This window comes from Spermophilus citellus (genome assembly GCF_964194105.1).
Source record: "Spermophilus citellus genome assembly, chromosome: 11".
In the NCBI taxonomy this organism is placed as follows: Eukaryota; Metazoa; Chordata; class Mammalia; order Rodentia; family Sciuridae; genus Spermophilus; species Spermophilus citellus.
The window spans coordinates 40,386,915-40,448,630 of NC_138192.1; the positions used below are offsets into that span (position 1 = coordinate 40,386,915).

Genomic DNA, 61,716 nt, shown 5'->3' on the forward strand with positions numbered 1-61,716 from the left:
GCTGAGAGGGCTGGGGATGTGGCTCAAGCGGTAGCGCGCTCGCCTGTCGTGCATGCGGCCCGGGTTCAATCCTCAGCACCACATACAAAGATGCTGTGCCCGCCAAAAATTAAAAAATAAATATTAAAAAAAATTCTAAAAAAAAAATTGCTGAGAGCCATAGCCAAGTAGGAATGACGCATGGCATTTTTGGTTGAAAGGTGACCCCAGCAAGCCATTGAGATGATAATGATTATGTTAAGATGTGCATTCAACTGGAGATTAGACCCCTGCTGTCTGCCTAGGCCTGCTACTTTGGAGCTCTCACGGGACTCCCGGAGAGTTCCCATTGGTTGGGGAAGTGGGGTAGGAGGGAATTCCGGAGGAGGGATTTGCTGTTGGTGTAGTGTGTCCCAGGAGAAGGCCGCGTGCATGGCATTCTCTGGAGTTTTGGAAATAAAGTTTGTTCCTGCTTGAGTGGCTCGTGATTTTGTGCCCAGTCAGACTGTGGCAAAAAATGGTAGTGAGATTAAAAAAAACATTGTGAATGTTCCTAATGCCACTAAATTCTGTACTTTAAATGATTAAAATGGTAAATATAGCTATTTTTAACTCAATAGGGAAAAAAAGAACCAAGGATAGCTAATAGGAAACATAAACAAGCCCTCAATTATACCTGTGTACTTGAAAATCCTACCTTCAGCAACTGATACGATAAAAACTATTAGCAAATCAGCAAGAAATAGAAAATCTGAGCAACAAAATCAACCAACAGGATCACTCCACCGAACAAGAGCAAACTGCACATTTTTTCCAAGCATCTATGAAACATCCTCCAAGATATACATTATCCTGGGCCATAAAACAAATCTCAACAAATTTAAAAGTACAGTATACAAATCTTGCAGAATATATTCTCTGACTGCAGTGGAATAAACATAAATTCATAACAGGAAGAAAACAAAATCTCCAATCATGTGAAAATTAAACAATACACTTATAAATAATCCATGAGTGAAAAAAGATATCTCACAGGAAATAAAAAATACATAGAACTGAGTGAAAATAAAAATAGAACCTATCAAAACATGTGGCATGCAGTAAAAGCAGTGCTGAGAAAAGATTTTGTATCGCTGAATACTTACATTAGAAAAGACAAAAGGTGTCAAATCAATAATCTAAGTTCCTACTCAAGAAACTAGAAAAAGGGAAGTGAAATAAATCCATAGCAAGCATAGAAGAAAAATAATAAAGTAGAAATTTTAAAAATTGAAAGGAAAACAATAAAGAAAAGCAATGAGCCAGGTGCCATGGTGTACACCTGTAATTCTAGTGACTCAGGAGGCTGAGGCAGGAGGCCAGCCTCAGCAATTTAGTGGGACAATGTCTCAAAACAAAAAAATAAAAATAAAAAGGTCTGAGGATGTAGCTCAATGGTGGAATACCTCTGGGTTCAATCTTCAGTATTGCAAAAAGAAAAAAAAAAAGCAAGCAGACAGGCAATTAAACAAAAAGCTGTTTGTTAAAAAAAAAAAAAAAGCACTAAAATGAATAAAGCTCTTACAAAAATTAAGAGAGAGAAGACACAAAAATCCCTATATGGGAATGAAGCCGAGCTATGAGCACAGCTCCTATGGCCATTGAACAAATAATAAAGGAATATCATGAACAATTTGACAACTTGGAAGAAATGGACCAATTCGTCTAAAACCACAAATGACAAAACTCAACCAAAATGAAATAGATAATCTGAAAAATACTACAACCATTAAAAAACTTCAAACTCTTAATGCATCAGTTCACTATCACTACTATAAGGCACTACCTCAAACCTAGTGCCTTAAAACAATGTAACAGCTGGTTGTGGTCAGTCTTCATGAGTTTTCCAGGGTTAAGATCAAGGTATTGGTGGTGGAGCCTCCAGGTACAGGTTTGGGGCAGCGTTCAACTCCTTGCCTTTCCAGCTCCTAGAGGTCACCTGTAATCGTTGGCTCTTGGTCCCTTCCTCCACTGCCAAGGTGCGTCAGTCCAACCTCTACTTCCGCCACCCTACCTCCTATCTTTGCCTTTCTTGCCTCCCTTTTAAAAAGACCCTTGTGATGGCATTGGACCTACCTGGATAATTCAGAATAACCTCCCTATTTTAACATCCTTAACTGAAGAGCACTTGCAAAGTCCCTTTTACCATACAAGGTAACATTCACAGGTTCCATCTTTGCAGGGGCCACTCAGCATGGTTTTCATACTAATTGACACACAACTGTCTTTCCTGATTTATTGTTCTTATTATTGTTGTTTTCACTTGGTTGTTAGGATCTTCATGATCTTTATCTACTTCCAGTCGTTCTGAAATTATTCTTTGTGATATAATTTACTTAATTCGATTATTGGACAATTAAAATGTTCACCTAACTATGTATGGTGAGTATTTTGATTATGAGACCTTTTCCTGTTTAGGGTTTTTGTTTTTTTTTTTTTTTTTGTTTGTTTGTTTTTTAGGATTCAGACCCAGAAGTCTGGTCAAGGAGTACACACATCTGATGGATTTCAATATACATTGTCAAATTATCCTCCAGAAAAATGGCACCTTCTGGCCACATTCTCACAGGCAAGTGCACCTCAAAATTGGCCCAGTAAGCTCTCCGGATTCACATTCCCTCGGCAGGGCAATGCTGGCCTGACCAAATGGAAAGGAAGAGGCACATTCAGGTGGGAGCTCCAGGCTGCATGATCCAAGAGCGGCATTGCCCAAAGATTGTCCACAAAGTTCCTGACCTGCATTGGTGGCCCAGAGGCAGAGTCTACAGACAGCCAAGAGCAAGCACACAGTGTGCTAATGCTGCAGTCTGGCTGGGCACAAAATAACCGAGCCTCCACGAGGCACTTGTAGGTTCAAACAGGAACTCCTTTATTGCCCGAACTCCCGCAAACGCCACCCATGCGGCCCTTCCAGGAACCCCCCAACCGGAAATCCCTCCTCCAGAACTTCCCCAACCAATGCAAACTCCCCAGGAATCCCCGTGAGAACTCCAAAGTTGTGGGTGCTGAGGCTGACAGCAGGGGTCTATATACAACTGAATACGCAGCTTAACTTAACCATTATCATCTCAATGGCTCGCTGGAGTCACCTCTCAACCACTCCTGGAAAAATGCTAGGCATCATTCTGACTTGACTGTGGCTCTCAACATCTCCCCACTTCTGTTTAATTAAACAACAAGCATGTGGCTTAGGGACCGTGCCTGTCTTAGGTTGTCCAATACTGTATATGGTCCTTACCCGTCATGGGATGAGCTGACCTCAAGGCGTCAGCCTCCTGTCTTAGGTTGGTACCATTGCAATTGGATCTTACCAATCATTGACTACTTGTCCAGCATACAGCCATACTTGTGGATAGGCCTTTGCACTAGTGGGGGGGTGAGGTTCTTTGCCTCACCTCTGTTGGCCCCAAAATTTGGCCTTGCACCAGTCGGGGAGTGAGGTTCTTTGCCTCACCTCTCTTGGCCCCCAAATTTGGCCTTTGCACCAGTGGGGGGGTGAGGTTCTTTGCCTCACCTCTCTTGGCCCCCAAATTTGGCCTTTGCACCAGTGGGGGGGTGAGGTTCTTTGCCTCACCTCTCTTGGCCCCCAAATTTGGCCTTTGCACCAGTGGGGGGGTGAGGTTCTTTGCCTCACCTCTGTTGGCCCCCAAATTTGGCCTTGGTGCCAGTGGGGGGATGGGACTTAATCAGGGGCAGGAGCGGGTAAGTGGAGAGGCTGGTGAGAAAAGAGGTGGAAAAAAATGGAACACGGCTGGAGCCAGATGGTGGGACATGATGTGCATGATGAAGGGGAGTCCCTGAACACAAATTGCAGCAAGGGGGATGGGACAGTCACTGGAGGAGAAGGCACAGAGGGGCCTGACTGCTCATACAGGGAACTACCACTACTTAACAACAGCTGATGCTCTGATGCATTTCCTTCCCCCAGGTACCACCCCAAGTGTCTACCTACAGTTATCTACCATTTCCTAGTGAGCATACAAAGGCAGGGAGAGGCCTAGAACTCGTCAAGATTCTGCAGCCAGGGAGTGGGTAGACAAACCGGGTCCAGGGCCAAGCCCCCATTCCTAAGCTCCAGGCCTTTCAGCAGGAACAAGACCAGTGCTTCCCCTCCTCCAGCAGGAGCAGAAGTCTGGGCCTTTAGGTGCTTAGCTTTTATAGGCACACTCCTGTGATAGGGAAATATTTGCTTTGGCCTCTTGGGACCTCCAAAGCCTGATGATCCAGGATTTCAGCAGCACCCACCCTATGCCAACGTGACCCAGAAAGAAGAGGTCATGCCTCCCAGCAATGTGCCCCATAGCAGCCCTAACAGAGCAGCCCACAACACCAAGCAGAGATCTGGATGCTGACAGGCTGATTGACCTTAGACAGTAGTGAGAGAACCCGACTGCAGAGTTGGCAGAGCAGTCTGCCAGGGACTGACACATGGGGTGAGGAAGTGACATGCCCAAAAATGCCAGCCTAGTCTCCCATGCCCACTCCCAGCTCAGCTCAGCTCCAGAACCCCTGGGATACAGCTGCCCAAGCCCCACAGGAGATCCTCCAGGGCAGAGCCTGGAAATTGTAGCTGCCCCAACACCCCAGGGAGTTTGATCAGTAATCAGATCAGTAATTTATGGAAAACTTGAGTCTAGCCAGGGACTGGGTGCCTGATGGCTGGCACAACTCCTTGACTAGGGTCCTTTTCTGTTATCTGATAACAGGGTTTCTGCTTCCCTCATAGCGTGTTCTGGGAAAATTGGTCATTATTCACCTTCAGCAAGTCACTGCCATTTTCTCTCAGATGGCTGGAGGGTTTAAAGGTAGTGATGCACTTTTGATCTGCATCACATTTCTTCCCAGCCCACAGATACCCAACAGGATGTTAGTCAGTTCCAGTGCCAGACACTGGGGGGCCTAATCTGAACTGGACCCCTGAAGAAGGGATGGCTGCAGGAGCCCCTACTGTGCTACCCTCCCTGGGTTGCCGTGTCCTTACCCAAAAATATAAACCTAAGAGGAGCCCCAGAGCACACACACTGTGCAGCATACCCTACTGAGAGCATCTCACATGGGTTAATCCTTACCCCTAACACACACCTGGGGCAGATGCTGTCATTGTCTCATTTCACAGATGAGGTTGCTGAGGTTCAGGGAAAAGGTAAACAGGGAGCCCTTCTGTCTCCGGATCTTTCCTCTTAGGACCTCACTGAGTGGGCACTGCCAATCTGTAAGAGAACATGGTTAACCATGTTCTCTTACAGATCCTGGGTGGTACCATGTACCATGTGGGCATCAGAGACAGCCAGGGTGTAGCCACTCATGTAGATCCGGGGCCGGACTCGAACTGGCAGTGGAAATGATAATGAGAATAACCACTGGACAAGTGCATGTTTAGGAGGTCTTGGAGGGGGCAGTGGGAGAATGTGGCCAGTGGCTGTAGGGGTGGGCAAATCTCACTTTTGCAGGCCAGGGTCTACCTCAGGACCAGGGTGGCAGAAATTGACAGGGAAGGGAGACCCCAACTGTGATTACTGGGTGTGGGTGGAGGGTCCTGAAGGTGGGTGGCAGGGAGACTGAAGCAAGGAGGATAGAGAAGCCTCAAGGGCCAGAATGAGAGCAATAACTTGGCAGGAGTCAGGAGGAATTGGGCATGGGCCTCACTGCCCTGCATGTCCTACAAGGTATTATAGGGTCACCAGGTCCCTATCATGCCAGATGCACTTCTTTGGTGCCCAGATAACACCTTGGACAGTCAGAAAAAGGGAAATGCACCCATCCTGACGAGGCTCCATTGACCTCCAGTAAGCCCCTTCTCCTCTCAGGACCTCATCCATCTGGTGCCCCTTTTCACCCAGAAATGCCAGCAGCAGACAGGCTGACTTCCCGGGATAAGGAGCAGGTACACAGTCCAGGCCAATGACCCTAGAGCAGGAATGCTGTGAGGTGTCTCTGTGGCTCTGAAATCATCAGACCCAAGCCCTGGGCCAAGCACCTGCTTTTCTTATGGACCAAGTCCCATCACTCAGCCCTGGGAGACACAGCAGAGGCCAGGTGGGCCAGGGAGGGGTGTGACAGCAGTGACTTTTCCTGAGGCTGTTCTGACACCCAGTGGCTGCTCTCAGAACAGGCTGCTGCACAAGAAATGTGCAGAGAAGGAGCGAGTGTAGGAAGGCAGAGGGAGGGAGGGAGCCCTCTCCAGGCTGGTGGTTCTCAAACTTGAACTTGTACTGGGATCCCCCTGAGGGCTGATTGGATAAAGCAAGTCCAAGTGTGGGGAAAGTCTGCATTCCTGACTAGTTCCAAGGCACTGTTGTGCAGCATGTCTGGATCACTCAGAAACAAGCACCAGGAAAGCACGGGAAAGGTCAGAAAGAGATAGCCATGCTCCAGTTGGGTACCTAGGAAATGTACTGTCATCGTTACCCTGAAGCCAGGGAAGTGATGGAAATTTAGATTCAGTGCTGTCCCAAAGGCCCCTCTTACTGGTACCTGCCACAGAGACAGCTGAGCAGGATGTATCCAGCACTTGTCCTCCGCTGGACAAGTGAGGCAGTCCTGAGGACTGGGACTGAGGGACCTCCACAGACAGGTTGCCACTCAGCAGATCTTTCCACAGGGACCCACAGCTCAACCTCCTACTGTGCTGGAAACATACACGGTGATCACTGGCCTCGGACCAGTATATGAAAGAATTAGCCAAGGTGTGAGAGATCACTCAAGAGCAAGCCTAGCTCACTGCCCAGTGGGGATGACTGAATAATGTCACCCTGATGGCATAGCAACCCAGGACCAGGCTGAGCTGCCAGCTCTCGTGGGGCCTAGGGAGAGCCGCCTCTGAACAGATTCCCAATTGCCAGGCAGATAGGCAATGAGAGCCATGCAAAACTAGGTACCTGCTGCCCTCCCACAATCCAGGTGACTGTCCCTGGCCTAGCATTCCAACAGGTGGGAAGAAAAGGGAGGCCCTGACTGGCCAGGCCCAGTGCACACTGTGCTCATCCAGTGTCACTCCTCTCTAGAGCTGGAGAGAAGTCTGGAAAGGCTTCCCAGAGGAAGGGACACCTCAAAGGATGTCAGCAGGTGAGTGTGGAGGGAATTGTTCCTGGGTAGGGGAAGGTAGAAGTCTGCCCGCCAGGGCAGAGCTTGGGGTATGACAGGTCAGGGGTGGTGGGGAACTTGGGGAGTCTTGGATACATAGAACTACCTGGACGCTGGTGGCCCCACACACTCCAGCCCAGACTCCCTTAGGACTTTCTGGTCTTAAATATCAGGAACATGTATTTCTGACCAGCTACTAAGGATTACAGTTTAAACCTCAATGTTTCCCATGCCATTGGCAAAGTGGTCAAACCATGACCTCAAAGCACCAAGAACATGAGCGAGAACAAGGTAGCAAGGTAATCTCTGCCCCAGCCCAGTCCCCACTATCCTCTTCCCTGTGGATCTGGGAGGGCCCAGAGCCAGCAACCAAGCCAGATACGGGCTCAGGCCTTTCCCTGTGTCTGAGGCCTCACCCGCTCATTTGTTATTCTCAGAATTTACAGATACTGGGCACTTTCTATGTGTATCGCATCAGTACTAACTCAGTTAATCACCATCACAATCCTTCAAGGTGCTCTTATCATGACTGTTGCAAAGAGGGGAAAGCAGAGAAGTCACACCATTCTTAAAGCCATGCAACTGGTAAGCATCCAGTGATGACTGAAGCCAGGCCCCAGGATTGACTCTGCAGGGTCTCAGGCAGACCTCTCTGCCCCAGGGCCTCACTATTCCCACATCTACAAGTTTAGAGGTAATGATTAAAGGGAGAAATTCTAAGTGAGGAGCAAAAATGGGGGCTTATATGAAGACCAGAAAGGGGTCTTGGTAATACAGCAATCTTGATATTCAATTTCTACATCTCCCTGTAGGGGGGTTGGAGCAAAGGCCTCCCTATGGTGTATCTCCACATCTCAGGAGAGGCTTTCCCTAGCCGTGAGAAACAGGAAGCAGTCTCATCTGGGGGCTGTAGAGTGACCCCAACTTTCACCAGGTTTTATAAATAATGGAAGAGAAATTTAGGAAACAGAAACAAGGAAGGCTTAAGGTCTGTTGAGCACCCACAGCAAGCCAGGCATTGTGGTTGGCCTGATGTCATTTAATCAGCCTTGTGGTGTTGGCATCAACCTCAGTCACTTATGGAGAAGGGTTCAGAGGGTAAGCACCCACTCCAAGTGCCCTGTAAGTGGCAGTGAGATCTGGACCCTGTTATTTTGGCCAAGATCTGGGTCAAGCACCTGCACGAAGCTTCCTCCAAGTAGTCTCACTCACTGCTGTGCCCCATGGCCTGGCACACGGCCTGAGAGCCTAGAAGCAGCTCCTCCTGGTCGGCTTTGCTCTATGTACAACAACAGATACTCCTTTCTGGTTCCTGTGACACAGAGCCCTGAGGGTCTGTGGGGTCATCTGAGTCCACTGCTGGCCCAAGAGGGCAGCTATCACAAGGGGATCCTACAGTTTCTAAGTAACTGTACAAACATAGCACACTGGCCCCCATGTGCCACAGGCCAAAGAAAGGTACCATCAGTAGGGCAGGGACATCTGTTCCCATTGTAGATGAGGCAAGTCACTCAGGAACAGTTGAGAATTCGTAACCCTCTCACAGGGGAGGAGTGGGAATAATCAGACTCAATAATGTGATAATGTTCAGTAAACTGTTGATTAAGTGAAGTTAATGTATTAAAGAACAAATGAATTAAAAGGATGAATTCTTTAAGTCCAAACCAATTGGTAAGTAGGGAAAGGAATAATTTAACAAAATATGTGACCACTGACAAATGTGTCATGAGAACCAGCAATCCACATGTAATTTGCACCCACTTTGTTAATTAATACATACTGTGCACATGAAGATTAGTATAATCACAATTTCCATTGAGAGTTGAGAACAGTTGATGATCATGGTCCACCATTTAGGGTGGTCTGTTGTGTGTATCAGCAGTTGAAGCCAGGGTTACTTCATCAGTGGGCTTAGACTACACCCCCAGGGCCTGTGCTCTGAATCAAGGCCACTGGTTCTCTCCACTGGAAGGTGAGTGCCACTTTCAAACTGAGGATGGCTATGTCTTCATCTCCTTCCAGCAGCACACAGAGGTCCACATAGAAGACTCCTAAATGACTTATGGAAGAAGCATCAGTGATCTAGAGCAGGAGACTTCTCTCCCTAGTAAGTCCATAATTGACTGTAACTTGGACAAGAAACAGAGCTTTTCGGTGTTCAGCTCCTGAGAGTTGGGGTAGCTTGTTAAAGCAGTTACCCTTGTGCATACAGGGAGATGTGACTCCCACTTTGGGTCTTGGTGTGATCCGAGTTACGGACAGATGAAACTTTGGTCATCCACTAGTTCCACACTACATTTAAAAGCCCCCAAGCTGTGAGACATGTTTTTTATACAAAATATTTTGTTTGAACATTGTTAAAAAAAAAGCCAAAGTCAAAAGGTAACTAGGGACTGGCACAGTGGCAGACACCTGTAATCCCAGCTACTTGGAAGACAGGCAAGAGGATCGCCAAGTTCAAGACCAGTCTTAGCAACTTGAGAGACACCCTCAGCAACTTAGCCAGTTTCTCAAAATAAAGACTGGGGATGTAACTCAGTGGTAAAGTGCTTCTGGGCTCAATCTGAGTGATCTCCCATCCCCAAAAAAAGTTTTTTTATATACTGACAAGGAAATTCTCAATGTATAAGTGTAACAGTCAGTTTTAAGACAGCATATATCAGAAGTTTCCAGGGTATGATCTCAGAACCCCCAGGGTGACCAAGTGTCACTAGACAATTAAGTTTTAAAATTTCTCCCTTTAAGATGGTCTGCTAGGCCCATCCTTGCAAATTACACACTGTGTAAGGCCATATTTTCAATAACTCCAACCAAAAAAGACAAATTGCAATGGATAGACTGTAGATATGAGAATCTCCTAGCTATCTCCTATTAGGCTAGACACTAAAGAAAAAAAAAAAGTTTAAACAAAGCTACGTCTCACTTGTTTTGATATATATTTTTAAATTGTTATGGGCGAGGCTATATGGGCAATGACCAAACAGACTCCATATCATGGAAGAAATGCTTCTCCCATGGGAAAGCCCTGCCTCTGTACCCATTAATAGTTACCTAGCATAACATACTTGGCAACACAAAATAGCAATTCTTATACAATGTAAAATTGTTCCCTTTGGTTTCCATTTTTCTTGGGCAATGTATTTTGTCAGAGATTGATTGTATAGACATTAGTAACCATTCTCTAAGTTGTACTGAACTGGGGTCATTTTGACCCCCTTCCCTTCTGCTTGCTTGCTGCTATGCCAACCTGGAAAAGACCCGTGGGAAATACCAATGTACCCATTGCAATGTCTCACTGACTGCCCATTTCAGCTTCTGCACCTGCTTGCTTGCAGCTAAATCAACCCAGATGTGGTTTGTTACCTTTAAATATCCTACAATGCTCAGGCTTGGGCTGTTCCTTGCAGTGACAGTTATAGGTCCCATGGGGAGCAGTCGCCAGCTGTCTGGCTAAATAAAGGTTCTTCAATTTGGACAAAACTGAGATTTGGTGTGTTTTCTGAGTGACCTGCCCCACAACAAAATGTCACTAGACAATTAAGTTTTAAAATTTCTCAATTTTATTTTCTAATATGAAAAATATTGATAGGTATAACTTACATTCTTTTAAGGGTATTGAAAGGTTTATTACTCATATACAAAGACTTTGCAGCGAGACAGAATAGGCTCGCAAGTGGATCCAGAAATGGTTGAACTGGCTTGGCTTTTATTGTTCTTGGGGTCTGAGGCTGGGGTGAAGGTTCCTGCAAGCAGGCTAGGGTTTGGGTGATTTGAACTTTACACTGGGCTCAGAGGAGGAGGCCCCCCAGGCTGCCATGGGCTTGCGCAGATGTAGAGCACAGGGGAAAGGGAAATGGTCAAGCTTGAAAGCAGTTAACATCAAAAATGAGGTTGTAGTCTTTATTTTTTTAAATATTTTTTTAGTTGCAGTTGGACACAATACCTTTATTTATTTATTTTTATGTGGTGCTAAGGATTGAACCCAGGGCCTCGAACATGCTAGGCAAGCACTCTACCTCTGAACTACAACCCCAGCCCCAGCCCCCAGAGTTGAAGTCTTTATGATAGTTTGGTAAACTATAATCCTGGCTTGTAAGAGTCTGTTTGTTTAATCACTAAAATAATGTAGGTCTATAAATCTGCACCAGCAGAAAGATGGCTGCCAAAGCTGTAATGCCTCTCAAAAGTTTCAGATGTGATCATAGGAGTTGATTAGCAAAACAGGTATAAATCACTTTAAAAAGCTATCCGGGTGTGGTAGCACATGCCTGTAATCCCAGTGACTTGAGAGGCTGAGGCAGGAGGATCATAAATTTCAGGCCAGCCTCAGCAACTTAATGAGTTCCTAAGCAACTTAATATGACCCTGTCTCAAAATAAACCAACAAACAAAAAAATAGAATGGGCTAAGAGCTAAGGATGTGGCTCAATGGTTAAGTGCTCCTGGGTTCAATTCCTGGTAATCAGCCCCCTCCCCACCAAAAAAAAAAAAAAAAAAAAATCCTCTTTGGGGTCCTCAAAACTTTAACAGGTGTAAAGGGTCCTGAGACCAAGGTTTGTGTATGATTTGTTGTTCACAGCATATGACCTCTGTATGGAAAAAGAAGAGAAATGAAGATCTATCTTTGCACTAGAGTTTGTATACACATAAAGAAACTTGTAAAGAATAAAAGAGACCGGTTATTAGTGGAACTGGGCAGATGGAAGACCTTTTACCAAAAATGCACCTTTTCTAAAAAATATTTTTGAGTTTTATAAAACTTATTCAATATAGTACATTCAAATTTTAAAATCTGTCAACCAACCCTAAGAGCCAGAGGCAGCAGGATGGTCAGCTCAACAAAAGATGGGCAAAGTCAGGCTGGGAAGCTTGTGTATGGACTCCCTCCTCTGCCCCACAAATAATAGTTTCCAGGCAAGTTATAAGAGGATTCTTCTCCAAAACAAAAATTAAGAGAACCAGAGGTTCTGGCATGGAAATCACCACCAAATCACAGAACACAAGTGAGACAAGCAAAAAAGCTACTCAGAGGAAATGGAGGGAAATAGGGAACTAAAGGAAATTTAAAATAATTTTTAAAAACAGGAACAACAAAAGCCATAATGTACCCCATAACACTGGAGAAGTTATTGAGAACATATTGCCAAGGTTGAATTAATTGAAGAAAACAGTTTTCCAATAGCTCTACTAAAAGTGTAATCATACAAGTCACCCATATGTTCTTGTGCAAATCATATTCTCATACATGCACAGCACAGAGAAAAAGGACATTTTAACATCAAATATAAATATAGGCTGCACTTACTACTTGTGTGTTCCTATGTAAATTATTTAACTTCTGAGCCTCAGTCTCACTGAGTAACTTGGAGTTATAATATAACTAACTCCCTTATGAGTTATTCTAAGGACTCAGTGAGTTATTTTTTTCTGATGTGACAGAATATTCCCTAGTAACTAGTAGATCCTGTAAATGTCATTCCTATTGTCCACGACAGCAGAAAAAGCTGATGGTGTGTCTCTACAAAAGAAATCACAATGAAACATGCTTTAATGTTAATGATCATTTAATATTTTAACACTTTCACTTATAAACATACAATTTGCATATATAGGGGAAAATAGGCTCTATAGACAAAACAGAACACTAGAGACATGGAAGCAATCACAAAAAAGATTAAATCAGGGAGAAAAATGAAAGTGCATTCTGTGCCTTCTGGTTACATACAAAGGAAAGGAAAAGAAAGATTACATTATACACGATCAAAAACTAATGTAGAAAATAAATTTGGATCATTTTGTCTCAACTGCAGGTTCTTCTTAAAATCCAGATGGCTACCCTGGGTCATTAACAGCCTACATAGACAAAGTCTGGCCTTTTTCATGAATGATGACCTGAGACACTAACCACAGGTGTTCCTTTCTCTTTCCTATCTAAGGCCCAAAGTTAACTCAAGGAATTAAAAGAACACAACTAACAGAACAATCAGATCAGCAATGTACAATATCAACAGCCAACTTCTTCCAAGTATGGATCATTATTTAAAAGTACAGGGCTGGGGATGTGGCTCAAGTGGTAGCGCGCTCGCCTGGCATGCGTGCGACCCGGGTTCGATCCTCAGCACCACATACCAACAAAGATGTTGTGTCTGCCAAGAATAAAAAATAAATATTTAAAAAAAAAAAAAAGAAATTAAACTTTAAAAAAATAAAAATAAAAAATAAATAAATAAAAGTACATATGAAGCAAGAGAGGCTAAGGCAAAAGGATTATAAGTTCAAGGTCAATCTGGGCAACACAGTGAGACCCCATCTAAAAAAAATCAAATATAAACAAATAAAAGTACTCATCCATTTCTTAGTATTAGCACTATACATATGCTGTATACATAAAGGATATGGTTGGGAAACTGAAGCTCTCTAAAGTGTGGCATCTACAAGAGCTGAGGCCAAGAAAATAAAAGATCTGAACCCACCTTTACACCCAGTACGCATTTCATATCAGAATCAAGTCACTAGTGACAGGGAATTACTAGGTTCAATTATGGCTAAGGAAACTGGCCTCCCTGGAGGCAGGGATTGGGGAGGAGAGTCACATGCCAAACTTTGGTCCACACCTAACCCTCTTTAGCCAAGGCAGCCAAGGATCACACAACATGTTTTGCTTCAAGAGCATTTCAGTGGCAGAAATTCTCTAGTCTCAGAAATTCCTGTTATCCAATTACTCCAAGTTCAAAATTAACACCCTAATGCACTATTAAAAACTGATTTTAATACTGTATAAGTACAGCATACAGCTTTAATAATGATTACAATCCAAACAGAAGCCATTCTTATGACACAGGATATAAAGTCAACATTCCATGTTAGAACAACACTTTAAGCCATTAATACCATCTTGTCATACATCACATCTACACATAGAGACAAGTACACTTCCTTTCAGCTTGAAACAGACACTCCCATGTCAACAATTCCTCTAGGAATAGGTAGAAAAACAGACTGTTGGCACTACTAAGTCCACTTGGCATCTGGTTTTACATGGAGCTCTATTCAAAGATCTGAATAGATCAAGAGTTGGAACCAGCTGAGTAGTGAAACAAGAGACCCATGGATGTAACCAGCACAATCACAACAGAATTCGTGCTTCCTGGAGTGTATTTTGAAAAAACAGGACCATACGAAGTATGGAGCAGGGACTTCACTGTGCTAACCCACCTTAATGAAAATATACTTAAAGCATGCAGGACAGAAAATTGGGATAATTAGCAGTGTTTAAGACATGGAGTAACAGAAATATAAATATTTTAAATACATATTTCATAATGTGGAAAATATAAGCATTAGACAAAAAGAGAGGACTGTGGATTTTCTGGAGCTTCATATATTTGGGGGCTCAAAATTAAATGTTTTAAGCTTCTGTACCATGAGTAGATCAGAAACAAAATCAAGGTTAAGGTCCTGGCCAGGGTGACTGCTATCTTGAGCAGGTCCCTTGATCCCTAGGCCCCATTTCTCTACAACTCAAGTTTCCCCCAGCCACAGTCCATCTCAGCACTAGATGAACAGCCATGGTACCCTGCTCCTCCAAAGGACAGGCCTTCAGAGCATGTGATCCTAGAAGGCCTGAAGCAAAAACTCTTAACTATGGCTCTCCTTCCATTTTCCTTATCATTCTTTTAATATTATTTTCTCAACAAATAGAAAAATAGGTTGTAAGTTGGCTTAGCAGGCAATAAATATACCTAAAGCAGACACTTAAAATGTATCTCTGAATAATTTAGCTCCATACAATTGTTACTGTTCTGCCTTCTTCAAGTTTTAAAGATAAAGCCTTAAAATACTGAGGCTCAAATTAATTTATAATGTAGGATGTTTTCAAAGTATTACAATGAAAAACACACAGGAATAACAGGAGAATAAGCAGCTCTAGCATTAGGCAGATTTCTGAAGCATCATTTTTAAAGGGACAATGTCCCTGTCATCCTGAGCAGTCAGTCTTGCTGGGGGCCCACAGCCCAGAGTGTAGCTTGTGGGGGCTCTCACGCCACTGCCTTTGGAAGCCACCTGGCAGCTTACCAGTCCACAACTCCTAAGGTAACATGCAGCCAGTCTGGTCTGAGGTTTCAAAGTTTGAGGTTAAACCAAAAGAAGCTGCAGTTTTCCTTGCCATAACCACTCACTCATTCATTACTATATTATTGTACAACATGAAAATAAATTATCCCTTCAGCACTACACCTGTGTAAAGAAAATGCCTTTCATGACAGGTATATTCAAATAATTATTCCAAGAGTTCCATAAGGAAAGTCCAAGTATGAGCCAGAGCCCCCCAGTGTGTTTAACCAACACAGTTCAAACCTTTCTCTGTGGTTCTTATGCAGATTAGTTACAATTATTAGGTCACTACTTCCAAAAGAACTATTAAAACTATTATTAAAAACATTTGTCACAAACAGAAATGCCCTGCAAATCATATTATTGCACACAGGATTATCAGCAGCTATGCACATTAAGATCTTGAAGATTCTAGAAAACCCAAAACAGAGACCCTAAGGCCATGCCTGTGGCCGCTCCAGCCAACATGCCTAGTGCCAGGTCACTGTCATTGTCATGATACCGTTCACGAATGATGACTTGGTTGGCAGGCTGTTGTCCATAGAGTCCTAAAAGAGAAGGAAAAAACAGATCTTTGAGGAGTGGCTTGAGATGGCATACTTGAATGTGAGCACTCTCCCCTCTCCAATCGATCAGCTGATTTCCCTGTCAGCTGGCTTCCCACCTTCCTCTGGAGAGGTGGGGGCAGATGAGTACAATTCACCCCAGCCTTCCTCTATCTCAGGCCCAGCATATGGCCTGCCAAGGAGGACACCTCCACCCTTCAGATACCACTGAGAGAAAAGTCAACCAGGGCCAAGTTCTAATCCTGCAAAGAGCAGAGCTGTGATAAAGCTGCAGGTTCCTGCTTCGAATTTCCATGTTATTAGGATGAAAGACAAATGGGGCAGGTATGGAGATACACACCCTGCAGACAATGGGAGAGCCAAGAACTCCTGTGAAGGGCCCAAAGGGAAAAGGCCCTTTTAACAGTGAAGCGTCTTAGTATTCATGAAAACAGTTTTTAATTAAACCTTAAATCTGCTAATATAACTTGCTCTTCATTTTTAATCATATATGTATGTGATTAAATTATAAGAGAAAAATTAAATATTAAAGGTAAAAATTTCTTAAAAAAAGCAAACCTTTAACAAATTTACTATTTAATTTGTATGATTAAAATTTACAAGTGCAACCCTCTATGCTTCACAGCTATATCATTGCCTCGTAACTAATTTGCTTTCATATTGCTCACATATTTTGGGAGGGCAGGGGGTGCCAGGGATTGAATTCGGAGGCTCTCGACCACTGAGCCACATCCCCAGCCCTATTTTGAATCTTACTAAGAGATAGAGTCTTACTGAGTTTCTTTAGTGCCTCACTGTTGCTGAGGCTAGCTTTGAACTCGTTGATCCTCCTGCCTCAGCCTCCTGAGCCGCTAAGATTACAGGTGTGTGCCACCATGTCCGGCTTGCTTACATATTAATAGGGTTAACTTTCCTCCCTGATCCTCTCCTCCTTTAACAGTTCAACCCAGAAGATCTAGAAACCAATACATTAGTAATATCAACATGTAGATGAAGAACAGAAGAAAAAGCAAACAAAGGTTGGTATTTCCAAGCTCTGAACCAGCTTAAACATTTACAGCATTACAAGCACCGACACCCTAAGCCCTCACAGTGATCCTGTCAGTACACTATCATCCCCAGTTTACACATGGGCAAACTGAGGTACACAGAGGTTAAGGGCAGTAAGGACATGTGAACCCAGGCAATCTGATCACAAAAAACACCCATAACCACTAAAGCCTAAAAAACATGCTTGAGGATGGTCGGAGAGAGAAATCAAAGCCACAGAGAATGAGACCATCTTAAATCTAAGGACTGATCAAGCACAAGTAACAACATTATAAGAGAATGATCTTGCCAGGCATGAGGCACACTACTGTAATTCCTATTTGGGAGACGGAGGCAGGAGGATCACCAAGTTGAGGGTCAGTCTGGGCATCTTAGACTCAAAATAAAATTCAAATAATTGGGAAGGGGAGCTGGGATGTAGCTCAATGGAAGAGTGCTTGCCTAGCAAAGTGTGAGGTCCTTGGTTAAATCCCTAGCACTACAAACAAACAAACAAACAAAACAAAAACAAAAAAAGTGATTTTTTAATGCAAAATTTAAATTCAAAACCGGTTAATAAATTTTAAAACGGTTACACAATTCCAGCTAGCAGAATGTAATACACAGGACTTGTAAGCTGATCTTACAAAAAGATCCCATTGAAAATCTGAACTGTGTCCCCCCCATGGGTCACACTGACAGTTCCCCTCACTGCAGGAACAGGAGGCCATTCTCATACCTCCTGCCTATCTCTGCTCCTACAGTAAGCCACAGCCTTACCAAAGTCAGCTGTTGGAAAGTTACAAATTGTACTTATTTGTAATTACCTAATATAAATAAGTATTTATTAAATGGCAAAAATGCCAATGGAGAAGAGGCAGATATTATTTCAAAATTTTAGAGATAACAATAGTCAGTCTTTACAGGACTACAGTAACATGCCTGAAATTTCCCTCAAAATAATCCAAGTTCTTGGGGGAAGGGGAATTGAGGGTTGAACCCAGGGGGTGCTTTATACATGAGTTACATCCCCAGACCTTTTTATTTTGAGAAAGGGTCTCACTAAGTTATCAAGGGTCTTGCTAAATTGCTGAGGCTGGCCTCTAACTTGTCATCCTCTCACCTCAGATCCCAAGTCTCTGGGATTACAGGCAACTCCTACCACACCCAGCTCATGTTTTTTAATGTTAATGAAAGAAACAAAAGTCTATGCCCCTTGACATATTAATTTAATATACAGAAATGTATTTTAAGACTTATTGGAATAAAAATAAAAATGTTCAAAGACATTCAAAGCATTGTTTCCACAGCAAAATTTAAAAAGGAAAAGAAAAAGTCAAAACTTTTTTTTAAGGTTTAAGTAATAATCTATTATCAAGTATGTCATACAAGCACTAAAAATATATAAGAGTATTATGCAGCACTCTGGGCAATATATAAAATTTTAAATTCAGACAGAAATACAAAAGGCAATGTATAATTACAAGGATGACATATTTATATGGGGAAAGTAATTCAAATAAAAATAAGTGTGCTAGGATCACAAGATGATGGACATTTAATGTCATAATTACTATTTTACTAGTTTTTAACTTGACATTAAAAAAAAAGTCAATCAAGGCAAATCTTCCAAAATCCACACTTGTTGGGTGAATCTGTACCAGTTTTCAAGCAAAGAGGAGTCAAATGAACTTTCTGTATTTCTACTTTAAAAACCCTTTCTCTGCTGGGCACAGTTGCACATGCCTGTAACCCCAGTGGCTTGGGAGGCTGAGGCAGGAGGATTATAAGTTCAAAGCCAGCCTCAGCAACTTAACAAGGCCCTAAGCAACTCAGCAAGACCCTGTCTCTAAATAAAATATTTTTTAAAAGGATGTGGTTCAGTGATAAAGTGCCCCAGGTTTAATCCCTAGTACAACAATTATTATTACAAACTAAATAGATCAGAAGTCAAGGACACACATCTAAGAATGGCCTGGCCTACTTGGCTTCCCTGGACAACAGTATCAAATGTTCACAGCTTTGTGGTGGCAGCTCCCCTTCCACTGCTTCTGTGTTAAGATGATGTACTAGTTTTGCTCATGGCCCATGGTCAGCTCCTCTTCTGTAGACCCTCACTATCCCCATCTCTCTGGAGCTCTAGGCTGATTCATCTACCAATCACTGCATGCTCCTGTGTGTCAATGTGATTTGCACACTACAAACTACCCAGATTAACCTCATGATGGCCTTGCTCATTCACTCCTTGGTTAAGGGCTTTGCCCTCCAATCCCTCAAGGTAGCCCCATGCAGCCTCACAGAGTGCCCAGCATCCCCTCATACCTCCAACTCTACAGATTCCCCTGCCAGGTAGACCCAGAATTTGATGATACCAGCAAAGGCCCATTATTTAATATTTGCAATTTGTTTCATGTAAAACAAAGAATAGAAAGAAGTATATTCAAAGCAGAGTAAGAAGTCCCTTCCAGGCCTCTACTTCACTGTGAAATCTAACATTACTTCAATAGTGTCAAATGTCCAAGGATGTTATCAGCAGAAAAAAAAAAAAAAAAATAGGTCACAGGTCACCTTCCATCTTTTAAAATGGGCACCTTCCATCTTTTAAAATGGGCCTCTTTGGTACTTTTTCTTTTTTTAAGTTGCCAATGGACCTTTATTTTATTTATTTATATGCAGTCTTGAGAATTGAACCCAGTGCCTCACACTTGCCAGGCAAGTGATCTACCACTGAGCTACAAATCCAGTCCTTGATTGCTTCTTGATACAGTGAATCCCAATAAGTACAAATTCTATTCTTGAGAATTAGTTTGTATACAATTGTGTAGTTCTACAAATCAAGACTTCTCTAGCTTTGTAAAGCAGTGCAAAAATACAAAAGGCTTATTTTAAAAACACACAAAAAGGGCTGGGGTTCTGGCTTAGTGGTCAAGCATTTACCTTGCACGTGTGAGGCACTGGGTTCAATTCTCAGCACAGCATATATATAAATGAATAAAATAAAGGTCCATCAAAAACTATAAGAAAAAAATTAAAACAAACACACATACACACACACACACACAAAGTACAGTAACAGCGTGACTTGTGGTCTCCAGCAGAAAATGTAGTTCACTTAACCTTAAACTGGGAAATAAAAATTCTCATGCACATACCCACTAAATGAAAGTAAGAAGGCATGGGAGACTGATGAGAGTTACCTGCATATGGGTACTGGTAGGGCACAGCATACGCCTGGCCATTGGCAGCATAGACAACCTGAGTTCCTGCTGGGTATGCACCACCGTACGGACCATAGCCATATACCTGCTAAAAAGAAATAGAGCTATTAAAAATACACTCTTGAAACCCCTGGTAATGTATTAAAATTGAGTCTCCAGGCTATACTCAATAAAATTTAAGTCAGTTAAAAAAGAAAGAAAACATGTGATAGTATTGTTATACCTTGTTTTTGCTTAAGATTACTAAAAAATAAAAATTAAAAATATTTTCAGGCTATAAATGAAAATGGTATAAAAAATACAACAAAAAAGAGAACTGGGGGCTGGGGATGTGGCTCAAGCAGTAGCGGGCTCGCCTGGCATGCGTGCGGCCCGGGTTCGATCCTCAGCACCACATACAAACAAAGATGTTGTGTCCGCTGAAAACTAAAAAATAAATATTAAAAATTCTCTCCCCCCCCGACCGTCTCTCTCTTCTAAAAAAAAAAGAGAGAGAGAGAACTGGACTTGCAAGAGATTTTGATTTTAATTCAGCTGTACCATTAACTTGATCTTTAGTAAGTCACCTAATCTCTCTGAATCTTGTTTTTTGTTCATCTGTAAAATGACCAGGTTGGACCAAGCGGTGAGATTTACTTGAAAATCTGTATTCCACCGGGCGCAGTGGCACATGCCTGTAATCCCAGCGGCTCAGGAGGAGGCTGAGACAGGAGGATCGCGAGTTCAAAGCCAGCCTCAGGAAAAGTGAGGTGCTAAGCAACTCAGTGAAACCCCGCCTCTAAATAAAATTCAAAACAGGGCTGGGGATGTGGCTCAGGGACCAAGTGCTCCTGAGTTCAATACCCAGTACCAAAACAAAACAAAACAAAACAAAAAAACCCTGTATTCCTCAGGTGAGGCCAATCTAGATGCAGAACCTTTCCCAGCCCAATTCCATTAATTCCTTCCAGTTTGGAGGATAGAGAAGACTGAAGCCTGGGACCAGAACCAGTGACTGTGGTTTTCCAGACATGCCTATGAAAGGGCACTACCAGAAGAAACAAGCACTGGGACCCACTTCTGATGACTGAGCCAATGAGCAGTGAATGTGCCAATACAGAGACAAAAGGCCAGCCTTCCTTATGAGCTCACAGGTGAGAGGCAAGCTGACAAGTTTACAGACACTTACTGTCCAATGTGACCAGTGCTCTGATACAAGGGAGAAGAAGGAGCTGTGTATAGATCTAAATCTATTATATTACAAAGGCAGGAGAAAGAACTTCCACTTCTGGAGGAAGATGTTCCTGGCCCATTCCTCCTGCTAAGTACACTTAAAATCCCTGCACATTATATGCAAGTAGATTCTGAGTGATGGAAAGAAGGCGGCAGACTGGCTAGGACCCTCAGGATCTAAAGGAGGATATGAGGCAAGTCCCCTGGGTTTCCTTCTTGCCTCAGACATCCTATCTGGATAATAGAGTAGCCAGCAACCTGGAAATGTCAATAAACATAGACAAAAAAGACCTGAATAAAACCCTGCTCTCTCTACCCAAAGAACCTAAGAAGGAAAGAGGCAACCTAGCAAGAGAGAACATTTTTTAAATGATTGCTTCTCTACTCTAGGCAAACACCATAGAAAAATCTGAAACCGGGCTGGGGATGTGGCTCAAGCAGTAGCGCGCTCGCCTGGCATGCGTGCGGCCCAGGTTTGATCCTCAGCACCACATACTAACAAAGATGTTGTGCCCGCCGAGAACTAAAAAAAATAAATAAATATTAAAAATTCTCTCTCTCTCTCTCTCCTCTCTCACTCTCTCTTAAAAAAAAAAAGAAATTCAATAGGACAGCTATAATTTATAAAAAAAAAAAAAAAAAAAAAAAGAAAAGAAAAATCTGAAACCCCAACCCTATTCCCACTAGCAAAGGTCAAGTGTAGAAACTCTAAACCCCCACACTTCACAGGTTGTAAAAGCACTCCCTGAGCTCTTGGAGTACTAACAGAGAAGGTAGAGTGGGGAGCTGGACATTTTATCCCTACCAGATGATAAGACATTCCCACCATGTCAGTGAACACCAAATAGGGAACCAGAACTCCCACCCCTGCCCATACAAACAAGGCAAACCTTCCTGTCCTACTCAGATGAGGTCAGCCTGGTCCTAGTGGGAAGAGAACTCAATCCAGTGGTAATTATGGCATCAGCAAAGGCTATGCAGCAGTGGGGGAGCCCATCCCCTTCCCAGACAAGGTGCTCAGAGAGGACCCCCAACTCTAATTCTCCTAAATTGACACAAATCCCAGTACCCTAGGTATCAACTGAGGACTAGTGGACAGCCTGGACTTCACCCCATATGACAGGAAGATCACAAAAACACAAGATTTAAATAGGATTCAGGGTCTTACAATACTTAAAATGTACAGGTGTTATAAAAAAACACTTGTTTGCCAGGTGTGGTGGTGCATACCTGTAACCCCAGCAGCCTGGGAGGCTGAGGCAGGAGGATTGCAAGTTCAATACCAGCCTCAGCAACTTAGTGAGGCCCTCAGCAACTTAGTGAGAACCTGTCTTAAAAAAGGCTAGGGATGTGGCTCAGTGATAAAGCGTCCCTGGGTTAAATCTTCAGTACTTAAAAAAGAAAAGAAAACCACTCGTTCATACCAAGGTTCATCAAGATCTCAAGAATGAGAAAAGTGGGAGGAGTAGGGGGCATAGGAAGGGCAGCAGAATAGAATAAACATTATGATTGATGTATGTACATCCATGTATGTATTATATGTCAAAATACATTCTGCTGTCATGTATGACTAAAAAATTAAAAAAAATTAAAAAAAAAAAAAAAAAGAATGAGAAAAGGCCACAAAAGATGCCAACACCAAGATGACAAAAGATATCTGAATTAGGTATGGAGTGTAGCTTAGTGGTAGCCTGGCATGCAGGAGGCCCTAGGTTCAATCTTGAGCAGTGGGGGGGAAAAAAAGTTAGCATTATCTCAAAAGCACTTTTTCTTTGTATGTGGTGCTGGGAAATGAAATAAAGGACTTGAGTAGGCTAGGCTGGAAAGGATTTAGAACAGCAACCATAAAGATATTTCAATGGGCAATTATGAACACACTTGAAATAAATAAAAAAAATAGAAACTCTCCCGCAAATCAGAAAATCAATAAGGGATATATAAGGATGTGTCCAAAATTATATATATATATATAAATATTTTAAAAAATTAACCAAATGAAAATTTTAGAACTAAAAAATTTATTTTTATTGGTTCTTTTTAATTACACATGATAGAATTCATTTTGACATAATTATAAAAGCATGGAATATATCTTGTTCTAATTTAGTCCCCAATACCTCTCCTTCCCCTGCCTCCTTCCACCCTCTGCTCCTTTCCCTCTACTATACTGGTCTTTCTGCCATTTATCCGTAGTCATTTTTTAAAATTAATTTCTTATTTATGTACATGAATGATGAGATTCACTGTGGTATATTCATATATGTACATGGAAAAGTAGAACTAAAAAATACCATAAACAAATATAACTAATTCAATGAATGGGCTCAATAACAGAATGGAGAAACAATCAGCAAATATGAACCCAAAGAATTGACATTACCCAATTAGAACTGAGAGAGAGAAAATAGATTGAAGTTAAAAACTAATAATAAACAGAGTCTCCAAAACATGTGTGACTTATCATCAGGTCTATCATTCGTGTCATCAGCATCCCAAAAGAGGAAGAGAAAGGATGGGGCTGAAAAAATATTCAAGGAGTAATAGCTTCAAATTTCCCAGATTTAGCACAAAAAGTATATATCAATATCCATCATTAATGCAGATACAACAATCCTCAAAAAAAAAATTAGCAAGGCTGGGGTTGTGGCTCAGTGGTAGAGCACATGTCTAGCATGAGTGAAGCACTGGGTTTGAGTCTCAGCACCACATATAAGCAAGGAAATAAATAAAGGTCCATCAATACCTAATAAAAATATTTTTAAAAAATTAAAAATTTGGGGCTGGGGATGTGGCTCAAGTGGTAGCGCGCTCGCCTGGCATGCGTGCGGCCCGGGTTCGATCCTCAGCACCACATACCAACAAAGATGTTGTGTCTGCCAAAAAAATCCTAAATAAATAAATATTAAAAAAAAAATTAAAAATTAGCAAAGAGAATTCTGCAAAAATAAATAAACACTATGACCTACTAGGATGTATTCTAGAAAATGAAAGCTGGTTTAGTATTTGAAAATAAATGTAATCCATCAAATGAGTAGCCTAAAAGAATATCATATTGATTGATGTGGGAAAGTATTTAATATCATCTAACTCCTATTCATGATAAAACCTCTCAGAATACTATAAAAGAGTAAAATTCCTCAACTCTGATACATGTACAGCTGGGTACAGATGCACACTTCTGTAATCCCAGTTATTCAGGAGGCTGAAGCAGAAGAATCACAAGCTCATGGCCAGTTTATAGTACTTAGTGAAATACTGTCTCAAAATAATTTAGTTTATTAGAAAGGGTTGGGGGGTGCTGGGGATGTGGCTCAAGTGGTAGCACACTCGCCTAGCATGCATGAGGCACTGGGTTCGATTCTCAGCACCACATAAAAACAAAATAAAGATATTGTGTCAACCTAGAACTAAAAAATAAATATTAAAAAAAAAAGAAAGGGTTTGGGGAAGCTGGGGTTGTAGCTCAGTGGTAGAGTGTCTGTCTCTCATGTGTGAGGCACTGTGTTCAATCCTCAGCACTACATAAAAATAAAAAAAGATATTGTTAAAAAAAAAAAAAAAGAGTTGGGGATAGGGCTGGGCATATAGCTCAGTTGGTAGAATGTTGCCTCGCATGCACAGAACCCTGGAGTTCAATCCCCAGCACCACCAAAAAAAAAAAAAAAAAAGGGTTGGGGATATAGATCAGAGGCAGAATGCCCCTTGGTTCAATTCCCTAGTTCCTCCTAAAAAAATAAAAAAAAGAAATAAAAGAAATGAAACCACAAAAACTGTCCAGGTAACATCATACTAAATGAATATATTAAATACTAAATGAATATATTAAATACAAAATATATTAAATAATTATGAAGGCAAACTTAATATTGAATTAAATACTTACTAAATACAAAAATAATTACTAAATTAAAACTGATACTAAATAAGTGCATATTTAAAATTGAACCTTTCCCCCCAAAATCAGGAATAAGGCACTATGTCCTGTCTCACCACTATTATTCAACATTATTTTGGAAATTCTAGAAAAGGCAGTAAGGCAAGGAAGGAAAATAGAAGGCATACAGAGTAGAAGACAATACATAAAACTCTCCTTATCTGCAGATGACATAATTGTCTATGAAGTATAATCCCAAGGAATCTATATGAACTTATGTGTGTTTAGTAAGCTTACATGCTATAATATCAACATACAAAAACAAACTGTATTCTATATACTAGCAATAAACATGGGAAAACTAAAAAATACAAAAACATATATGACCATCAAAAAAGAAGAAATATTATAAATCTAAGGAAACAAGATTGTTATACTGAAAACTACAAGTGCTGGTGAAAAAAAAATCAGAGGATCTAAATAGACAGTCTATGTTCATGGATGGGGGAGACTCAATACAGTAAAGATGTTATTTTCTCTCTACACAAACATGATATGCATATTTAAAGCACTTTTGTAAATAAACCTTGCAAGATTTTATAATAGACATAAACTGATTCTACTTTATATGGAAAGGTAATGGAACAAGAATAGCTAAAATGATTTCAGGAGAACAACAAAGGGGGATGGTCAGTCCACTCAATATCAAGACTCATTACTGTATATAGTTACAATAATTAGAACTGTATAGTATCAGAGGAATATAAACATGTACTTCAAGGGAACAGAATTGAGAACCAAGAAAGACAAACACCTTAGCAAAAATTAACTTAAGAGACAAAAGTCCCAACCCAACAAGAAGGACCCAATAAGGAATCCTAGGTCCTACCCCCTACTCATAGATCAAAAACAGAAGTTCCAGAACAAATAAATAATTATGCACAAAGGACACGCAGGGAAAAAAAAGACAGAGGAATCCATCTCAATTGATATGCAAGTGAGAAACAATTAAGTCATATTTAGAGGCAAACCAATAAGGCTCACTTCTGATTTCTTGGCTCAGACCCTAAAATCAAGGAGGGCCTAAAAGAAAACAACAGCCAGCCAAGGTTACTATACCTAGCAAAACTCAGTTTCAAATGTGAGGGGGAAATAAAAACTTTCCATGACAAGAATAAATCAAAAGAATTCATGAGCACAAAGACAGCACTACAACTAATACTTGAAGATGAACTGTACACAGAGGAATGAAAAACTATTCCCAAAGCTCACAAACAGAAGAATTTCAACAGAAGAATGATCCATTAAATGAGAATCAAGACAGGATAAAATATAGCAAAAAAAAAAAAAGAGGAAGAAAAAAACCCAAAATGGCAAAAAACCACAAAATATATCCATACTAAAAATGGGTGAATGGTCTTAACTTCCCACTTAAAAGACACAGATTAGCAGAATAGATCAAAAAACAAAATCAAACTATATGCTGTTACAAGAGACTCATCAGCAAAGACATGTACAAAGCTGGGCATGGTGGCACACATCTATAATCATAGCAACTGGGGAGGCTTAAGTAAGAGGATCAGAAGTTTGAGACCAACCTCAGCAACTCAGCCAGGCCCTAAGGAAGACACAGTCTCAAAATAAAAAATAAAAAGGATGGAAGAAAATATCAAAGTATATGGACCCCCCCACACACAAAAAAGCAGGAGTAGCTATTCTCATATCTGACAATAACAAAACAGACTTCAAGCAAAAATTAATCAGAAGAGACAAATAAAGCCACTATGTCCTGGGAAAGGGAACAATCCACCAAGAAGATATGATAGTAAACATCTATGCCCCAGATGTCAATGTATCTCATTACTTTAAAAAAAAAAAAAATACTCCATGACTATAAATACCAGATAGACCCCAACACAATACTACTGCGTGATTTGAACACACCTTTATCAACAATAGACATGTCATCAAAACATAAAATCAATAAAGATATCTCCAACCTAAATAACACTAGAAATCAAATGGACCTAATGGACATCTACAGAATATTCCATCCGCAAACAGCTGAATTTTATCTTCTTCTTGGCAGTGCATGGAACTTTTCCCAAATAAATTATATTCTAGGCCACCAAGAAAATCTTAACAAAGACAAAAAAAAAAAAAAAAAAAAATCAATATAGACCCATGTATCCTAATAGACTATAATGGAAAGAAACTAGAAATCAATAGCATGAAAAATAATAAAAACCACATAAACACATGGAAGTTGGACAATACTCTCTTAAATGAAGAGAAGATCAAGGAGGCAATGAGGGGGGCTGGGGATGTGGCTCAAACGGTGGCGCGCTCGCCTGGAATGCGTGCGGCCCGGGTTCAATCCTCAGTACCACATACAAACAAAGATGTTGTGTTCGCCGAAAACTAAAAAATAAATATTAAAAAAAAAATAATTAAGAAAAAAAGGAAGCAATGAGACTAGAAAAAGACATTCCTAGGAATGAAGAACAGAGATACAACAAATCAAAACCTCTAGGACAGTATGAAAGCAGTTCTAAGAGAAAAATTAATAGCCTTGAGTGCCTACATTAAAAAATTAGAAATATTCCAAATAAATATGCTTCACCTGAAGGCCTTAGAAAAAGAACAAACTAACCCCCAAACCAGTAGAAAACAGAAAATTAGGATCAGAGCCAAAATCAATGAAATTGAGAATAAGAAAACAATACACAGGATCAATGCAACAAAGAGTTGATTATTTAGAAAGATAAATAAGACTGACAAACCCTTAGCTAAACTAACCAAAAGAAAGAAAACCCAAATCAACAAGATGAAAAGGAGCTATTACCACAGACCCTTTTGAATACAGAGGATCATCAGAACCTACTTTGAAAATTTATACTCCAATAAACTAGAAAATCTGAAAGACACTAATAAAGTTTTAGGCATATATAACCTACCCAAATTGAATCAGGAAGATAGAGAAAACCTAAACAGACCAATATCAAGAAATGAAATTGAAGCAGCAATTAAAAACTTTCCAAAAAAGAAAATCCTAGGACCAGATGGATTTATAACCGAGTTCTATCAGACCTTTACAGAAGAACACCAGTCTTTTTCAAATTATTCCATAATATTGAAAGGGAGGAAACACTCTAAATACTTTATATGAAGCTGGTATAATCATGATATCAAAACCAGACAAAATACATCAAGGGAAAAAAAAAACTGTAGACCAATATCCCCATGAACATCAATGCAAAAATCTTTAATAAAACATTGTCAAAACATCAAAACCAGATTTTGAAAAAAAAAAAAAAAAAGGTAATACATTATGATCTCAAGGATTTCATTCCAGGAATTCAAGGTTGGTTTAACATATGCAATCAATAAATGTAATTCCCCACTCAAACAGAATTAAGGATAAGAATCACATTATCATCTCAATAGATTCAGAAAAGACCTTTATCAGACCTTTATTTATCAGACCTTTATTCAGAAAAGACTTTTATCCAAGTCCAGCACCCATTCATGTTAAAAACACTGGAAAAGCTAGGAAATCAAAGGACCTTACCTCAACATGTTAAAGGCCATTTCTGACAAACCCAAAGTCAACATCATACTAAATGACGAAAAACTAAAGGCTTTTCCTTTAAAATCAGGAATAAGACTATCTACTCTCACCACTCCTATTCAATACAGTCACTGAAACATTAGCCAGAATGATCAGGCAAGAAAAGGAAATCAAAGGGATACAAATAGGAAAAGAAGTCATCAAACTATTTCTGTTTGCCAACAATATAATCCTATATATCTAGAAGACCCAAAAAACTCCACCAGAATACTTCTAGGGCTTATAAATGAGTTCAGCAAAGTTGCAGGATATGAGATCAACACGAAAAAATCAATAGCTTTCCTATACTCCAATAGTAATTCAGCTGAGGAAGAAATTAGGAAATCCATCCCATTCAGAATTAACCTATTTAAAAGAAAAAAAGAAAACTTTGGGAATTAATCTAAGCAAGGAGACAAACAAGCTTTACAGTGAAAAATTATAGAACACTGCAGAAAGAAATTGAAGAAGACCTTAGAAGATGAAATGACAACCCATGTTCTTGGATAGGCAAAATTACTATTGTCAAAATGGCCATACTACCAAAAGCAATATACTATTCAATGCAAACCCCATCAAAATATCAATGACATTCTTCAAGGAATTAGAAAAGACAATTCTTAAGTTCATTTAGAAGAAAAAGAGACCCAGGGCTGGGTGGCTTAGTGGTAGAGTACTCACCTAGTATGTGCAAGGGCCTGAGTTCAATCCTCAGCACCACACAAAAATAAATAAAATAAAGGTATTATGTCCAACTACAACTAAAAAATATATATTAAAAAAAAAAGAAAAGAAAGAAAAAGAGACCCAGAATAGCTAAAGCAGTACTAAGCAAGCAAGAAAAACAAAGTAGAAGGTATCACCATACCTGGCCTGAAATTAAATTATAGAGCTATAGTTATAAAAAAAAAAAAAAAAAAAAAAAAAAAAAAAAAAAAGCATAGTATTGGCATCAAAATAGACATAAAGACCAATGGAACAGAATAGAAGATACAGAGACAAATCCACATACCTACAGCCATCTGATATTTGACAGAAGTACCAAAAATATATTTTGGAGAAAAGACAGCCTTTTAAACAAATGGTGCTGGGAAAACTGAATAGCTATGTGTAGAAAAATTAAATTAGATCCCTATCTCTCACCCTGCACAAAACTCAAATCAAAATGGATCAAAGAGGACTGGGGTTGTAGCTCAATGGTAGAGTGCTTGCCTAGCAAGTGTGAGGCTCTGGGTTTGATCCTCAGAACCACATAAAAATAAATAAATAAAAGTTACCCATCTACAACTAAAAATATATATATTTAAAAAAATGGGCTGGGGTTGTGGCTCAGGGCTGGGGTTGTGGCTCAGTGATAGAGCACTCGCCTAGCATGTGCAAGGCCCTGGGTTCGATCCTCAGCACCACATATAAATAAATAAATAAATAAAGGTATTGTGTCCAACTACAACTAAAAAATAATTTTTAAAAAAATGGATCAAAGACTTGGGAATTAGACCAGAAACCTTGCAATTAGTAGAAGAAAACAGGGCTGGGGATGTGGCTCAAGCAGTAGCGTGCTCGCCTGGCATGCGTGCGGCCCGGATTCGATCCTCAGCACCACATACAAACAAAGACGTTGTGTCCGCCAAAAACTAAAAAATAAATAATTCTCTCTTTCTCTCCCTCCCTCTCTCTCTCTCACTCTATCTTTAAAAAAAAAAAAAGTAGAAGAAAACATAGGCTTAACACTCCATCTATAGATGCTGGCACTGACTTCCTCAAAAAGACCCCCAAAGCACAAGACCCCCAAACCAAGAGTCACTAAGTGGGACCCCATCAAACTGAAAAGCTTCTATATAGCAAAGGAAAGGATTAAGAACATGACAAGAGAGCCTACAAATGGGAGAAAACCTTGGCCAGCAGCTCCTCCAATAGGGGATTAATCTCCAGAATGAACAGAGAACTCAAAACACTTAACACCAAAAGCAAATAACCTAGGCAATAAGTGAGCAAAAGAACTAAAACAGAAATTTTCAAAAGAAGAAACACATGTAACCAATAAATCTATGAAAAAATGTTCAGCATCTCTAATAATTAGGGAAGTGCAAATTAAAACTACACTAAGACTTCATCTCATTTGAGTCAGAATGGCAATGATCAAGAATATGAACAATAACAAATGCTGGCAAGATTGTGGCAAAAAAAGGTTACACTTGTTCATTGTTGGTGGACTGCAGATGAGTACAACCACTCTGGAAAGCAGTATGGAGATACCTTAAAAAACTAGGAATGGAACCACCACATAACCCAGCCGTCCCACTCCTTAGTATGTTCCCCCCAAAGATTTAAAATTGGCATACTATAGTGATACAGCCAACTTGATATTTATAGCAGCACAATTCACGATAGTTAAATTATGGAATCAATCCAGGTATCTGTCAATAGATAAATGAATTAAGAAATTGTGGTACATACATACAAAGGAGTTCTACTCAGCCATAGAAAAGAATGAAAATACGGCATTTGATGGTAAATGGATGGAAATGGAGAATATCGTGAAATAAGCCAAACTCAGAAACTCAAAGGTCAAATGTTTTCTCTCATATGTGGAAGCTAGAGTAAAGTAAAGAAAAGGGGGAGGGAAGGAGAGGATAAGATAAAGATAAAGGGAAGATCAGTAATGCAGAAGGAAACTGAGAGGCAGAATGTAGGGATGGGTAAAGGAAGGCAATGCAGAATGAATTCTTAAAAACGCATGTTAAGTGCATATATAAATATCCCACAGGGAACTTCACCTTTATGCATAGGTAGAAAGAACCAATCAAATATAAACAGATGAGTGAAAGGAAATCTAGTAGTAGAGTAGAGGAAGGAGAATGGGAGAGAATGGGGATGAGGGGAAGAAGGAGGGATCAGGAATTGAAATTAAATTCCATGCATGTAGGAGTTTGTTGGGATGAACCCAACTACTATGTGTAACTACAAAGCACTAATAAAAGAATACCAAAAAAAAATATATATATATAAAAAACACAAAATGGATCACAGGCTTAAGCTTAAGTGTAAAATCTAAGAATACGAAATTTATAGAGAATAACACAAGAGAATCTTGGGAAACTTGGGCTAGATGAAGTGTTAGCCATGACAACAAAAGATGACTCAGAAAAGAAAAAACTGATAAACTGGAATGCATCAAAATTAACCTCTGTGAAAGGCCTTACTCAATAAGAGGATAAAAAGATAAGCTGTAGACCACATATCTAACAAAGGGTTCATATCTAAAACACATATATAAAACCTCTTAAAACTCAACTTAAAAATAATACAAACATGGAGCTGGGGTTGTGGCTCAGAGGTAGAGTACTCGCCTACATGCGAGAGGCACCGGGTTCGATCCTCAGCACCCATAAAAATAAAATATTGTGTCCACCTGTAACTAAAAAATAAATAAATAATGAAACCATTAGAAAAACTAGAAAAGATAGGAAGAAACATTCCACTTAAGAGGATACTCAGAATGCAAATAAGTAAATGAAAAGATTAAACATCACTAGCAACTAAGGAAATGCAAATTAAAACCACAACAAGACATCACTACACACATAGGAACAGCTAATATAAAAAATAATGACATTTTCAATTGCTGGTAAGGATCAGAGAAAATGAATCACTCAAGATATTACTGGTAGGAAAGTAAAAATGGCAGTCACTAGAAATAAGTTTGTTAGGATTTTTTATTTTTTTAACTAAACATATATTTGCCATACATATGACCCAGAAAATGCACATTTGGGCATTTATCCCAGAGAAATAAAATCTTTTGTTTGCATGGCAACTTGTTCATAAGTGTTCAGGGCAGTTTTACTGGTAAAAGTCAAACACTACAAACAACCAAAATGTCCCACCATAGGTTAACGTCACTCAAACTCAAAAGATTATATGCTGTATGATTCCATTTATATGACATTGTTGAAATGATAAAACTCTAGACAGAGAAATAAACAAGTATTGATAGGGATCAGGAAATGGGGGAAGGTGTGACTATAAAAGGGTATCACCACAGGAGTATACTGTGAAGAATTTTATGTCTTGATTGAGATGGCAGTTACACATAAGTCTACTTATATGGTAAAAATTACTTAGGATTGGACATAAATTTTAAATTCCTGGTGCAATCTTACTTAACACATAACATCTAGAGAATCTGGTTGAAAATTAGATAAGACTCTATACTATCTTTACAATTTCTTGTGAATCTGTAATTATTTTAAAATTTAAAGTTTAAGAATAAAAGCAAACATATTTCACACAACAAAAAATTATATACCCAAGCCAGGTGTAGTAGTATATACCTGTAATCCCAGTGGCTTTGGAGGCTAAGGCAGGAGGATTGCAAGTTCAAAGCCAGCTTCAGCAATTTAGCAAGGCCCTAAGCAACTCAGTGAAACCCTGTCTCAAAAAATAAAAAGGAGTGGGGATGTTGCTCAGTGATTAAGCCCCTCTGGGTTCAATCCCAAATTTCCAGCATATAAATGATCTCCTGCACAGCTTGGCTCCCTACCTCAGGAGTTGGTGCAGCATAGGCTGTGTATGGAGGGGGTGAAGCAGCCACAACTGTCTCCTCGGAAAGGACTGGTGAGCCAACATAAGCCTGTGTGACAAAAGACAGTGGGGGATAAGAGCATGATGTTTACTTAGCAAATAAAAAGTTAAAGGACATAAAGTCGCAGCTATCTTGGGCTGGGTTTGTGGCTCAGCGGTAAAGTGCTTGTCTAGCACTTGCGAGACCCTGGGTTCGATCCTCAGCACCACATAAAAATAAATAAGATAAAGGTAGTGTGTCCAACTACAACTAAAAAATAAATATATATTTTTTTTAATGTTACAGCTATCTGGAAAGTAGAAAAACTTCCACTGATCCAGTAGAGACAACTGGCCCATTAAGACGTCCCCTCAATTCAGGAACAAGGTGGTCCCTCACTATCCAGAAAGGCCCCAGAGGCACCATTGTTATCCAACTCCTTTTAAAAGATACCACACCACTTGACAATCCTTATGTTCACAGTCTAAACCGCAGCAGAGACATCTTACACTCAGTCTGTTTTTGCATTGAAACAAAAATTCTTTAAATTACCCATTAGTGGAAAAGAAAACAATGTTTTCTTTAAAAAGACCCATACAGGACAGTGGGTACAGCTTACTTGAAAGAGTGGGTGCCAAACATGCCTAAGACCCTGGTTTTAATCCCCAGAGTGTGCACACATGCATACACACACATGATACAAAAATTCTATACAAAGAATCACCCTCAAATTTTTACTATATGGTTCATATTAAAAGTCACCCAAAAAGAGAACTTTCATGGTATGGAGGGTAATGTGACTGAGCTGCAAAGTAGCCTGACAGAAAGAAAACAATGACATTTAGCTATTAGGTTTTCACTTATTAAAAAAATTCTTTTGTAAGCCCAAGTCTCCTTGGAGAGGACAGCAGAGCCAACGAAAGACCCAAATTTTTTTGTAAGCCTTATCTACTTTTTCTTTTCTTTTTACATAAAGAAATAAGAGAAAAATAAAATTACAACTAAAGAATGAAAACAATGGCCAGAGTGAGTTTCCTTAACTCCCTGACACAAAGGTGGCATTACTAAGCTCTACAAAGGGGCTATCTCTGTGACCTCCTGAAAACAGAAACAAGTCTACAGACAAGTCCCCAAAATGCTTTGGTTTTACAAACCTAAGATTCTATGCATAAAAAAATGCAGTAGTTTTTTTTTTTTTTTTTTTGAGCCTTTTCCATAGCAGAATTCAAGGTATTACAAAGTTTAAAATGTACAAACATTTCTGGAAAACAACACTGGAACTTGCATGTCTATGTGAAGACAGTTCCTCCTGCCCAAACATTTGACACAAACCAGCACAATCACTGTTAGCAAAAGGTGCTCTGTTCATTCATGGCTAGATGAGCAAGAAAGCCTTATCTTCCCCAGTTTCCTTTCCCAAACTCCTATTTTCCAATTTGTTACACAAGATCGAGGATGTTAAAAAAAAAAAAAAAAAATTATTGGCAAATGCCATTAGTAACTTACTGTGTTTGTTCTAGAATCTTGCAGTGCAAATTTCCAGGCCCTGAAGAAAAGAGAAAGGGTATTTTATCTGAGGTTATGCAACATTTCAATGATTCTCAAATCCAGGCTAGGATCAGAATTCCTGAAGAGGCTTAAAAAAGAATAGGTCTTCAGATATTACCCCAAGACCCAATCAATTCATTTAAGACATACACTAGGAATATATAATATACTTATGCACATATATAAAAGATAAGATTATTTTTTACAAATATATCTACGGTAGGTATAAGACTTTAAAATATGCTTACAATTTAATATTTGATCCATTTTTTAATAAATTTGAACTATACTGCAACTTGTTTTGTCAGTTCATGTTATATAAAGATCTATTCATTTTGGGAAGGCTACACAATGAGTAAATGTAGACTGTCAGCAACATTTTCTCATTAAAAACAATGCTTTTATTAACATCCTTATTAGCCTTATGTAAACAATCATACAGGACAAATTCCAAAGAGTGGAACAGCTTAGGTCAAAAGATAAAACATTTATTTCACTGGGTACTGCCAAGTGGTCCTACATAAAGTTTGTAACAATATTCACATCTACTACTCTTCCCTTATATGGTCATGAAAATTAGATATTTGAGTATGAAATCTCAGGTGCTCATCCCTCGCTTTTTGTACTGACTCCATCCCTTTTCTCTCATCTCTATTAATTCCATTCACTTTATTCTAATCTTACCACTTCCTTGAGTTGAAATTTCAGCTCATTTATTTTCAAATGTTCTGGTTTTCTAACAAATATGATTAAGTTGTGAAATTCTCCCAATGGATTTGATATGCAATGTACAAATGTCATTCACATTGCTAACAGGTATCATAATAGATAATCATGTGTCGTATATAAATCGTTTTGTTGGGGCTGGAGTTGTAGCTCAGTGGCTGAGTGCTTGCCTTGCATGCATGAGGCACTGGGTTCTATCCTCAGCACCACATTAAATAAATAAATAGATAGATAGATAGATAGATAGATAGATAAATAAAGGATATTGTGTCCATCTAAAATGAAAAACCATTTAAAAAATAAGTAAATAAAAATTTGTTTTGCTGTTTTAGGTAGAACAGTCTAATGTGGCTTTAGTCTGCAAATTCAGTTCTACTATTTCAGAATGTTTTTCTTGCAAGTCAGTTTCTAAACACCTCTTTTTGGGTCTAGTACTTTCTGGATATTAATAATCTTTCTGAACTCCTTTAGTTTAACATAGCTTTGGTCTTTACTCCAAATCCTTGAATCTTTTTCCCTGCTTTCACAGAGATTTCCTCTATACTAGTGGTTCATTTTTCAGATGGGCTGTATACTAGGCAAAGTTATCATACCTGCTACCTCCCCACCCCGTACCATAATAGTGGCAATCTTCTAGGCTACAGATTGAAGAGAGCACAGAACAAACAAATCCTTACTCTCACAGAGCATACATTCTACTGACAATAGGCAAAGAACACCAGATAACAGTTGGTAGATGATGAAAGAGTGTGTACACTTACATGTATACAGAGGTATAAGGCTATACTTTTAAATATGAAAACCAGGACAACACTTTTGGAAACTATGTTCTATTCCTTGATTTTATTTTCCTCTTGTCTAGCTTTTTCTCAGACCTGCATTTTTTCCTCATTTTTCCTTTATGGTGGGTTTACATAGTTGCCAAGCATTACTTTGCACACTGCTAATGTTTAACTTGGGAAGTGATACCTAAAACTTCTATTTACTCTGATATGGTATGAGTTATTTCTCCTTTACACCTTTCTACCTGATCTAGTACCAACTGGGAATTCCACCCTACCCCAATCTAGCAACGGTTTGGTAACTAGGTGTGACCCACAGCACTTTTCTATTATCATAGAAGGAAGAGGCAGAAAAGGAAGAAATTCCTCTGTGACGGAATACAACTTTTCTGAAATACATGGGTTGTATACTCTCTTCTGAATATTTCTTTCAAAGTTTCATGCTAGGGCTCATATCACCAGAGAATTATCCAACTCAGGTAAGCTTCAATGCCTTCAGTGTCCTGGCATGAAACTGACAAACCTTCCAGCCTCTGCTGTGATCCCAAGGATATCTATTCTGAAAGGTTTTTCCTGGGCTTTTCCAAAATGCATTTTATTCTCTTAATCAACATCACTCCAGACTGCAGGATTTAATTAATTCTTCTTTTTATTGCTTCTGGGATTTGAGATGGGGTTAAGAACATTGATACACCTCAGACTGTCTGTTTTTCTCTTTGGCTGTTCACAATTTGTGCTTGAAGTTTAACTTCTAATAAATAATCATTGTTGCTGGTGAAATATTATCCCTCTCATTTCACTAGGTAGTTGGGGAAGATGATTCAGATTCATTTCATCATCTTTTTTTTTTTTTTAAAGAGAGAGTGAGAAAGGAGAGAGAGAATTTTTTTTTTAATATTTATTTATTTTTTTAGTTCTCGGCGGACACAACATCTTTGTTGGTTTGTGGTGCTGAGGATCGAACCCGGGCCGCACGCATGCCAGGCGAGCGCGCTACCGCTTGAGCCACATCCCCAGCCCTCATTTCATCATCTTTACTCAGAGCGTTTATTATGGATTAAACTGTGTCCAAACTGAAGTCCAAATCCCCATAACCTATGAACATGATCTTGTTTGGAAATAGGGTCTTTGCAGATGAAATCAAATTAAAATGAGATCATATTTTAAGATTGGTCCCTAATCCAATGTGGAAATCTGGACATAGACACACAAGAGAAGAACACACATGTGAAAATAAAGGAAGAGACTGAAGTGGTGCAGCTGGCAAGTCAAGGAACACCAAGAATTCCTGGCAACCACAAGAAGCTAGAAAGAGGCAAGGAAGGATTCTATTATGGTTTGGATGTGAAGTATCCCCAAAAGCTCATGTGTGTGATAATGCAAGAAAGTTTAGAGGAGAAATGACTGGGTTATAAGAGCCTTAATTTAATCAGTAAATTAATCCCTTTAAGGCAGGTAGGGTATGGCTGGAGGAGGTGGGGCATTGGGGCATGCCTCTGGGATATACATTTATACCTGATGAATGGAGACTCTCTCTCTCTGGTTTCAGATCATCACGTGAGTCACTCCCCCTCCACACACATACACTCTTTCACCATGATGTTCTGCCTCACCCTGGGCCCTGACAAATGGAACCAGCTGTCCACAGACTGAGACCTCTGAAACCGTGAGGCCCCAAATAAACTTTTACTCCACTACAATTGTTTTGGTTGGGTCTTTTAGTCATCACAGCAAACTGATCTGACTTCCAGCCTCCACAACTATCAAATACTCCATTTCTGTTTTTTTAGTTACCAGTTTATGATACTTGGTTTAAGCAGTCCTAGCAATCTAAGTCATTCTGCTTTTTTAAGCCTTTCTGTGTCAATTTTGTTTCAAGAATATTTCTTATTAACAGAATAAGTGACTGGACTTTGTTTCCTTCCCAATCTCAGATTTTACTATTTTTAAGGGAAATTTAGCCAATTCACATTTATTGAGATCAACTCTGCCAGTCTAATTAGCCACCAGTTGATTTCAATATCGTGATTTATCAAGTTTTCTTTTAATGAAGAATGTTTCTGTTCATTTTCATTACTCTAATTTAAATAGCTTTATCCTTTATATTCTAATTTGTGCCCCTAAAATCAGACAGACAGACAGACAGACACACACACACACACACACACACATATATATATACACTCTGCCATCTAGGTTTAGAACGGATCTTCCCCTCTTCCAGGTAAAACATATTTTTATTTCATATTTTTATATTTTTTTATTTACATATTTCATATTTTTACCTCTTCTACAAGAAAAACTCCCATGTTTCATTAAATAACCTAAAATTCTAGTTTGATATATTTCCCACTATTATTTAAAGAAACATTTCACATATGTGACATCTCAGCTCACAATAAAGCAGAATAGTTAAGGACCACAGGGCTTAGGAGCCAAATCCTGAGTCCAGTCTAATAACTCTAAAGTCTTTTTTCCAGCAGACATGACAGGCAGAATGATGGCCCCCAAAGATGTCTACTTCCAAACATGGCAAAAGGGACCCTGCATCTATAATTAAGGTTAAAGACCTTGAGATGGATAGATTATCTTGGAAAATCAAGGTAGGACCAAACCAATCAAAAGTCCTTAGAGGCATGTAACCTTTCCTATCTGCAAAGTCAGGTGACAGTGTGAGAAGACAGACACAATTGCTGCTGACTTTGAGGAGTGAGAAAGGGGTCAGGAGTGAAGGAATGCAGGAGACCTCTAGAAGCTAGAAAAGGCAAGGATACAGATTCTCTCCTAAAGCATTCAGCAGAATAAGGTCCTGCAGACACTTTGTGTCTGAATTTGGTGTCAAACATCTTTCTTCCAGAAATGTAATAATACATGTAGATTTGTTTGAAGCTATTAAAATTATGTTAATTTATTAAAGGAGCATATAACAACTAGTTCAGAAGTTACTTAATCTCTCTATGCCTCAACCTTTTATGCCAGGAAAAACAATACCCACTTTATAAAATATGAACAGGATTAAACAACATCTGAAAAGCAGTTAGCTCCATGACTAGTACAAAGTAAGTGTTTAATATACGTTAGCTTAAATTATTAAGGGGTAGTAGTAAGAGTTACAGTTTATAAAAGCAGCAAATTAGCCTGACATGATCATTTCTCCATTAGTCTTCAAGAAAGCCTGCCCCCCCCCTCTCTCTCTCTCTCTCTCTCTCTCTCTCTCTCTCTCTCTCTGTCAGAAGATGCTATTTAAGACTCACTGATATAGGGCCTAGAGACGTAGCTCAGTGATAGGGTGCTGCCCAAGCTTGCACAAAAGCCCTAGGTTCAATCTCCAGCACCAGGCAGGAAAAAGACTCACTGATATAAATCAGAGGAACATGGGCTGGGATTGTGTCTCAGCAGTAGAGCGCTCGCCTCGCATGGGTGGGACCTATGTTCGATCCTCAGCACCACATAAAAATAAAGGCATTGTGTTGTGTCCATCTACACCTAAAAAATAAATATTAAAAAAAAATACTTAAAAAAATTTTTTTTTAAAAATAAAAATAAATAAATAAATCAGAGGAACATAAAAAAGAAGCTACACAGGGGATTTAAAATAAACCCTACTTGGCATACAGTGAATGTTTAAATTGAGGATGAACAAGGATGTGAATAAAGGGATAGGCATTGAAAAAAGTGGTCTGCAGGCTTTTATGATAATATCATATATGTACAAGTAATTCAGTAATGTCTGCTAGTGAATTCTCATGTCTAGAGTTAACCCACTGTAGGGTACAAAATGGAGAGAGTAAATCCATTCTTCCCCCTAAATTTCATTTAGCGTTGGCAAGTTTCTGATCCAACACCAACAGCAATGTCAACAGGCAGAGGACTAGTGAGGTTGGGCTTTTCTCCTGCAGTTTAGTTCCCTATCCCTTCTTCAAAGATAGCAGATGGAAACAATGACTACCAAAGAAAGCTGCACAATACAGATGTCTGTGCTTATTAAAGACACATTTACATAAAAAGAATAAGACTGAAAAAACCATTCATCTAAGCCCATTACCCATTATAAATCTTAAAAAGAAAACACAAAGCACAAAGTGATTATTAGAAAGCTATTACTTTCTACCATTTCACCAGAATGGGATCCTGGAGGGGAAGAAATTAGAATCAGGAAAAACCCTGATAAATTTCTGTCACGCATCTGCAGAGTCCCTTATTCTATTGCCTGAAGGAAAACTCCACTCCCATTATTTTCCCTTCTGGACCACTGGAAATTAAGACAGAAAATAGTTTTTATATTAAACATAAGAAATCAAAACTCACAAACAATCATCTGTGCTTTCTGCACAAAGACTGATAGTTTTCCCATCTCGGCAAACAATCTGCAGCAGACAGTCTTTTGGCTTCCCATCTGGAGGCTGAATATCTATGAAAAATAAGAATGAAGGAAGATTTACATGGTTATTTTTTTAACAGCGTAGATAAGAAAAAATTAAAAACAACAACGAAAAAATCAAGTGCTATCATTTAAGAAATAACCTGTGGCCTGACCAAGAAGGCAGAAAAGAAACAGCCAGACTAACTGGCAAAATCAGCAGCCAAGATGACTTTTTTTAAAACTATTCTTTTAAAGCAAATACAAAGGATAATTGCAGGAAACCAAGACATCACAGATTTTAAGACCTTCAGTGGAGCCACCATCAGATGCTAATTTCTAAGTCATAAAATCAATACAGTCTAGGGTGGCTCCATCCTTCTTGGAGTTCCCAGCAATCTAGTTCCTTCTCCACAAGATGAAGGCATGCGTGTTGAAGAATAATTCAGATGAGAAAATCTACCTGTTCCAATTTTATAAGTCATGATCTAAGGGTCTGGGCCCCACTTCCACCCCTGCTATGGCTGCCCCTCCCAGATAGAGTCCTAAAAAAAGATCATCAGGCAAGGAAAAAGATCCAGCTCCCATCAAGAATGAGGAAGAGGGCCAGGTGTAATCCTAGCGGCTCAGAAGACTAAGGCAGGAGGATTCTGAATTCAAAGCCAGCCTCAGCAAATTAGCAACTCAGCGAGACCCTGTCTCTAAATAAAACATAAAAAAGAGTTGTGATTGTGGCTCAGTGGTCCCCTGGGTTCAATCCCAAGTACCAAAAAAAAAAAAGATGAGGAAGAACAGATGACAGAAGTTGGCTAAGGAGGTGGTAGCTTACCCCGACACTCATGCCCTGTGCGGATATTGATGCAATCTACCGGCATATGGACCTTATCCTCAATACTCTGCCGAGTCTGGTCATCATAATAGATCAGGTGACCATCTGACCACAGGTCAAACCAATTCTTCTTCCAGCGCTTCAAAATAGTACCTAAAAATACAAATGGGAAAGGTTGGCTTTGGGCAGAGTAAACAAAAGATTTTGTCCTCTAAGGACAGAACCAAAGGAAACTCTCCTGTGGTCTACTAAACACACCTGCACAGAACTGCCTGAAACAGTTCATCAAAATGGAAGTAGTAGGGGCTCAATGATGGAAGTAGTAGATGTGCTCAGTGGTACAGCAGTTGCCTAGCATGTGTGAGGCACTAGGTTCAATTCTCAGCACCACATAAAAATGAATAAGTAAAACAAAAGTATTTTGTCCATCTACAACTAAAAACATTTTTTTTAAAGGGCGGCGGGGGGGGGGGGGGGGGGCGTGCGGGTAGAAACAAACACCATGGTGGCCTGACCCACACCTGCTGTAACAGCCTGCAGGCAGCATGTACTGTAGACACTGAGCAGGTTGCTAACCAAAGGCCAAGTCCCAAAATAAAAAAGTTAAGGGGGAAAAAAGTTTGCTTGAGTTAATGAAAAATAGCTAATATCTAATTTCCCAAGTAGAATTAAGCTAAACTTTAAACGTTTTTGACTTCCTAAACTTTCCCAACATAAGCTAAATTGATCTGAAAATGCTGGACTGGAAAGTCTCTATGTGTAATGAAAATAGTATCTTCCTCTCTGGGAAAAAATGTTTATTTTCTTTTTCCTCAAGAGCTTTCATATATACTCTTTTCTAACATTTCCCCTTATAGGAAGCCCACAGCATGTTTGCAGACACACAGGACTGAGACACTGGATAAATGGGTACTCCTATCCTGGCACATCCTACTACCTCATGTTTCTGTCAGTTTGAGAGACCATACTTTCATTTGTAACTTGGACTAGACAATTAACTTTATAAAGCTATAATTTCCTTATCTACCAGAGTGATACCTGAAAGCGGACTCCGCAGCTAACTTTAGCTACAAGCCATCCCTGAATCTTTCTCACATCCATACACTGCCCACTATATATTCTGTTCCTGCACATTCTAGCCTGTTCTTGGCCAATGTGCAAAACTCTTGTTTCCCATACTTCTGTTTATACTCTCCTGCCTGCTACTGATATCAAACTTGATATCCAGCCTTTCCACTACCTGCATCAGGCACCCTCCTCAATGGGAGGAGTAGTCACAGCACTTGCCAACGCTGTTTAGTGGTGATACCCAGCACTGTGATTGGCAGTGCCTGAATATGCAGAAACTACCAGATGAGTCATGAAAACAGGTGAAATCATCAGGTTAGGGAGTTCTGTCGAAGTGTTTCAGAGGCAATCAAAGACCTGACTACAGACTCCCAAATCAGGCTGCCCCTCGAAGGTCAAGTACTAGGTCCTATGCAGCAATGACAGGAAAATGAATCCTGGGGACTGCCTGGCCTACCCATAAGCACAAGTATATCTCTGCTGTTCTGTAACCAGTAAACGTAATACATCTCACCTCATTTTATGTTACTGAGATTAACACTTCTTCTTTCAGCAAAGGAAGATCAATCACATGTTTGAATTGGCCATTAAGAAAACGTCTGTTGAATATACATCTCTATAATAGCCATGGGCAAGGATACTGAAAATATCTGGACATCTATTTTGTGTATAAATATCACCATGCTGGGCACTGATGAGGAACACAAAAATTTGTTAAAAGGGTTACTGTTCACTACAAGTCTACACCATTTACATTCAGCTGTAATGGAAAATGATTGTCCTCAAACAAGAATGTGATAGGGCCTAATGAGAAAAACAGAAGACATCCAAAGAGCCAGCAAAGGAGGAGACTTCCTCAAGGTCTAAACAAGGCTCCCGTGTCCTTGACCACAGGGGAGACTGGAACCAAAAACCCAAAACAAGCAAACTTCACAAAGATTGGGTCGAGGCTCCAATATATAAGGACTTTCTGTACAAATCCAACATTACAATAACTGTATCTATGCTAAGACTACCAGACTGTCACAGACCTTGAGAGGACATGTGGTTCTGCTCCAGATCTGGTCATACAGAACACACAAATTGAACAATCATCTCTGGATAGAAAGAGTGTTAATGATGAACTCAGTCTTGAGCTTTAATAAAAATCTCTAACAGTTCCTTCATCTTCTGAATATAGGCCTTGTTGCTCTGAGGTTTTTTGTTGTTGTTGTTATTGTTTTTTTAAATGTTCTTTTTTTTTTCTCTCTTCTCCCTTCCCTAACAAGATTAGGGATACAGTGTTACCTTTTCTTTCCCTAGTTAACAGTCCTTGAACATCCACTAGAGGAAGAAGATGTGTACTGAGGATCTGGGAAGTGAATGAATATCTCACAAATCAACAAACGAATCCTAACAGCCAACAGGGAGCCCTGGGATCTGTACAGAGAACACCTGGAATATAACTCCCCCCCACCCCAACCCTGGTGTCCCTCCCGATGGGGAGAATCACAGCCTTTGGGATAGGAGTCTCCCACGTTTCTCCTTTGCTAGAAAAGCAATAATCCTTTTTTCTTTTTCTCAAAACAGTGTCCTTGTTATTGGATTGGCATCAGAGACAAGGACTGAGCTTTCAGCAACAATTCTACCTTCCATAGTTTGTTTATATCCAAATTACCTCATCTCACAAAATCTTAATTTTAAATGGAAACAACAATACCTACTTCATGGAGCTATTGTAAGAATTAAATGAGTATATGAAAAATATTTATAATGGGAACAAAAATAAACTTCATAGACAATTGTTTTTATATAAACTATCCAAGGTATGCAGTTGATTCTTCAATACTAGACTCAATATTAGCTAAGTTCTGCAGGCACCCCTCATGTCTCTGAACAGTAAACCAATTACATGTGCCACAGTTTAGAATTATAAATAATGTGGTAATCACCTTTTCCTTAATCCTGCTCTTTCTACGGCAACAAAAGAGTATTATTTCTTTAATAAACATAGGTGAGTTTTCATTTTAAAACAGGATGAATCTTACTTGGAGTGGCAGCCTCAGAGGTGAGCTATTATGAAAGAAAGATCTGAGACAAGTCTAGGAAAGTGGATCTCTATCACACTTTCTTAAAAGAGATTTAAATTTCTTTTCTGGAGTCCCTTTGGAGATTTATAAAAAAAAGTGTGGCTTTTGATAAACTTGTTGCCTCAGGTCCAGTCTTCCTCTACATAATTACAAAGCCCTCCTGTATTTCAGAATCTGAGTCACTGCTCAGTTACCAGGTAAGACAGGCATTTCCCACACCCAAGATGATCAGTACCTCCATGCTATATATAGTACAGCAGCTAGGTGTAGTCAGATTCAGGCAGTCTCAGGTCAACCATTAACAATAAAGTATGCTACTAAGGAAAGAGAAAACAGTAAGGATTGCCATCATTTCCTGGTTCTTATCAATTCAACAAGTAAGGAGGAGTTCCAGAAGCTGGAGATACAGCTCAGCTGTACAGTGGCTGCTTAGCATGCGTGTATGAGGTCCTAGGTATGATCCCCAGTACAGAAAGAAAGAAAGAAAAAAAAAAAAAAAAAAGAGTTCCACATGTACAAAAAGGTGTTTTATAGTTATGAAAATCCCAAAGAGGAAATTAAGGAAAAAACATAAGACTTGGGGCTGGGGATGTGGCTCAAGCGGTAACGTGCTCGCCTGGCATGCGAGGGGCGCTGGGTTCAATCCTCAGCACCACATAAAAATAAAATTTAAAAAAAGATGTTGTGTCCACTGAAAACTGAAAAATAAATATTAGAAAAATTCTCTCTCTTCTCTCTTTAAAAAAAAATTAATAAAACTTTATGATTTATTTTTAAAAGTCATCTGTTTAAACAAATAGAAATAGACACAGAACCTAAGGCAGACCCACATGTCCTGTACTCACTCTGTCGCAGCAACCATCCACTCTTCACAAATGCCATCTCTTCACCTATAAGAGAAGAAAAAGTTCAAAATTATACCCAAAAAGACAATGGTTTATCTGTTCTAATTCTCAATCCTAAACCCCCCTTGATGTCATCTAAGGAAGAGCCCAAAGACAATGGGCCCCACTGACCACCTGGCATTTACCAAATATCATCTTAGTGGGGTTCATACCTGCCCTACCCCACCTTCCATTCTGGGCTTTGGTCTCACCACCCACCCTGATGAGTAAACAGACATGAAGCAGCCTTAAGGGAACCAGGATTCAACACAGATAAGGACTTGGGACTTCTGATAACATTCCTAGGGTCCTAAGGTCTAGTTGTTCCAGCTTTACACCTGATCAGGTTGACATGGCTTAGTCAGATGTGCCACACTGGTGATGGCAGGCAGAGTAGCCAAGTCAGAACAGAAAACTAGGAGTCATCATGAAAAAGCTTGACAGTTTAACTCAATAAAAATAAAAATCTTCTGGGCTGGGGATGTGGCTCAAGCGGTAGCGCGCTCGCCTGGCACGCGTTTAGCCCGGGTTCGATCCTCAGCACCACATACCAACAAAGATGTTGTGTCCGCCGAGAACTAAAAAATAAATATTAAAAATTCTCTCTCTCTCTCTCTCTCTCTCTCCTCTCTCACTCTCTCTTTAAAATAAAAATAAAAATAAAATAAAAATAAAAATCTTCTAAATTTTAAAAAGATTTATAACAAATTTGGGAAAAAAACACTACAACCAGATGGCACCAATGAGTTTATTTCCTTCACCTACAAAGCTCCTATATATTATAAAGAAAAGGCAATCACTTGAGAGTTTACCAAAAAAAAAAAAAAATTGAATTAACACAAAAATAAATTCCGAAGAATATACTCAATTTCTCTCTCAATTCAAAAACAAAATTCAAAATGTAAAGTCAACAATTTTACCTATCATCAGCCAGAAGAAAAAGCAAACAAGAGGACAGAGAATGAATATTGCTGCAACCCTTCTGGAGAGGAATTTGACAGAATCTGCCACAATTTAAAAACTGTACCAGGCACAGTGGTACACACCTGTAATCCCAGCAATTTAGGAAGCTGATGCAGGAGGATCACAATTTCAGGATCAGCCTCAGCAACTTAGTGAGGCTGTAAGAACTTAACGAGGCTCTAAGCAACATGCAAGACCCTGTCTCAAAACAAAAAATAAAAAGAGCTGAGGATGAAGCTCAGTGGTAAAGCATCCCTGAGTTCAAAAAAAAAAAAAAAAAAGTTCATATATTTTGACCCAGAAATCCATTACTAGCAATGTGCCTTGTTGATAATATGAGTCAAGATTCAATAAGGTTTTTATATACAAGGATATTCATAGTAACATCACTTATACCACAAAATACTAGACACATCCAGCATGACCCACAGATGAGTACCTCTGTCCAGGGCAGAAAATCAGGCAACAAAAGAGAATGAAGAAATGAGGCAGAAGAACGTATGTAACAAGCACACACATCTCTCTCCTGCTCCACTATGTTCTGAAAGGACTCATGTAATCTATTGAGAACGTATGTCTCCAGGGGAGAAAGGAGGCAAAGCTATAACAGATGTGAGGGTGACTAGCCCCATTATACCTTTTTCTGTATTCACACTTGTTTTCAATAATGTGCATGTATTATTATTATTTTTAAGTCAACAGATAGTTTTGGCAACTCAGATCATGCACTACTTTTGTTTTCAACTTTAATTTATTTAGAGGTACTAATTTGAACTCAGGTTTGGAAAGTTAGCATCCTGCAGCAAAAGCTGGTGTGTAAAAAGCCAAAATGCAAATAAGTTTCCTTCATACAACTCCATGTACTAAGCATGGGTGAATTCTCACCTTTCTCCAAATATTTAGGAAAAAAGCTCCACATTGTCATCCTATACTCCAGTATCTCAAAACTTCTTTATTCTGAAGGTACTAGCTCTCCTTACAACTTTTGCCAACTCATCTAATTCATGCTGTCTGCCCTGTCAAGAAAGGAAGTAAGATATTCATTCATCTTCCCCATACTATCTTTTTCTCATTTAGGTTCTTGAACAAATAAACTGTAACCAGAAAGCTATTCTCCCACTTTCTCCGAGTGGATGTGAACAGATGGCTACTGGCAGCCACCTTATAAACAGGATGGGCCAGCCCACAGGTAACTGACCCTTGAGACAGCAGAACTCATTCTGCTGAGCCACCAACTCAACTAACTCTGGAAAACACCCTAATCCAGGGATTTCTACTAAGCAAAATTATAGGTCTCTCCTCCAAGCTGGGCTGAATCTAAAACAATCATTCTTCTATTAAGATTTGAAACAGAGAAATAATGCTATCATATTTTCATTCAACAAATAATATTTATTTTTATTAATTTTTGTGGTGCTGGGGAGTGAATCTAGGTGCTCACACATGGTAGGCAAATGATCTACCACTGATCTGTAGCCTTGCCCCAAAGACTTTTACAGCAGCTACTATTGTGTTTACCTTCATAATAGACCCTCAGAATACACCAGTGACCAAGTCAAAGCAGGTATATTCATGTAGCTCACCCTCTAGTGGAACAGGTGAAACATAAAAGACAGAATGGAATGCTGTTGACAGTATATCTTTGCAGTAATATTATTACCTCAGAATACAAAAGTGAAAGGGATTATGCATGTATGCTAAATCATAGATATTTATATCACAACTTCCTATCCCCGTAATATCATATAAAAAAGAAAATTACCTAGCTGGGCCCAGTGGCACATGCCTGTAATCCTAGCAGCTCAGGAGCCTGAGGCAGGAGGATCACAAGTTCAAAGTCAGCCTCAGCAACTTAGTGAGGCCCTAAGCAACTCTGTGAGACCCTGTCTCTAGATAAAATATAATGAAGGGTCAGCGATGTGGCTCAGTGGTTAAGTGCTTCTGGGTTCAATCCCAGTACCAAAAAAAGAAAATTACCTAGAAAATAAAGGTTGAAAGACAGTTTTAGATAAAGTCTAAAGGATCTAAAGGTTTCCTACTATCTCTGATTATAATCCACTATTTGTATAGGTCAACATCTGATTTTCCAGATATTGTGCCTGTTTTCTTTGGTGTTTTCTTAGTATGAGGGATGGGTTTCTTTTCATATACATAGGGCTCAAAGGATGTCAACAAGGAGAAACTAAACAACTGATTTCAGAATCAAATTCCAGTCCATTTGAGTCAAGATTCAAAAAGGAGGGACTGGGATTGTGGCTCAGCAGTAGAGCACTTGCCTAGCATGTGTGAGGCACTGGGTTCAATCCTCAGCACCATATAAAAATAAACGATATTTAAAAAAAGATTCAAAAAGGAGACTAATAAAAACATCCACATCTAACGGACATTATAAACATATCTTTGGTATGCCTCTATAAAATAGTTCAACACTATTAGAAAAAAGGAAACTGAGATTATTACAGGAAGAAACTGGAATTGCAATAGAAACTTATGACTTTTGAAAAAGAGAAATTCAGTTAACTCAAGTAGCTTCTTATCTGGTATCATCCTGTCTACCTTTAGTCATTATACAGAAAATCTCATGAATCTCTCAGTGCCTAGTTTTTTATCTCTAACACTACTTTCCTCTAAAAGGAGCCAGTGATCCTTGAAAATGAGATGGTTAATTTAAAGACACGATACTCAAGATGTACCTAAGATTTTTTTTGCTGGTAAAACAAATGCACTGAGTATAGCGGCATGCTCCTATAATCTCAGCTCCTTGGGATGCTGAGGATACCTTGAGCCCAGGAATTCAAAGACAGCCTGGGCCACACAGTATGACCTTGTCTCTTAATAAAATAAATTGCTTTCACACACAGCTGCAAAGCCAGCAACTTGGGAGGCTGAAGCAGGGAGATTGCCAAGTTTAAGGCCAGCCTCAGCTATTTAGCAAGACACTCTTTCAAAATTTTAAAATTTGTAAAAAGGTGGGGGGAATGGAGGCTGGGGATGTGGCTTGGTGGTTAAGTGTCCCTGGGTTCAATCCCTGGTAACAACAACAACCTGCTTTCAAAAATGCCTTTAAAAATGACACAGATAATCAGGCTGGGGTTGTGGCTCAGTGATAGAGAATTTGCCTGGCATGTGTGAGGCACTGGGTTGGATTCTCAGCACCGCATATAAATAAATGAATAAAATAAAGGTCCATCAACAACTAAAAAATACATATTTTTAAGGGTTTTTTTAAATTTTTTTTTTAGTTGTTGATAGACCTTTATTTATTTATACATTGTGCTGAGAATCGAACCCAGTGCCTCACACGTGCCAGGCAAGTGCACTACGGGTGAGCCATAGCCTTAGCCCTAAAAAATACATATTAAAAAAAAAAAAGGGGCTGGGGATGTGGCTCAAGCGGTAGCACGCTCGCCTGGCATACGTGCGGCCCGGGTTCGATCCTCAGCACCACATACCAACAAAGATGTTGTGTCCACCGAGAACTAAAAAATAAATATTAAAAAAAAAAAATTCTCTCTCTCTCTCTCTCCTCTCTCACTCTCTAAAAAAAAAAAAAAAAAAAAAGAGTTTAAAAAAAAAAAAGAAGAAAGGATAAAGATAATCCCAGTGGCTTGGGAACTTGAGACAGGAGGATCACTAGTTCAAAACCAGCCTTGGCAAAAGCAAGGTACTAAGTAACTCAGTAAGACTCGGACTCTAAATAAAATACAAAATAGGGCTGGGGATGTGGCTCAGTGATCTATTACCCTGGAGTTCAATCCCCGGTACGTACCACCCACCCCCACCAAAAAAGAAGAAACTAGCTAAATTAAGGGCATCTAGTGGCCAAATCATCTAGTGGCATGTCAATTTCAAATAATTACTGTTAGAACCAACAGAGACTGAATGGCATCCTGAATATAAAAGGATTAAAACTAGGCTGGACAGTGTGGCACACACCTGTAGTCCCAGCAGCTCAAGAGGTTGAGATAAGAGGATCACAAGTTCAAAACCAGCCTCAGAAACTTAGCAAGGCCCTAAGCAACTAAGCCAGACCCTGTGTCTAAATAAACTATAAAAAGGGCTGGGGATGTGACTCAGTAGTTAAGCACCCTTGGGCCCAATCCCTGGTACTTAAAAAAAAAAAAAAAAAAAAGATTAAAATAAGATACATAAGGGAGCAGTGGTGCTGGGCTTGTGGCTCAGCAGTAGAGTGCCTGCCTAGCACGTGCGAGGACCTGGGTTCAATCTTCAGCAGCACATAGAAATAAATAAATGAAAAAAAAGATATTGTGTCCAACTATAACTAAAAACTAAATATTAAAAAAAAAATAAGACACATTGATATAAAATGTATTGGAAAAAAGACAACTCTTCCAGTATGGAAGTATGATTTGATTTCACCCAGTTAAGGGCCTAGGGGTTAATTTAAAAAATATATATTGACACATTTTTATTTTGTATAATATCCCCTCAGTGGATAAGTCTAACGGTTGTTGTGCTTATAATGAGGGATATGTGCAGCTTTTACTGTTTTAGATATTAGGATTTCCTTTTCAAGACAAAGAGAAAACAAACTTCTAAGATGAGGGTTCAAGCATACTAAAACTTAGGTATATGAGAACATATAGGTACAAACTTGAAACCAACCTAAACTTCAGCTACTGGGGAGAATGGCCCTGGAGAAAGGAACCGTGGATTCACACACTAAATTATGTAATAAGGGATGTGAGGGCACACTGGTTGTGACATATGTAATCCCACTGATCACCAGGGATGACTCAGCTGATCTGGCTAGCTATAGATGCCCCTTTCTCCTTTTCTGCTTCATGTGTTTTACTCCCAAAGCTGTGTGCTTGGACGATCTTCCCTGATAGAAGACCATTCTTCAGTCAAGTGTATACAAACAATTGCACTCCACTCCTAGAACCTCCAAACCAACACTCAAGGAATGCATTGAGTGGGGTTACTTGCACTTGCTGGGCAGGCACTCCAGAAAAGCCCAAGGAATCCAAAAGAACATAAAAGTCCCATGATAATGGGAGCTTCCTAAACCACCTTATGGAATCTTTATCCAGATCACAAAGCATTAGACACAGATCTTGGGGCAATGAAGCTAGGGCATATAACATCTGACAAGGACAGAAAAGTGGCAGCCATCTGAGTGCAGGAGTAAGCACTTTATCCTAACTAATGAGATGCACATCCTTTGTCTATATCTACTGTGTTGTCCTCCACATTTGTATCACTACCACCTGGGCACTACTTGCCTCATTAGCTTCCATTACTGGCAGCAACTCATCCTGGCCTCAGCATCCAACCCATAAGCAATATGTGACACAATCCAGACCCTCCACACCAAACAGGATAAATAACACACACCAAAGACAAGTCCTTAAATAAGCAGCTACACAGGGTGTGGTGACAGATGCCTGTAATCCGAGCTACTCAGGAGGCAGAGGCAGGAGGATTACAAGTTCAAGGGTAGCCTGAGCAATTTAGCAAGACTGTCTCAAAATAAAATAAAATACGGTCTAGAGATGTAGTCAAGTGGATGCGAGAGGCCCTGGGTTCAATTGCCTGTGTCATAAACAGAAAAAGACAAAAAACATTTTGAAAGTTCCAAAGCAATTGAACAAAGCAATTGGTAACTAAATTAAAATTTGGCCTTCTTTGTTTTATCATAGTTAACAAAGCAAAAAACACAGCAAGCCAACTCCTGTCAGAGAATACTGGAAAGATTCAGAAAATAGAAGTATAAGATAATTCTAAAGGTGAAAGACATAGCAGGAGAATTTACTGAAAGACTTAAGAGGCAAAGAAGTCTGGGGTGGGGTTGTGGCTCAGTGGTAGTACGCTGGCCTAGCATGTGTGAGGCAATGGGTTCCATGCCCAACACCACATTAGAAAAAAAAAATTAAATAAACAAAATAAAGGTACTATGTCCATCCATAATTAAAAAAAAAAAAAAAAAAAAGTCATTGAGGCCTTCTACCCATCCAGGTAGCAGCCTTCCCTGATCCTGAGGATGGCCCCAGCACAGCTGAGAGTTCAACACATGCCACTTTTAGAAGAGGAATATAGGTCCTAAACTCTCAGCCCTCTTCCTTTACTTACTTACTAGATGCTAACTCTGGGCCAGGGCCACAGCCCAAGAGGAAAGATTTACGGATACTGATTCATGTGGATGCTCCTCAATTAAAAAAAAAAAAAAAAAAAGTTCATTCTCTATGAACACCCTACAGGGAAGTACATCAGATGATAAATTATAAGCAAACAAGACTTTCAAAGTTTTATAGTAACACTCTCTTAAATATGTACAGAAAGCAAGCATTGTAAAACACGTGAGAAAAGGCCCAGCACAGTGGCGCACACCTGTAATCCCAGTTTGAGGGTGGTGGGGTGGGGGCTGAGCAGGATGATCAGCCTCAGCAACTGCAAGGCACTAAGCAACTCAGTGAGACCCTCTCTCTAAATAAAATACAAAATATTGTATTGTCATGTGTAACTAATTAAAACAAATTAAAAAATTAGATATAGTAATAAAAATAAATAAATAAATAAAATACAAAATAGGTCTGGGAGGTGGCTCAATCATACACGTGAAGAAAGTCTACCATAAAAGATAAAGATTAAAAAGAGGTGAGGGGCTGGGGATGTGGTTCAAGTGGTAACGCGCTCGGCTGGCCTGCGCGGGGAGCTGGGTTCGATCCTCAGCACCACATAAAAATAAAATAAAGATGTTGTGCCACCAAAAAATGAAAAATATTTTTTTTTAAAAAATTCTCTCTCTTTTCTCTCTCTCTCTTAAAAAAAAAAAAAAGAAGTGAGGATAATCTCACAAAAACCACAGAGACAATGCAGGAAGCAAAAACAAACTTCAAACTCACAAAAACAATTACCATAAAACAAATGATGTTGCATCCAAAAACACACACACATACACACACACACACACACACACACACACACACACACACAGAATGTTCCAAAATAGATACATTCAAAGCTCTCAGTTAAAGATGATTACCACAACTCAATAGAGCTGGGGATGTAACTCAATGGTTGCACATAGATACATGCCAGGCACTAGCTCAATCCCCAGCAAAGCCAAATACAGACAAAAAAATAAATTCAATATAGGAATTTTTCTCAAAAATAAAGGGAGGAAAAAAGTCAAAAGAGAGAGGGTGGAGTAAGGAATAGAGGATGAGTTTGTAATATAAAATACTCTGCTTAGGATTGAGGACATAGCTCAGCCGTAGAGTCATGTGCTTAGCATGAGCAAGGATTACAGGAAAGTTTCAGAAATAAATGACGAGAGAAAAGAGCAGAGAAGAAATTCCAGACAATACAGTTCTAGACTCAAAAGCACCACCAAGCAGTCAAGCAGGAAGAACTTTTAAAAAGCCTCAGTAAGGTAGATTACTGGGAAATTTCAGAATGCTAAGGACAAAAAATAGAAACCTAAAAACTTCTCAAAGAAAAAGAGGAGTCAGATTAAGGACCAGCAGTCAGCAAGGTGAATAGCATCTTTATGGACAATGATAGAAGACAATGGAACAAGAGAAAAAATGACTTCCACATCAGAATTCCAAACTAGGTCAAATCAGTAACCAAGTAAAGACATTTATGCAAATGCTAAAAGTCTGAAGATTTTACTACAGTGACACAGCCATATCAACCTTTATAGCAACTCAATTCACAATAGCTAAACTATAGAACCAACCCAGATGCCCTTCAACAGATGAACGGATAAAGAAAATGTGGTACATATATACAATGGAATATTACTCAGACTTAAAGAAGAATGAAATTATGGCATTTACAGGAATTAGAAAATATCAAGCTAAGTGAAATAAGCCAATCCTCCAAACCAAAGGGCAAATGTTTTCTCTGATAAACGGATGCTAATCCCTAGTGGGAGGGGAAGAATGAAGGAACTTTGGATGGGGGCGCGGGGGACAGTGGGAATGGGAAGGACAGTAGAATGAGACAAACATTACCCTATATACATGTATGATTGGTGTGATTCATAACCACTTAAGGCCAGAGGAATGAGAACTTATGCTCCACTTGTGTACAATGTTTCAAAATGCATTATACTGTCATGTATAACTAATTAGAACACCACCACAAAAAATTCCTGTTAATGGAGGGGAAAAGTTCCCTTTTTGTCACATTTTAAGTTTGTTCTTTGTAGTTTTTTGGTAGGTACTGCCACTAATAAAGTGATTCTTTAATTTCTTTGACATCCAGAAGACAGAAGAAAGAAAAAAGGAGAAAGAAACCAAATATTAAGGCAAGCTTAGAAGCACAGCAAAACTTTCTGAATAAATTAAGAAACCTCCATCTTCCCAAGGAAGACTAACTCCAAGTGTGGCATCTGGCCTGGAGTGGCAGTTCACGCCTTTAATCTAAGCTACTTTGGAACTGGCAGGAAGATTCTAAATTTGAGGTCAGCCCAGACAACTTTGCAAGACCCTGCTTCAACCTTTTTAAAAAAATAAATAAATAAAAACAGCACCCCTTGGGTTCAATCTCCAGTACAAAAAAACAAACAAATAAACAAACAAACCTTTCTGCTGTGTATATTTCATAAATTCACAATCCTTGAGATTATAAGGAAACTTACTTACAAACTGTGCTAACATCCTGAAAATATAACACTAGTAAAAAACCTACCTTAAGTTCTGAGTTGTTTTCTGCAGTCTACCTCAAAATGCAACATACCACCAACATTATGCCAGACACAATGTTGTCCTGTCAGGAAGATCCTAGAGCATTAATCTGATTCCTGCCCTCACCAAGATCAGTGTGAAGGGGAAGACAGTCAAGGAAAGAGATCCCTGCAAAACAAGGTAAATAGCAGACACAAAGAAAGCCCAGGCAGGCACCTTCCAGACCAGAGTGTTTCTTCCCAAAATACCTGTCCTATGTTAACCAGCAGGCCAGCCAAGGATTAGGAATTTCCTGGCCCTAGAAACTCTCCTGAGTGCCACTGGCTTTGAACCACTGGCTGCAGTATTCCCAAGCACATGCAGGCCCTTAAGCATATACACCACTGCAAAGGTAAATACACAGATGTGTTTGTCCATGCATGTTTTGGTCATTGATTTGTTCAACCAATATCAAGGGCAATAAGTAAATAAACAAGTAACAGTCCCACCTTGGATACTAATTCCCGGAGTGACTTCAGATAAGCCATTTACTACATGAGCACTAGTTCCCTTTGAGGCCACAGGAGGCCATGGAATATTCCTCTCTCTTCCTTGAGGCGGAGACTCCTCCCTTTCATAGTCAAATGATAGGCACCCAAAAAAGTCAATGATTTTCTAGAGCCAGGAATCAGTAACATTTTGAATTGGCCATGTTCTCTAGCTAGTTTTAATAATCCACACCATTCCTTTCGTCTACCCATCCTGAAACACTAGGAATTTATTCGCTCATTTATGAAGGTTCTTCTACGTGACCAAAACTACTAACCTATTCCAACACAAAATAAAAATCCCTGTCCTCCAGCGTTCTCAACCGAAATGAGCAACAGAATCAAATGTGAAAATAAATAAATAAAAGATAATGCACACTAAGCACCTAAAACTAAAAACAGTGCAAGGATAAGAGCAAGTGAAAGGAAGCAGAGGCGGGCCCCACCCCGCGTGCTAAGCCCCAGGGCTACTCCGGACTCCGAAGAGGGGCAGACCACCGGGCGGGAGCAGAACCTAAAAGGCCGCAAGCTGCCCCTCCATGCTGAGGCCTGGCATGGGAAGACCGGAGGCGCAGGATCCGCGGAGGCAGCTGCAGGAGGAAGGGCAGTAGCAGGCCCCTGAGGTTGGACGTGTCACACCGCCAGGCAGGGGCAGGGCGGTGGCCTCACCCTGACGGTTGCTGTCTCCAGGCTGACTTGGAAAAATGAGACGCTTCGGGCGACCTTGAGAGAGGGGAGTCCCTTCGGAGGGGCTTTGGGCTGGGTGACTCTAAGGGTCACCAGGGAGGAGGAACTCAAGGATAGGGAGGAAGAAAAGTAATTCGAGGGGTGGGTAGCGGGGGTGTCCCCCAAGAAGAGCGCAGGGCTGGGTGGCTGCAGGGGATAGAAAGAGGAGGGACGCCAGGAGAGGGAGTACGGAGAGAAGTGCGGGGAGGGAGAGGCGGAGGCATCCTGGGGCTCCGCAGCTCTGGCGAGCCTGGGACGCCGGAAAGGGCTAAAGGGCCCCAACGGAGAGGCGGGGGTCCGTCCGAAGGACCAGGAGAGAGCTCGGGAGGCATGGGGCGGCCCGGGGAAAAGAAAGCCCGCGGGCCTGATGCGGGGGTGCTGGGTAGCCCCGACCGAACGGGCACAGTCACCTGTGAACACTTGGGCCGCGGGCGAGAAGCGGGCAGGAAGCGCAAGGACGCCGCTGGACTCTCGGCTCCGACCGCTGCACGTCCGGCGTCGTGACGTCACGGCCCTGGCGTGGGTGCGCCGGCGCACAGGGCTCGCCGCGCTGTGGGCTCGCCGGAAGCTGGAGGTCAGAGGCTTGGGGTGATCCACCAGCGGGAGGAGTCGTTGACCTCAGAGTGTGGACGGCTCCTGGGGAGTTTCCCCGCCAGAAGAAGTAGTTAGCATATAAATACCACTTTGGGGTATATAAATACCACTTTCTAAGGAAAAGGGCCAGTGCTCCGTAGACAGACTACTGTAGGCACCAGGCACACCCAAATGCCAGCCAAGCCTGGAACTTTAAGTAGGCCAGAAATAGGGAAGTGGTTAAAAAAAAAAAGAGAGAGAAACAATGAGGGCATGATAAAGGACGCTTGAACCAACGTAAATTGCCCAAAGGCCAAACCCAGAAGCATTTTAGTAATAAATCACATAAGATTAAGTAATAATCTAGAGTATGAAATAGACTGTAGTGCTATAAATGATTAAAGAAATAACTGGAGAAGGGATAAATCTTCCCTACAATGGAGTTGTAATTATTAACACCAAGATGGGTGTATTGATCCCCACAGACCCCTGAGTGGGCTGTGCAAAGAATATAGTGTGGAAAGGGATTGGGGAAAATGACCTTCCAGTAAGAAACCTGATACACACTACCTCAGTCAAGTGATGAAAATTTACCTTGGAAGTTCACACCTATAATCCCACAGCTCAGGAGGCTGAAGCAGGAGGATCACAAGATCAAAGCCAGCCTCAGCAACTTAGTGAGGCCCTAAGCAATTCAGTGAGACCCTGTCTCTAAATGAAATATAAAAAAGGACAGGGGATGTAGCTCAGTGGTTAAGGGCCTGTGAGTTCAATCCCCAGTTTAAAAAAAAAAAGGGAGGGGGGTGTAAATAACAATGATTACCAGAGAAATGCAAATCAAAACTACTTTAAGATATCTTCTCACTCCAGTCAGAATGGCCGCTATTATGAAGACAAACAACAATAAATGTTGGCGAGGCTGTGGGGAAAAAGGTACACTCATACATTGCTGGGGGGACTTAAAATCGATGCAGTCAATATGGAAAGCAGTATGGAGATTCCTTGGAAATCTGGGAATGGAACCACCATTTGACCCAGCTATTCCTCTCCTTGATCTATACCCAAAGAACTCAAGAACAGCATTCTACAGGGACACAGCCACATCAATGTTTATAGCGCACAATTCACAGTAGCTAAACTGTGGAGCCAACCTAGATGCCCTTTAGTGGATGAATGGATAAAAAAAGAAAGTGGCATATATACACAATGGAATTTTACTCAGCATTAAAAAAGAATAAAATCATGGCATTTGCAGGTAAATGGATGGCATTGGAGAAGATAAAGCTAAGTTAGCCAATCCAAAAAAAAACAAATGCCCAATGTTTTCTCTGATATAAGGAGGGCTGATTCATAAGGGGGGGGGGCGGAGCATGGGAGGATTAGATAAATTCTAGATAGGGAAGAGGGATGGGAGGAAAAAGGAGGGTGCAGGGGATTAACAATGATGGTGGAATGTGATGGACATCATTATCCAAAGTACATGTATGAAGACTTGAATTGGGTGTTAACATACTTTATATTTAAACAGGTATGAAAAATTGTGGTATATATGTGTAATAAGAATTGTAATGCAAAAAAAAAAAAGTACATGTATTGTTTTAGGGACAAAAGAGGCAAGGCACCAAAGATAGCAGGAAACAGTTTTATTTGGCTGCAGCCAGGTTCAGAGGGCACAGCTTTTGCTGTAATCAATTAATCCCCGAACCCCGAGTTCAGGGAGTTTCAGAGTTTTATACCCAGCAAGTAAGGGGAGGGGTTCAGAAGTTCACAGTCTGCAAAAGTTCACATAAAAGCAGCTTTTTCTTTCACTGTTTGGGGCAAGTTAACCCTTCAAGGACAACACCTGAGAAGGAGAGAGCATCTTTTCCCCTTTCTTTCCTCCTCCTGCCAGCTGTTACCATGGAGCCCAATTGTAACTTATCTTAAAAATGTAGACATCTCTGTGAAGCCCAGCTCAAGACCAGAGGCCTTGTTTGCACAATTCTATAAAGTATTATACTGGATATGTTTGTGAAAAACTACTAAGGGAGTGTCCAGCACCTGGAGTGTTGATATCTTCCCGGCCAGTGGCCAAGTAAAACAGGGCAACATGAAAATAGGAAGTTTATCTACATTGGACTCTTTTGCAGAGACTCTTTTGCTGACAGTCCTAAAATCAGCCATGGTGAAGAGGGCTTTTCTGTGGAGAAAGGGAATGCCACTTCAGTATAAAGGCATGAATTGGCGTGAACATTCTATATACAAAGATATGAAAAATTGTGCTCTATATGTTTAATAAGAACTGTAATGCTTTCCACTGTCATGTATTTAAAAAAATCAATAAAATAATAAAAAAACAATGATTACCCTTGATGTGATTTGATGAAAATGACACTTTTCCTGTGGTCTTTCTCTCCGAAAAAACCCATAATCCCAGTCTAACCAGGAGAAAAATAGCAAACATATCGCAATGGAAGGATGTTCCACAAAATATCTCACCAGTCCTTATAACCATTGAGATTATAGAAACCAGAAAAGAGCCGGTTGTGGTGGTACATGCCTGGAGTTGAGGCAGAACTGCAAGTTAGAGGCCAGCCTGGGGCACTTCAAGAGACTCTTAGCAACTTGGGGAGATCCTGTATTAAAAGTACTAGGAAGACATACCTCAGTGGTAAAGCTTCTCTGGGCTCAATCCCTACTACCTAAAGAAAGAAAAAAGAAACCAGAAATCACTGAAAAACTGTCCTGCAGTGTGGTGGCTGGACATTAATGGAAAAAACTGCAGATTGCAAATAAAATTTTTAGCTTAGTTAATAGTTTTGACAGTTTTGTACCATGATTATGTAAGATGGTAACATTAGGAAAAACTGTGAAGAATATACTACCATGGGCTTGGGATGTGGCTCAAGTGATAGCATGCTTGCCTAGCATGTGTGGAGCACTGGGTTCGGTTCTCAGCACTACATAGTAACAAAATAAAGATATTGTGTTCACCTAAAACTAAATATTTTTTTTGAAAAAAAGAATATACTATCAATTTTCTATAAGACTATAATTATTCCAAAATGAAAAGTGTATCTGAAAAAAAAAAAGATAATGGGGGGGGTGTGAATATTAGTTTTCCTTACTGCTAAACTTTTAAGAGGCATTGTTAGGTCTCTCAGGGTGGGGCAGAAGTATTGTCTAAAAAAAATATTGAGCCAGCTCAGTGACCCAAGTCTATAAACCCAGAGGCTGAAACAGGAGAATCACAATTTCAAAGCCAGCCTCAGCAAAAGCAAGGCACTGAGCAACTTAGTGAGACCCTGTCTCTAAATAAAATACAAAATAAGGCTGGGGATGTGACTTAATGATCCAGTGACCCTGAGTTCAGTCCCCGATACCAATAAATAAATAAATAAGTCCCAGCTATTTTACTCTCTTTAGGCCAGCAATTCTACTTTGATATGATTAGTCTATGGTAAACAGAAACCCAAGCCAAAAATAGTTTACAGGGATATACATCATATATGTAAGAAAAGGGAGTTAAAACAACCATTTCAAAAGGAACCAATGGCAAAAACTAAGAAGTTTATAGTAAGTATGACAAATATGTGAAACTAACTGGGGACATTGTGGCTTGGCAAACACTTTGGAGGACAGTTTGGTACTAATAAATTTAAAGGTGCAGGTACCCTATGACCAAGCAATTCTGCTTCCAAGTAAATACCTCAAAGTAATATTTTTAAGCTTTTTTTTTTTTTTTTTTTGGTACCAGGGACTGAACTCAGGGACACTCAACCACTGAGCCACATCACCAGCCCTCTTTTGTATTTTATTTAGATACAGGATCTCACCAAGTTGCTTAGTACCTCACTTTTGCTGAGGCTGGCTTTGAACTAGTTATCCTCCTGTCTTAGCCTCCAGAGCCTCTGGGATTACAGGTGTGCACCACTGCACCCGGCATAGTTTTAAGCTTTTTAACCATCACCTAGGGTACAAGTTTACTTTATAATTTGGTACATAATTATATTAGTGTTCTCCAGAGCAACAGAACCAATAGGATATATATGGGTTACAGAAAGAGATTTAATATGGAATTGACTCATGATTATGGAGGCCCAAAGTCCCACAATATGCTGCCTGCAAGAAAGGCCAGTGGTATAGTTTCAACATAAACCCATAGGCCTGAGAACCAAGAAAGACAAAGAGGTAAGTCCCAATCCAAGTCTGACCAGAAGCTCTGATGTCCAAGAATAGATGATAGCTGTTGGAGCTAAAAGAGAGCAAATTCACACTGTTGTAGGGACAGACAAGGCAAGGCACCGAAGATAACAGAAAACAGTTTTATTTGGCTGCAGCCAGGTTCAGAGGGCACAGCTTTTGCTGTAATTAATTAATCCCCTGAACCCCAAGTTCAGGGAGTTTCAGAGTTTTATACCCAGCATGTAAGGGGAGGGGCTCAGAAGTTCACAGTCTGCAGAAGTTCACATGAAAACAGCTTTCTCTTTCACTGTTTTGGGCAAGTTAACCCTTCAAGGACAATACCTGTGAAGGGGAGAGCTTCTTCTCTCCTTTCTTTCCTCCTCCTGCCAGTTGTTACCATGGAGCCTAGTTGGTAACTTATCTTAAAAATGTGGACATCTCTGTGAAACGCCAGCTCAAGACCAGAGGCCTTATTTGCACCTTTCTACAAACTACTATACTGGATATGTTTGTGAAAAACTAGTAAGGGGGTGTCCAGTACCTGGAGTGCT

General features: G+C 40.0%; 1 protein-coding gene across 9 annotated transcripts; it reads right to left on the bottom strand.

The window, feature by feature from the left end:
- Positions 1–12,635: 12,635 nt before the first annotated feature.
- PLEKHB2 (pleckstrin homology domain containing B2) lies at positions 12,636–56,935 on the bottom strand. Of its 9 annotated transcripts, none has more exons than XM_081261464.1 (10): positions 56,839–56,935; positions 45,517–45,561; positions 41,535–41,687; positions 40,654–40,756; positions 34,796–34,835; positions 33,269–33,358; positions 20,009–20,117; positions 19,749–19,777; positions 15,687–15,764; positions 12,641–13,247 (listed from the first exon to the last, which is right to left on the bottom strand). In XM_081261464.1, exons 2-9 carry the CDS (start codon positions 45,551–45,553, stop codon positions 15,687–15,689), a joined length of 639 nt encoding a protein of 212 aa, XP_081117590.1. In that variant the 5' UTR covers positions 45,554–45,561; positions 56,839–56,935; the 3' UTR covers positions 12,641–13,247. The 9 variants fall into 9 exon arrangements, with proteins under 9 accessions (XP_081117593.1, XP_081117589.1, XP_081117592.1 ...); XM_081261460.1 differs by having other exon boundaries at positions 12,642–13,247; positions 15,719–15,764; XM_081261467.1 differs by lacking the exon at positions 33,269–33,358 and having other exon boundaries at positions 12,636–13,247; positions 15,719–15,764.
- Positions 56,936–61,716: the final 4,781 nt, after the last annotated feature.

Bases quoted from the DNA above. Each gene is read 5' to 3' on its own strand.
- PLEKHB2 (XM_081261459.1), bottom strand. From the start codon at position 45,553: ATGGCATTTGTGAAGAGTGGATGGTTGCTGCGACAGA. The intron at 41,688-45,516 runs GTGAGTACAGGA...TTGTATTTTTAG, and splicing joins TGGATGGTTGCTGCGACAGA to GTACTATTTTGAAGCGCTGG. The intron at 20,118-33,268 runs GTAGGGAGCCAA...ATTTCTTTTTAG, and splicing joins ATGCTGCACCAACTCCTGAG to CAGGTATATGGCTATGGTCC.